Source organism: Spermophilus citellus, assembly GCF_964194105.1.
Source record: "Spermophilus citellus genome assembly, chromosome: 11".
NCBI lineage: Eukaryota > Metazoa > Chordata > Mammalia > Rodentia > Sciuridae > Spermophilus > Spermophilus citellus.
Genome location: NC_138192.1, coordinates 88,762,662 through 88,834,750, shown reverse-complemented (window position 1 = coordinate 88,834,750; position 72,089 = coordinate 88,762,662). Strand labels below are relative to the sequence as shown.

At 35.6% G+C, this 72,089-nt stretch overlaps 1 protein-coding gene across 1 annotated transcript; it reads right to left on the bottom strand.

Moving 5' to 3' along the window:
• Positions 1-30,736: 30,736 nt before the first annotated feature.
• On the bottom strand, positions 30,737-64,116 carry ZC3H15 (zinc finger CCCH-type containing 15). Its single transcript, XM_081261642.1, has 10 exons — positions 63,892-64,116; positions 48,171-48,272; positions 39,074-39,185; positions 38,454-38,606; positions 37,763-37,854; positions 36,062-36,244; positions 34,557-34,703; positions 34,291-34,392; positions 33,340-33,463; positions 30,737-31,542 (listed from the first exon to the last, which is right to left on the bottom strand). The coding sequence occupies exons 1-10, from the start codon at positions 63,964-63,966 to the stop codon at positions 31,352-31,354; spliced, it is 1,281 nt and encodes a 426-aa protein (XP_081117768.1). The 5' UTR covers positions 63,967-64,116; the 3' UTR covers positions 30,737-31,351.
• Between the last annotated feature and the right edge of the window lie 7,973 nt (positions 64,117-72,089).

The window sequence follows — 72,089 nt, the reverse complement described above, 5'->3', positions numbered from 1 at the left end:
ACATCTTCGTTGGTATGTGGTGCTGAGGATCGAACCCGGGCCGCACGCATGCAAGGTAAGCGCGCTACCGCTTGAGCCACATCCCCAGCCCCTAGGCTCCACCTCTTAAAGTTCCTCTAGACTGTAACACTGAGGCCCAAGTCTCTTAACAAATGAACTCTTTGGGGTGCAAATCCCATCCAAACCATAGCACCAAATATACTCCTTCCTCCACGACCTTTGAATTTGGGTTCCCTTTGCCTGGAATGTCCAGAAGCCTGAACTGTAGGATGATCCCAGATTATCTGTAAAAATTTCTCCTTATCCCCTCCCTCTTGCCTTCTCTGGCACCTCTTTCAAAGAATTTCTTTTTTTCTTTTGCAAGCCAGGGTTGCTAAAAGAGGAACCAGCTTGTGGATCAAGACAACACTACAAACTAGTTTCTTGATGAGATCCTTTGATAGTCTAGATTAAGCCTTGCCTAATGATAATTCCACCCTTGGACCCACTAGAGCATACTGTAATATCTGGGAAATTATTCAAACAACTTGTAAAGCTACGTTAATGGAAAATCTCTCTACTGGTATATTTTAATCATAATTATTACTGAAATTTAACGTGGTCTAAAGGTTTAATGATTAGTATTAGAGAAGTGTAATTAAAGGATGGATATGGCTTAATCTTTTCTTCAGGAAACATTACTGTGTCACATAATATGAATAAAAAGAAAACAGGGAAAAGGAGACAAAAGAAAGGGAGCACACAATTATAAATGGTCTGCCCTTGAGCTAAGTGCTTCACATACATTTTCTTCTTTAAAACCGGGCATCCCCAGGGTGAATCTTTTTTTTTCACACTTTACAGATGAAGAAGGTCTGAGGTTAAGGTCATCCAACTATTAAGGAGAGTCAGAATTTTTAAGTTGGCTTGTGTTACTCCACAACCTATTCTCTTGCCATTTTCACCATGCTGGGTTTGGTCTTTAAATCTTTCTACAACAAATGAGTCTTGTCTATTGAGTCAGTAAGTGGAGCCAGAAACCAAGTGGAAAAAAAAAAAAAAAAAGAGTTCTTTTCAGTCTGTAAATGTCAAGGGTGATAATATGTAGTTGCATTCTTACCATCCAGCTTTAAAATCCTGCAGTTCAGGCTTCTGAAAAAATATGAAGGGAAGAAAATTGCCATCAGCACTTCTACCAAATTAAAGAATGATGAAATGTTACTGCACATAGTCACAGTATCTCATTGGATTTCCTGGAATCCGATCTATGATGGTGAAGGATATGCATCAATTATGAATAGGAAGTATTAGCTCACCTGTTCTCTGTTCTTGCCAGATGCAGTGAAATTTAGTATCTTTTAGAGTCCCCCTGATCCTGCTTTTTAATGGACAAATAATTTTGAAATAGCATATGTCTAAGAAATTATGATTATTCACTTTTACATTTAAAGCATACACATTAAAAAGATTTTTAAAAATATACAATTTCATATTTGTCCCAGGAGAGCTTAAACTATAGAAAAAATCTAGTTAATTTATTCAAGTCAACATAATTTATTAAGTGCCTTTGAACTCTGTTGGATACTATGTACAAAGAAAGCATGGTGTACTCAAACTAGTCCATAGTCTTTAAAAATCCTTTAGGGACCCCTCTTCTTTTGTGAGCTCCCAGGCAATGCAAAAGCTATTTGGGATGAGCTATATTCTGGGCACAAAGAAGTCATTTAAGTTGGCCAGCTCAACCCCTTCACTGAGCAAGGAGAACTGAAATAAGGGCACAGTATTCTTTCTCAATTCTTTGTACAGCCAACCTACATTTAATCCTTTAAATATCTTCCAAATTATCTTGCACATTATTTTTAATCTATGCCATAATAGTTTTACACATTCCCAGTTATTTAAAGATTCCTGGATATAAAGTTTTCTAATAATTCTTCTGAATACATGTATAAAAATTTAACATTCTAGCATTTTGTTGGTACACCTGTGCTACAAGGTTTATTGCTATTCTTGCTCCTTCACTTTGATATCTGCCATTTTCCTTTTACATTCAATGTTGACTTCGTTTGTTGCTGAAAATGTCTTCAGTCTCATTCAGCATTTTGTGCTATGCCAAGAACACGATTTAGTCGATATGTATCTTTTTGTTTCTATTTTCTCAAGAATTTGCAATAGTAGTCATTCTCCATTTGGGGCCACCAGAGTGTTATGCTTCCTTTCCTATAACAAGGCTGTTATTCATGGTGTTATATCACACAGTTGGAAGATTCCAAGAAAAAGTTTATTCAAGTCCAAGTCAACCACACCTTCCCATACACATATACACCAGTGTCTGTACATGGATGAGAAAAACACTTGGCAAACCCAGCTACAATGCAGCTGGAGAAGGAAGAGGAATGACACATTGGCTATGAATTTTTACTTGTGAGGCCAAAGGGCCCTTCTGCCTGCACTTCTATACTCTCTAATCCACTCTGGGCTTCTGAATGTCCAGATTCAACAAACCCTTATCAGTACTGGCAGCCATACCTTGCCTGCATGGTTTCTGGCATTTGGGTGGGGTCTATCCATGTTATGACTACCAAGACACGAGCAATTTTTAGGGACCCTTCTTAGCAAGGGATCAGGACTACTAGGTGAATTTGTTCTTCTTTTATATCCATATATCCAGTTATAGGATGTACCACTTTTATCAGTTTGTGGTTGTGCATAATTTTGGTGATACAGATTGAAGAAGCATAAACACTTCCTCTTCCTGTGTTCAAATGTCAGACCACAAAACATATTTACGGTACTATCTTCTACTTTAATGAGAAATATTCTTGAAGAAAATCCTAAAGTAATGGTTCAAAGACATAAACAATTGATAGAAATTAACTTAAAATTTGCATGTTGCATGTGTAAAAAATTCAAGCATATATTTTGCATATTAATATTACACATGCATAGTTTATTTCAAAAATTTCCTTTATTGTTAATTAGTATTGTTTATTCTTTCTGGATTATCTAAATCAATAAATATAAAAGCATTTCTCTTATATATGGGCTCAAATTATACAAGTTTGAATTAGACATTTTAATAACAATTCTGTTTGTAAGTTATTGCTGACTCTAGCTCATACCATCAAATACAGAAGAAAAAAACAAATTCTCAGTTTTGTTAAGCATTTCAACTTATTTTCATTTATTCAACACTCGTGCAGCTACTTTGTGCCAAGCACCACTAGTATTAGGGATAACATAAGTTTAAAAACAAAAAATCCTGCCAGATGCAGTGGTGCATACCTATTATCCCAGTGAACCAGGAGGCTGAGGCAGGAGGATCCCAAGTGTTTTTAAGTATATATGAGTATGCCACAATGAAACACATCATTCTGTATAAGTAATATGCACCAATAGACAATACTAAAAAGATTTACAAAATAAAACAATAGGATTAAAAAAAATCTTAGCAGAATCTAAAAATCTGGTCATTTTGGAAAGAATTCCAAGCCATGAGATTACTTTAATTTTAGCAATGTTGACTATGAAAGTTTGATTTTGAAGTTTAAAATCCTAAATCTCGATTATGGTTTCCTTATGCCTAGAATATTTTCAACCATTAAATCAGAAACTTCTCACCACTCTCCTATCTTCGTGTTTCAATTATACTGAACTAGTTTAATGGTCTTCAAATGAGCCATGCTCATACTTCTGTACTTCTGCTAATTCTGTTAGAACACCATTCTCACTCATTTGGCCCATTTCAACTTGCATTTCAAGTTTTAGTTAAAGGATTATTATTTGTGTGATCCTGTCTTGAATCTCCTTGTTAGTTACTTTTTGCATATGCTCTTCCAGCATATTGTGTATATCATTGTCATACTGAAAATCATCCATTTATTATTTTTTATCTTCCCCATTAAGCTGGGGTCTTATGGAGACAGGATCTATCTATCTATCTACCTATCTATCTATCCATCCATCCATCCATCCATTGTACTAGAATTGGACTAGGGGTGCTTTACCACTGGGTCACATTCACAATTCCTTTTTTAAAATTTTGAAATAGGATCTTACTAAGTTGCTGATTCAAGTGGTTTATTCTTTGTACTAACCAATTCTCCATGTGAAGCAAGGAAATTGGTTTCATGCAATTAATGGTATGTACAATGACAGTACATTATTAATGGGGATACTTTGATCATTTTAATCAAAATGTTCTAGTTATAAGAACTCCTGTGACTAGTTTCCTAAGAAGGAAAGCATGAGTAGATCTAGCAATACAATGAGTATATTTGTTAAATGGCTAATCTGCTTGCTTTAGGAGGTCAGTGGTATCATCGCACAATCCTTTTGGTCATGGAGTTCAGTATTCATATTGAATGGATCTGTTGTAACTTGCAGATCCATTGCCCAGAAGTGAGTAGACCCAGATACTCTTCTAATTAAATCATAGTAAAACTGCTTGTTATACTGGTAATCACAATAGCCCCACAGTATATTAGCTAAGGTTAGGAATCATAAAGAACTATTCATATAGAGAGCTCTTAGCAAAGCTCTTTAAACTGACTGGGATTCAATTCTGTTTCCGATGCTTACTGACTATGTGATCTTGAGTCATTTTCTTAACTTTTCTGAGCCTCATTTACCTTTATTGTAAAATTGGGATCTGTTAGCTTTCTGTCACTTTGACAAAATACCTGTGATGAACAACTTAAAAGAAGAAAGATGTGTCTCATGGTTCCAGAATCTATGGTCACTTGGCCTTGTCACTCTGGGCTTGTGGTAAGGCAGAACATCATGGTGGGAGTACACAGTGGAACAAAGTTGCTGACCTCATGGGAGCTGAGAGGCAGGAAAGAAAGAAGATGGACCAAAGTCCCAATAATCCTTTCAAGGGCATGACTCTAGCTACAAAAAACTCCCTCCACTAGGCCCCACCTCCTGAAAGTTCTACCAGCTCCCTGAAGCATTATTAGGTGGGGACCAAGTCTTCAACACACGATACTTAAGATCCTAACCCTAAGAAGGACTAACAGGACTCAGATCAAAGGGTGGTCTATGAAGAATACATAGACGATTATGGAAAGAATTTAATTTAGCACAATGACTGGGACACAGTGCTCAGTAGATGTAAAAGTGCTATCATCATCACCATTGTCAACTGTCATTATCATCACTATTAATACTTCTACATGAGATCATTACTCTTGTTCAACTCTGGTTTGGACCCAGTAAAGAAAAATAAAATCTAAACTTAACAATTTTGATTATTGATTAACAAAATTCAAATAGATTAAAAGAAACTTCAAAGCACTTCAAGTGTCCACAATTATTCTAATATCTTCAGTTTTCACAATTGCATTTACAATAAAATGTGAATATAAATACACACACACACGCACAATATAAATATAATAAATTTAGAAATTTAGGACATTGAACCATAAGAGAAATTGTTTAATATGTTAAAAGAGTGTGAATATAGCTATATAGTTGGATTATTTTTTGGGGGGGAGTGGTTCTGGGGATTGAACCCAGGGCCTTCCACATGGTAGGCAAGTATACATACCCATCCATCCTTTTTAAAAAATTTGAGACACTTCTCATAGGACATACAATCAATCAACAAGTACATGAAAAAATGCTCTCCATCTCTAGCAGTCAGAGAAATGCAAATCAAAACCACCCTAAGATACCATCTCACTCCAGTAAGATTGGCAGCCACTATGAAGTCAAACAACAACAAGTGCTGGCGAGGATGTGGAGAAAAGGGTACACTTGTACATTGTTGGTGGGACTGCAAATTGGTGCGGCCAATTTGGAAAGCAGTATGGAGATTCCTGGGAAAGATGGGAATGGAACCACCATTTGACCCTGCTATTGCCCTTCTTGGACTATTCCCTGAAGACCTTAAAAGAGCATGCTACAGGGATACTGCCACATCGATGTTCATTGCAGCACAATTCACAATAGTTAGACTGTGGAACCAACCCAGATGCCCTTCAATAGATGAATGGATAAAAAAAAATGTGGCATCTATACACAATGGAGTACTATGCAGCAATAAAAAATGACAAAATCATAGAATTTGCAGGGAAATGGATGGCACTAGAGCAGATTATGCTTAGTGAAGCTAGCCAATCCCTAAAAAACAAATACCAAATGTCTTCTTTGATATAATGAGAGCAACTATGAACAGAGTAGGGAGGAAGAGCAGGAAGAAAAGATTAACTTTAAACAGAGACATGAGATGGGAGGGAAAGAGAGAGAAAAGGGAAATTGCATGGAAATGAAGGGAGACCCTCATTGGTATACAAAATTACATATAAGAGGTTGTGAGGGAAGGAGAGAAATGAATTACAGTAGATGGGGTAGAGAGAGAAGATGTGAGGGAAGGGGAGGGGGGATAGTAGGGGATAGGAAAGGTAGCAGAATACAACAGTCACTAATATGGCAGTATGTAAAAATGTGGATGCGTAACCGACGTGATTCTGCAATCTGCATTTGGGGTAAAATTGGGAGTTCATAACCCACTTCAATCTAATGTATGAAATATGATATGTCAAGAACTTTGTAATGTTGTGAACAACCAATAAAAAATAAATAAATAAAATAAAGATATATAAAAAAACCCCACAAATTAAAAAAAAAATTGAGACAGGGTCTGTCTCATTGTGTTGCCCAGGATGGACTAAAACTTGAGATCCTCCTGCCTCAGCCTGCCAAATTGTGCGAATTACAGGTGCACCTATTTTTGGACTTTTTTAAAATCCAAAATTAAAATGTAAGTATTTTCCTATCTTTAAAACTACATTCAGCTGAGCATGGTGGTGCATGCCTGTAATCCCAGCAACTTGGGAAAAAGGGCTGGAGATGTAGCTCAGTGGTAGAGTACCCTTGGGTTTAAGCCCAGTACTGGGGAAAAAAATATCTCAACCATAATGGGGAACAATATTGAGTTGTAGAATTGAGTGATTTTAATTTTCTTTCTATATTTTCCAAAGCTTATACAATAAGCACATTTTAAACTTTTAAAGTATTTTTAGGTAAAAATTTTATCTTGTCTTTCATACATATGAACATATAAATATACATACATAATTTTTTCTTTAGGATATATCCTATTGCAAAATAATATACATAACATAAACAAAGCAGAAGTGATACACACAAAGCAGAAAGCCAACTCAATATATGAAAATCAACTTAATACTCCATATTAACAGAATAAATGACAAAAACTATATTATGCCTCAATGCAGAAAAAACTTTGGCCAGAACTCAATACCCTTAAAAAATTTCAACAAACCAGAAATGTGAGGAAACTATCTCAAGATAATAAGCTGGACTGGAAATGCAGTGCAGTTGTAGAGTAAATGTGCTTATTAGGATGTGCAAGGTTATGGGTTCAATCTCCACTGCAAAACAAAACAAGAAAAAAGAAGGAAAGCCATATATGAAAAGCCCACAGTTAATGTACCAAACAGCGAAGGACTAAAAGCTTTTCTGCTAAGATTAAGAACAAAAGCAAAAAAATGGGCACTCTTACTGCTGTTATTCAACATAGTACTAGCCATTCTAGGCAGAGCAGTTAGACAAGAAATAAATGGCCTCAAAATTGGAAAGGAAGAAGTAAAATTATATTTGTTAACAGAAAACATATCTTTTAAAATATTTTTTTTAGTTGTCGATATTTATTTTTATATGTTGCTGAGGATGGAACCCAGTGCTTCACATATGTGAAGCAGGTGCTCTACCACTGAGCTACAACCCCAGCCCACATAACAGGATCTTATTTGCAGAAAACCATAAAAGATTCCAAACCACGCCCCACCGATTTCAGCAAGTTGAATGAAACAAAATTAACACACAAAAGTCTCTTATTTTTATATTCTAACAATGACCAACCAAAAGGAAATTAAGAAAACAATCCCATTTGCTACAGCATTAAAATACTTATAAAAAAACTTATTTACCAAGGAGGTGAAAGACTGGTACGCTGAAATTCTGCATATAAAAATTCAAAAGGAATTAAAGATCCCAATGTAAGAACTAAAACTCTGAATTCCTAGAAGAAAAGAGAAAATCTTTGAAACACTGGACATTAATATGACACCCAAAGCATAGGCAACAAAAGCAAACATTGACAAATGTGACTATCAAATTTCTGGGCATCAAAACAAACTGTGGTGTGAAAAGGTAATCTGTGGAATGGAGAAAATATTTGCAAGTCATATATCAGAAAAGAGGCTGATGTCCACAATATAAAACGAACCACTATAACTTCAATAGACAGTTCTCCAAAGAAGACATGCAAGCCTGGTGTGGTAGTGCACACCTGTTATTTCTGTGGCCGAGGAGACTGAGACAGGAAGATCACAAGTTCAAAGCCAGCCTCTGCAACTTAGCAAGGCCCTGTCTCAAACTAATTAAAAAGGGCTGAGGGATATGGTTCAATGGTTAAGCACCCTTGTGTTTAATCCCTGGTACCAAAAAAAAAAAAAAAAAAAAAAAAAAAAAAAAAAAAAAAAAAAAGAAAGAAAAGAAAAAATTAATAAAAGACATACAAATGATCAATAAGCATATGAAAGGAGGGAAATGCAAATAAAAACCACACTGAGATGGATGCTTATACCCATTAGTATGGCCACTATCAAAAGAACAGAAATTAACATGTATTGAAGGGGATAAAAAAATTAGAACCATTACACACTGGTATTTGGAATGTAAAGTGGTGGAGCCACCATGGAAAATAGTATGAATTGCCATGACCTGTTACCAGAACTAGTCGCTGAGGGGGATGGAGAAAAGACAAACAAAAAACAAAGACAGAAAAAACTGGGCCTAGATGGTTCAGCCAACTTGATGGAGGAAGACTGACCATGAGGAATCTCAGCATACATATTATATAAGTTTTATCATTAAAAGGGTTATTGTGGGAAAGTTTCTTCAAAGCAAGTAGAGCCAAGGTCATAAGTAAGAACAGATCAATTATCAGCATGTGACCATAACTTTTTACCCCAGATCATCTGGTGCCTGAAACTCAAGGTTAAGAACTGAATACCTCTGTGGCTGGCACAGAATCTCCCACTGAACAGGGTGTTACCATAACAACTGGACTATCTCCATTGGCAACTTCGAACTGAGAGCTCTCCAGAGGGGCATCACCTCTGTCATAGGATAATTTGAAACCCATAATTCAGTCACTACTTTGACAATGGATGTTCCTCAAAAAGTTGAAATGTATATTAAGAAACCTTCAGGGTCAGGGTTTTTACATCCCTTCCCTTCCACCAAAGACAACTACTGTTAATAGATCTGTGACTTCTTTTTATAAAAGAAATAGATGCATGTACTGTACACACCACTATACTTTTACAATTCTCTACTTGACTTTTATTTATTTTTTTGTGGTACTGGGGGATTGATTCTGGGGCCTCACACAGCTAAGTAAGTACTCCACCACTAAACAATACCCCAAGCTCACCCTACTTAAAAATTACTCAATAAAGTATCAAGGTCATCTTCTCATGTCAATACATAAAATATTTCCAAAGGAATGAACACTTTAATTTCAATAATCTCATTAACAAATAGTCATTGCCTAAATATATAACATTAAGGGGAAGGGTATTTAGTGAGTTCTTGGCCACAAGAAAACAACACTTTATAATAAATGTTAAGATGTACACTTAAAGAAGGTAGAACAAGCATGTGGTAATGGCCATGTAAACTTTTGGTTCCCAGTTTTTTGGCAATCAAAGAAGCCTTCATGGGAGTTCATCTTCAGAATTCAAGGATAGAAAGGATTTTGGAATGTGGAGACTGGAAGACTAGGGAAGAGGAAGACAATATTTTCAAATTGAAGCTGGTAGATAAGACATACAATATTGTAGTATGTGATAATAGCTACCAGATTCTTAATGCCTTTGTTCTAAATACTTGCTACTATGTACCTAGATATATATGAGAGAGATTTTCGCCTCACAATTGAGTAATAAACATTTTAATTACTACTTTCTATGGAGGTCACTCAAGATCAAAAAAGTTAAATATTATATTGTGAATTACCTGACTAAAGAAATGACGAGGTAGGAAAGAGAGGCTGGGACCAACTATTAAAGATGTCTTTAGGGCTGGGAATGTGGCTCAAGCAGTAGCGTGCTCGCCTGGCATGCGTGCGGCCCGGGTTCGATCCCCAGCACCACATACCAACAAAGATGTTGTGTACGCCGAGAACTAAAAAATAAATATTAAAAATTCTCTCTCTCTCTCCTCTCTCACTCTCTCTTAAAAAAAAAAAGATGACTTTAAAGAATATTTAGATTCTCTTTAGTAGGCAATTTAGAGCCACTAAAAAATTATAAAAAGGGAACACTCATGGCTAAACCTAGGCTTTAAGAAGATAAATCTGGAAATGCTTTAGATGGATTAGTTCTAGAAAAGAAAGGAACGGGCTAGATTAATTATGAGTATGGTGACCATGTCATATTTGCAAGGGCAGTCCTAGAATAAGTATGAAAAAAGCCTTCTTCCTATCCATAGTGCCATTTTCACACTCAAAAATGTCCTTGGTTTGGGAGATAATTAAGTGACTAATTTTTGAAGGGAGATGACAGGCTGGATAATATAGAATAGTGGACATGTGAATGAATGGAAATGAGGATGAATAATGAAATCTAAGTAACAGAGAAAAAAGAAAGGAAAAAAAAACGGGACAAAAGTTTTAAAAAAGAAAATGGTGATTTGAGTTTGGAATCTGAGATACTAGCAAGACATCCATGTTGCTGTCTAGTAAATAGCTTAGTGGAAATGTGAGGCTGGAGAGATACAGCTACCCATAAGGAAATTATTACTGAAATCATGTAAGTGAGAATGCCAAGGGACAAGAGAATAATCAAAGATAGCAAAAAGCCTTCAGGACAAGGAAGCTCTCTTTAGAAAAACCTTCAAATTATAAGTACCAAATGAGGTTAAAGAGAGTTTGTAATTACTTGACCATCTTTAGTAAGGTCAATATTATCAAATGCCCAGGTGGAATGCTGCATTTGAGAGTAGCTGGTCAGAAAAAGGGCAACTTCACAACCTGTATCCTGCTAATTACTCTTTCATGCCATTTTTATCAACTTTATTCTTGTGAATGTGAACTTATGAGTGGTATGTTATAAATGAATATTTAGCCCAGGACTAGAAGGACTGATACAAGAAGGAAACACAATAGTAAGCAATAAGGGTCACTCAACTGAATTTTCTGTCACATATGTAAGAATGTTACTATTTCCCACATAATTTTCCATAGACCATCAATCTCTTAATATTCTCTCACAATATCAATAATGACAGGAAGACTAAAATACAGAATTTATCTTTATGTTATCACTGTATGCAGAACAGAATGGTATAACTGCCAAGTGGCTTCGTGTCAGCATGTGAAAACCTCTGAATTACTGTTTCATTTACATAAGGATGTACATCCCACCCAGGAAAGGCAGGTACCCCAAAATAGTAATATATAGAATTGGAACATATATATGACCAGTTGAAGACTGCTGTGATGAATAAAGGAAAAAAGTGCATTTAAAAGGTTTATATTTTGTATGGCAAATTCATATTCTTTTGCCCTAAAAATAAAGTCATATGGAAGCATAACAAATGCAAAAGTGACTGAATGAAATTTAAATTAGGAGGAGTACCAGCATATTTACCATGCTTGTCTTTTTAAAGTTTTGATGCTTTAGTAATTACCAGTAACATCCGTAATCTACTACAATTTAATTAGAAACAGTGACTTCAAAGTTTTTATGCATCTTTTTCCTTATTTAACAAAATTCACTTTTCAGAGGAAAAATTGTATATTAAAGTAGACCATGTATTTCTTCACATATCTTAAAACAAATGGTTCAGTCCACTGAGACTGTATTAAATTGATGAAAGAAAAATACAGCAAGACAATAAATCTTCTCAAGCAATTTAAATACATCACAAACCTTAAGCCTACTGTCAAAGAGACAAAGTACAGTGACTCAGCTACAAATCTGAAAAGTAGACAATGTGTTTTTAATACCTGCTTGGAAAAGAACTATGTATGTATCCAGTTAAGAATTCAGAATCTTTGCCAATATTGAGAAACAAATTCAGGCAGTTGTTGGAATTTGCAAGATGTAGAATTTATTATTCATGAAGACAACCAATTTTTCCAGGTTGGCACTGAGCCTTTCAAATATAAACAGATAATTTTAATATAGTCACCATGGGAAGCTTGCTCTTTGATGGTAAAGCACATTCGTTTATAAGTTGTGGAGAGTTAATAAATGACTGGCTAGAATCTTGCCAGTCACTATTTGATATTATTAATGGTCTCATTTGCCTTTTTGAAAAAGCATTGCAATATTCATGGTAAAAAAATTTCTAGGTCAGGTGTAGCCTGTAGTCCTAGCTACTTGATAGGCTAAGACAAGAGGGCTGCTTGAACCCAGGAGTTCAAGACTAGTGTGGGCAACATAGAGATTAAAAAATAATAATCCATAAAACCTTACTGGCAATAGGTTTCCAGCATATCAGTCTACTTAGATGCTGAGTAGTTTTTTCTTTCCCAGGATCATTATACAGCTAAATGATTATATCAATGATGTATTCTGAGGTTGAGACAAAATAGAATGTCATATTGTTTGTTCCTTTAATTTCTGAAACCTAGTTTTCAAGTCTAAACAAACTAAAGGTTGTTATCACTTTGAAGTATTTCCCCTATATATAATGATGCTCCTATGAGACTGTTGAGCTAAAAAATTCCTATCATCTAGTGGTGTCATAGCTGTTGTAATGTTAACACAAGGCATCACACATATGTTTACACATATGTTTACGGTGATGCTGTTATAAACAAACTTACTGCAATGGCTGCTGCATAAAAATATAGCACATACAATTATGCAAAGTATGTAATATTTATAAATTTACTACACTGTATTTTAGAGTACATTCCTTTTTATAAAAAAAAAAGTTCATAGTAAAACAGTACACTGGCAGCATTCTTATGTATCTCGTTCACATCTAGGTGGCACTTTGATCAACCAATACCATCTAAATTTATATAAGTACACTCTTGTGATGGTTGCATGATGATGAAATTGCCTAATACATATCTCAGAATGTATACCTGTCATTAAGCAATGCATGACTATATTTTTATATTTTCTTTAGTTATCCTTAATATTTTAGTTTCTATAAAGTTTAGTAGGATTTTAAATATTTTTTAGTAATTATGGTGACATTTATATTAAAAAGACCTCAGAAAAGACCACATTTATTTGGGAGAATTTCTCTTTTTTTCATAGAATTAATTTAAATACTAGTAACATACTTTGAACAGTGGATTCCAACAAACATATATAAAAATAAGAGTCTTTCAGCGAGTCAATAATAGACTTTTTTGCTAATTTCCCCTCAAGTATCTTTTTTTTTTTTTTTTTTAGTGCTGAGGATTGAACGTAGAACCCAGAGCATTCTAAGTACAAGCTCTATCACTGAGCTATACCCCCAGCCTTCCCCTGAAGTTCTGGACTTTTATATTATCTTGAGTTGTTTACATGAGATTTAAACATTTCATTACTATCTCCCTATATAAAGAATCTCTACTCAAATATTTAAAGTATTATTCATATTGACCATTAAAAAATAATCCTAAAAGAAAAATCAGATGATTCTTTTCAGGCTGTCTTAAATTTCTCAATAAGAATATAAACATTCCCAATATTACCAAAGTTCCTTCTATCAAGCATTTTTTTTAAATGAAAGTAGAATAGTACTGATTAAAAAACAGGTTACTTGGGTAAATATGTTGATCTCTGGCAAACAATTAGCTATGAGTTTTACTGCACTCAATGCTTACAAGAGAAAAGTATCAAATCAATAACCTCAATGGCCATGTTAAGAAATGAAAAGCAACTTAAACTTTAAGTAGAAGATCAGCATGAAAATCAATAAACAGAAAACAGTAAAATAGAGAAAAAAATCAATGAAATCAAAAGCTAGTTCCTTGGGCTAATGAAAAGCTGACAAACCTCAAGCTTACCACTATATAATCTATAGATACTCAAAGGTAAGGGAAATTATGAACCACTTTATGCTTACATTTAAACAACTTAAGACAACAATGGATAAGTTCCTTAAAAAAACAACCTAAAAGAGCTTATTTGAGAAGAAATCATCTGAACAGTCCTATATCCATGCAAGATATTGAATTTGTAATTTAAAGTCTTTCCATAAAGGCAACCATAGGTCCAAATAGTTTCACTTGTTGAGTTCTACCAAATATTAAAGAAATGATAATGTATAAATACCTTCAAGAAAAACAAAAGAAATTCTTCCCAATTTATTCTGTGACAGCATTACCCTAATCAAAAAACCAACCAACCAACCAAATAAACAAAAACACCCCAAAGACATCACATTTATAGACCAATTCAGCAATTATAAACATAGATATAAGTATGCTAAATTTTATCATATCAAATCCAACAATATATATTAAAAAATACATCAGATTCAAGTGAAATTTATCCCAGGAATTCAAGGCTGATTTCCCCATATTAACACATAAAAAAATTTGCAAATGAAAACATTTGACAAAATCCAACATTCATAGAACACAAAGCAAAAAAAAAACCCAAAAACTCATCTTAATAAATAGAAGGAAACTTCCTCAATCTAAGGCAGCAATGAAAAATGTACAACATCATTATTTAAGGTACAACACTGAATGCTTTCCACTTATGATCATAAACAAGGCAAGAAGGTCTGCTCTTATTACCTTGAATTCAACATCTTACTAAAGATTGCAGCCAGTGCAGTAAGACAGTTTGACCACCTGTTTTTCTGTGAAGAGACAAATAAATACACTGTGTAAATTCTTTCAGTTTCTGTAGCAACTAATGCCACTGTAGCAAGAAAGCAGGCATGGAAAAGAAAGTTCATAAACAAATGTGTATGGATATATTTAAAATTTTATTCCCAATAACAGGTTGCTGACTTATGAAAAGAAATAAAATGTATCCAGATTGGAAAGAAAATCATTTTTATTTACAAATTACATGATTGACTATGGAGATGTGAAATCTATTAAAAATAGTTACAAGAACTAATTAGTGGGCTTAGCAAAGTAGCAGGATATAATCAAAATGCAAAAATCAATTGTTTCTAGAGCTGGGGTTGTGGTTCTGTGGCAGAATGCTTGCCTAGTACATGTGAGGCAATGGTTCAATCCTCAGCACCACATAAAAATAAATAAATAAAATAAAGGTATTGCATCCACCTACAATTAAAAATACATTAAAAATCAATGAGTAACTATAAATTGAAATGAAAATATTTATAATACCATCAAAAAAATAAAAGTTAAGAATAAATCAGGTACATGACGTCCAAGTTGTACTGAAAACTACCAAACATTGTTGATAAACATTTAAAAATACCTAAACACACACACACACACACACGCACACACGTGTGTGTGTGTGTGTGTATAAACATATTTATTTATTGGTCAAAAGACAATGTTGAGATGTTAATTCTCTGTAAATCTAATTTGCAGATTTAATACAAGTCTAATCAAACTTCTTGTTTTTGTAGAAACCAACAAGTTGATTCTAAAATACAATGGAAATGCAAAGAATCTAAAATAGCCAAGGCAACCCTGAAAAAGATTAATACAGTTAGGAGGATTCTAATCTAATTACAATAGTTCATTTACATAAAATTATAGTCATCAAGATAGTATGATATTAGTATAAAGACAAATATATGAGTTAAATTTAAAAAACTGAACTGTTGATTGATGATCAGATGACTCTTTGCAAAGGTGCAAAAAGAATTCAGTGGAGGACAGTCCTTTTAACAAATGGTGCTAAATCACTAAGATTGTTTACCACATTTAAAAAAGTGAACTTTGATTCAGATACTGGACTACATACAAACTCTAACACCAAATATATTACACACCTAATTAAAATTGACCACATCAAGTGTTAGAGAGGACGTGGAGCAAATGGAATTTTTATTAACTGATGCAGGGAATATAATACGGCATAACTACTTTGGAAAACATTGTGGAATCTCTTAAAAATTTAAAACATATGAACCAGACACTCCATTCTTACTATTTACCCAAAAGAAATGAAACCATATGTTCATACAAAGACTTGTATGTGAATGTTCATGTAACTTCATTTGTAAGAGCCAAAAGTTGGAAACAACCCCACTTCATCAACAGATGAATGGATAAACTAATTATTATAGCCAGGCAAAAATAGTACTAATCTATAGGAATGTACTACTAATATTTGCAATAACATAAATAAATCTTCAAATAGTTATGCTGATGGAAATAAAAAAATAAAAACATTATTATTCCATTTATATAAAATTGTAAAAAATATAAACTAATCTAGGATAATCAGTACTTGCCTAGGGAATGGGGCATTATTATTTGCCTCTGGACAAGTTCTGACAGTCAATTTTGCAGGAAGGAAAGGATTAAAAACGGGAATGAGGAATCTTTTGTGGGGGATGAATATGTAATTATATTGATTGTGATTATAGTTTCACAGGTAAATACCTTTGTCAAACATAAAATATGCTTCTTGCATCAATTATATCTTAATAAAAATGTTCAAAGTTTAGTAAAGATCTATAAAAACCTACTTACTTTTATCAGAGGAATCAGATATCTAATTTACCCCAATGAAACATAGATTATTTTACACTTCAGATGTTAAGAACTCACCTTTCTAGCTCACAATTTGAAAAATTTGTTTCATTTAAAACTGTGACCCAATTCTCCATGTCAAAGCTATTACATGACAAATTGCAAAATATTATTCTAATTTTCATAGAAAGGCTCATTCTCATTTCTATAAGCAGTATGTAGACTAATTTACGAATCCAACTAAATCAGATGTAACAATGTAAGTTCAAGAATAAACCTGTTAACAGCAATGTACAAGAATAAACCTGTTAGCAGTCTAAGTTTACTGTCAACACCTGTCAACACTACTGGCTCACTTTAGTTTTTTTTCCTGTGCTTTTATTATTTGCCTCTGGACAAGTTCTGACAGTCAATTTTGCATTTGGTCTTCTAAATCTTCAAGTACCAAAGCAAAGAAAGATGAAAAATATGAATAGTCTTTTGAAAACCATGAAATTCTATTTAGGAAGAATGAATAGTGATACATTATGAATTTAATAATCTTATTAAAACCTAAAAATAAAAAAAAAAAATCCCTGTACTTCTTTTTATTTGACTTCCAAGTAATTTGGTCTAAACAACATATAATGTTCCTGTTAAATTTAAAAACATGTTATTTCTAATAAAAGTATGTAAAGGCAGGTAAGACTTAATAAAGCTGTCTGGCTACAAAATATTATTCATTTTCAAATTCTAACAGGCTAGTAGGGGCTGGAGTTGTGGCTCAGCGATAGAACACTCGCCTAGTACATGTGAATCCCTGGGTTCGATCCTCAGCACCACATAAAAGTAAACAAATAAAATAAAGGTTAGAAAAAAAATTCTAACAGGCTAAATCTGTTCAAAAAAAATCCAAATTTCCATTTTGTTTTTTCCTGTTTGCGAAGGTACTTTATTTTGGTGAAGAATGTGGTGGTGGTAAAATGTTCACCATTATCTATATCCCATTAAAATAACTGGATTCTTTTAATTGAAATGTCAAGGAATACTCTAAAAACTATCCTTTGAACATTTAAATATTCAGTAAACATTTAAAAACAATGATTAAAAAAGATAGATATGCTTCTCTGAACATAGTAGAAAAACATATTCAATATATCATTTTGGGGCTGGGGATATAGGTCAGTGGTAGAGCAATGCCTACTTGGCATGCATAAATTCTCGGGTTTAATACCCAAGCACCACCAAAACAAAATTTCTCTTTTTTATAGCACTTCCAATTTTCCATGAAAAACTTAGGTGCATATTAAAATTATAAAGTACTTTGGTATGACTGTCTTATTACCCTGAAATTCATTCCTTTGCAAACTCAAACTCAATAATCTAAAAACAACAATAACAAAAAACAGCAATAGATGTGTACTATCTGGTATCTTCTCTTTCACAAAAGTTCACCTTATTTTATTTTATATTTCTTTGAAAAATTGTTTATATAACCAAACTGGAGGACGAGACAGCAAAGACATCTCAATAGGACTCACTGGTTCTTTTGAGAATTTTATTGTAGGGACTATGATTAATTATTATATGGGTTCAGCATGATTATTCAATATTAATCAAGTTAAGATTTTATGATATCCAGTTTTAGTACTCATTTAAAAAAATTTCTGGGGTCAAAAGTGTAGCTCAATGGTAGAGTACTTGCTTAACAGGTATGAGGCCCAAGGTTTGATCCTCAGTGCTAGGGGAAAAAAAATTCTTCCTCTCTTCCTTTTATATGTTCATAAACTCACAGGTAAAAGTGAAAAGTACATTTATGTTCTTGCCCAGATAAATTTTTGATTTCGTGTAAATGATTATTAAGAAAATTAATTTAAATCCATTTTTACTTGTCCTTATATTCCCATATTTTTATACAGCATTATTTTTATACAGTAGTATGCTGTATACACAGAGGTATATTATTATTAGCATGTTACAGAACTACCGACCACCCCTGTGAGTGCTTTTCTGGTCTTTTAAACATGAGGTGTTAGCTCACTTTTTTTTTGTCTTATGGATTACTCAGCTGTGCTAATATTTCTGGAACTGCTAATAATGATTTTGCTATCAGTTTTTAATAAAGGGAATCAACTTTTTGCCTTTCATCCAGTTTTGGCTTTTTATGCATGTCAATCATCAGAAACCTTTATGATAAGCCATTAGCTAGCAAACTTCCTTAGTTGTTACGCCAATGTTGAATTAATTAAATATAAAAATAAAGTGAAAAAATTAAAAAGAAATCTTTGCTGCCAAAAGTTTCCCAGGAGAGAAAAAGGGTAGGTAGGGGTCAGAATTTCTGGTGTCTAACATCTCAGGATTTCTAAAGGGAACATTTTAGATAACTGAGGTTTCACCCCTCTAATCAGAAAACTGCTTTGGGAAAAATACCCAGGGCCTAGCTCTACCACTCTACCGCTGAGACACAACCCAGCCCCTAGTTCTTTTTAAGTTCTACATTTCTGTCAAGAAAAACAGGCTGAAGCTATCAGTGAAAATTTCCCTGCAGATGTCAGAAAATACATCCGGAGTGCAAAAAACAGTTAACTACTACTACTATGTATCCATTAAAATTTTTTTTAAAAAAGAAATTTTTATTTTCCGTCTACGGGGGGTAATCAGTGCAAGAGATGTAGGAATATAATCTAATCACTCTTAGTATATCATAGTATATTAAGTATACTTTATAGAGTGAACCACTAATGAGGCTAATTAAGCTTGTATACAACTGATACACAATGTATCTCCAAAAATTAACTATCAAAAAGTGATTTAGTTACTTAGGTTTTTACTTTCACTACCTATTCAGCACTGTGTAAAAATTCAAGGATAAACATTCCTGATATAATGGATTATACTTCTCACACACTAAACTTTTCTACTTCAAACAAAATAGATATAATATATACAACAACATAATTATGAAACAAGTCACATAATTACTAATTATTATACATACTTGTAACTTGAGTTTTCAGTTATTTAGCTAGTTTCAATTTATACATTTTTTGATACATTTCTATACATGCTATAAAGTTATAAGATACTCAAAATAACCGCCAATTAAATATGGTAATGCATAAAATTATTTAAATATACAATAATAAAAGTTATAAAAGTTATACTGAATTACCTGTCACTAAAATTGTTTCCTAAAACAAATATTAAATATCGCTTAAGGAATTCACAGGTGAAATAAAACACTGCTGCATATTTGGAAGGAAAATTATGCATGGTCCCTTGAAAAATACTAGTATACCCTAGAGGTTAACTGGCAAAAAAATGCCAGTTGTTTTTTCAATTAAAGCAAATAGCAACTAAGATGGGGTTAAGGAAACTAAGTCCTAGTCTTTAAGTCCCATAGGACTGGTTAAATTTTACATATATCTCTTTAAAAACCAGATTAGCTGATTCCAACACGGCGGCGGGCGCAGAGAGATCAAGTCTCTGACCTCTTCAGCTGTGCAGGCATAGGGAGTCGTAAACAACCTAAATCTGTTTGCTCAGGATCACTAGGCAATGCTGAGCTGACGTGGATCTGGGGCGAACAGTCTGGGCCTCTCAGAACACACTGAGCCCAGATCGGCTGAATTCAAGCTCCCGTTCGCCTGCTTCCTGTAGACAAACAGCTGTGACTCAGCACTAATCCATCCGGCTGAAACAACTGGTCAGCCCTTCTTATCCTACGGAGGCTACCGAGCCTTCATAGGTAGTGGCCACAGGTTTGAAACGGGGCTTGGGAGAGACAGTAAGGACCCACCCGTTGCATTGGTTGCCCGGCAAAGGGAAACAAACTGTTGCCATTTGCAAGAGATACCACCATGGCAGAGAACTGACGTCATCAGACTGCAGCAGAGGAGATAACTTCATTGAAACCTGCGGCTACAGGTGTGTAATTCCCTAGCCTTCCCTCTTCACACATTGGGGAAACCTTAAGGGCCCCTCCCAGCTCTCCCGTGAGCACAATAGCCAGACCGAGGGAATCAGAGGTGGCACGGGACCCGCGGTGCGGAACTACCGCTCCCACCAGTGCTGTCAGCTGAGGTCTCTTGTACCAGCTATCGGGGGCGTGGCTACCGGGGGGCAAGTAAAATTCGCTGAGGATTCTCAGCCCCAAGCTCTACAAACTTAGGGTCTGAGGGAATGGCAAACTGGAAGAGTGTGCCCAGTCGTTCATGAAAACAGGGCTCCCGGGAGCAGCAGACCTGGCGTGTAGCCAGTATTGTGGTGAGCAGCACCCGTGAGAGGGGCCTGGCTAGAGGAAAAGTGGGAAGTGACTAGACACAAGAGGAGGCCCTAGGCACTCAGGATTGGAGACTCGCCCAGTCTGGGAGGAGCTGCTGCACAGTGATTGGTTCCCGCGTATTGACAGGAGAAACTTGGCCTGGTGGGCACAGCGCCACCTACTGGAAGAGAAGTTAAACTCTAAAGACTGCATTTATTAGTTTTTTTTTCTTCTCTCTTTTTTTTTGATTTGGGTTTTTCTTTCATTTTCATTTTTCTTTCTTGTTGTTTTTTTTTAATTTTTTTTTTACAATTTAAAAAAATTTCTCTTCTAAGTTTAATTTTAATTATTTTTTTAAATTTTTTTTTATTTCCTATTTTTTTTCTTTTGTCTTTTCATTTCTTTTCAATTATCTTATCCCCCCTTCCTTGAATTCTACCTGCTTACTCTCATTCTCCTTAGTGACTTCTTCCCTTCCCTTCTAATACCTTTCCTCCCAAGCATCTAATAAATTTATAGGAGTAAACAGTAACTCAGCAGTCAAACAGAACAAGAAGTAACATGAGCAGCTTCAAAAAGCAAGGAAGAAAAGGAGTACAAACAATGCAGGACAGCCGAAATATTCAGGAGGACCTAGAGTCATCAGAAAAATGGTCATATAAAGAACTCAAGGAACACCTTAGACAGATGGAATGGAACTTTAAAGAGGATACAAGACAGCAAATTCAAGCAGTGAAAGAACACGTTGAGAATGAATTACATAAACAGATAAAAGAAGAAGTTAAGCATCTATCAGGAGATAGAGATTATAAAAAATAATCAAACAATAATTCTAGAAATGAAGGAAACGATAAACCAAATTAAAAACTCAATTGAGAGTATCACTAACAGAGTGGAGCAAGTAGAAGCCAGAACGTCATATAATGAAGACAAAATATATCATCTTGAAAAGAGTCTACCCAACTCAGAAAGGCTGGTAAAAAATCACGAGAAAAACATCCAAGAGTTAAGGGATAACATAAAAAAAACAAACTTACGAGTCATCGGGATAGAAGAAGGTACAGAGATTCAAACCAAGGGAATGAGTAACCTGCTGAATGAAATAATTACAGAAAACTTTCCAGAAATAAAAAAGGAAACAGATATACAAATTAAAGATGCATACAGGACACCGAGCACACAAAATCACAGTAGACCAACGCCAAGACACATTGTTATGAAGATATCCAATATACAGAACAAAGAGAAAATATTAAAAGCTACAAGAGAAAGGAGACAGATTACATTCAGGGGTAAACCAAAAAGGTTAAAAACAGATTTTTCATCATAGACACTGAAAGCAAGAAGGTCATGGAACAATGTATTTCAAACACTGAAAGACAATGGATGCCAACCAAGAATTCTGTATCCAGCAAAATTAAGCTTCAGGTATGACAACGAAATAAAAATCTTTCATGATAAACAAAAGTTAAAAGAATTTGCAGCCAGAAAATGAGCATTGCAAAGCATTTTGAGCAAAACACTACACGAGGAAGAAATGAAAAACAATAACCAAAACCATCAGTAGGAAGTGCCTCGGTAAAGACAGAGGGCAAGGGGAAAGATAATCATGGAGAAACAGACTAAATTTTTTAAAAAAAGGATAAATAATCAAACATGGATGGAAGTACAAACCATATATCAATAGTAACTCTGAATGTTAATGGCTTAAACTCTCCAATAAAGCAACATAGGCTGGTATCATGGATTAAAAAACAAATCCAACAATATGCTGCCTCCAGGAGACACATCTGATTGGAAAACACATACACAGGCTGAAGGTGAAAGGATGGGAAAAAATATACCACGCACACGGTCCTCGTAAGCAAGCAGGGGTGGCCATCCTCATATCGAATAAAATCGACTTCAACACTAAGTTAATCAAAAGGGATAAAGAAGGTCATTATATACTGTTAAAAGGAACCCTTCAGCAACAAGACATAACAATTATCAATATTTATGCACCAAACAATGGTGCTGCGACATTCATAAAACAAATTCTCCTCAAGTTCAAGAATCAAATAGACCACAACACAATAATTATGGGTGACTTCAGCACACCTCTCTCACCATTGGACTGATCCTCCAAACAAAAGTTGAATAAAGAAACAATAGAACTCAATATCACAATCAATCACCTAGACTTAACTGACATATATAGAATATATCAACCATCATCAAATGGATATACTTTTTTCTCAGCAGCACATGGATCCTTCTCAAAAATCGACCATATATTATGCCATAGGGCAACCCTCAGTAAATATAAAGGGGTGGAGATAATACCATGCATTTTATCTGATCATAATGGAATGAAACTGGAAATCAATGATAAAAGAAGGAAGGAAAAATCCTACATCAGATGGAAAATGAACAATATGTTACTGAATGATCAATGGGTTACAGAAGACATAAAGGAGGAAATCAAAAAATTCTTAGAGATAAATGAAAATACAGACACAACATATCGGAATCTATGGGACACAATGAAAGCAGTTTTAAGAGGAAAATTCATCGCCTGGTGGTCATTCCTCAAAAAAAGAAAAAACCAACAAATAAATGAGCTCACACTTCATCTCAAAGCCCTAGAAAAGGAAGAGCAAAACAACAGCAAAGGTAGCAGAAGGCAAGAAATAATTAAAATCAGAGCGGAAATCAATGAAATTGAAACAAAAGAAACTAGTGAAAAAATTAACAAAACTAAGAGTTGGTTCTTCGAAAAAATAAATAAGATCGACAGACCTTTAGCCATGCTAACGAAGAGAAGAAGAGAGAGAACTCAAATTACTAACATATGGGATGAAAAAGGCAATATCACAACAGATGCTACAGAAATACAGAAGACAATTAGAAATTATTTTGAAAACCTATATTCCAATAAAATAGAAGATAGTGAAGACATCGATAAATTTCTTAAGTCATGTGATTTGCCCAGACTGAGTCAGGAGGATACACACAATTTAAACAGACCAATATCAATGGATGAAATTGAAGAAGCCATCAAAAGACTACCAACCAAGAAAAGCCCAGGACCGGATGGGTATACAGCGGAGTTTTACAAAACCTTTAAAGAAGAATTAATACCAATACTTTTCAAGTTATTTCAGGAAATAGAAAAAGAGGGAGCTCTTCCAAATTCATTCTATGAGGCCAACATCACCCTGATTCCGAAACCAGACAAAGACACCTCAAAGAAAGAAAACTACAGACCAATATCTCTAATGAACCTAGATGCAAAAATCCTCAATAAAATTCTGGCGAATCGAATACAAAAACACATCAAAAAATTTGTGCACCATGATCAAGTAGGATTCATCCCTGGGATGCAAGGATGGTTCACTATACGGAAATCAATAAATGTTATTCACCACATCAATAGACTTAAAGATAAGAACCATATGATCATCTCGATAGACGCAGAGAAAGCATTCGACAAAGTACAGCATCCCTTTATGTTCAAAACATTAGAAAAACTAGGGATAACAGGAACTTACCTTGACATTGTAAAAGCTATCTATGCTAAGCCTCAGGCTAGCATCATTCTGAATGGACAAAAGTTAAAGGCATTCCCTCTAAAATCCGGAACAAGACAGGGATGCCCTCTATCACCACTTCTATTCAATATAGTTCTCGAAACACTGGCCAGAGCAATTAGACAGACGAAAGAAATTAAAGGCATAAAAATTGGAAAAGAACTTAAATTATCACTATTTGCAGATGACATGATTCTATACCTAGAAGACCCAAAAGGGTCTACAAAGAAAGTACTAGAACTAATAAATGAATTCAGCAAAGTGGCAGGATATAAAATCAACACGCATAAATCAAAGGCATTTCTGTATATCAGTGACAAAACTTCTGAAATGGAAATGAGGAAAAACACTCCATTCACAATATCCTCAAAAAAAAAAATAAAATACTTGGGAATCAACCTAACAAAAGAGGTGAAAGATTTATACAATGAAAACTACAGAACCCTAAAGAGAGAAGTAGAAGAAGATCTTAGAAGATGGAAAAATATACCCTGTTCATGGATAGGCAGAACTAACATTATCAAAATGGCGATATTACCCAAAGTTCTCTATAGGTTTAATGCAATGCCAATCAAAATCCCAATGGCATTTCTTGTAGAAATAGATAAAGCAATCATGAAATTCATATGGAAAAATAAAAGACCCAGAATAGCAAAAGCAATTCTAAGCAGGAAGTGTGAATCAGGCGGTATAGCGATACCAGATTTCAAACTATATTACAGAGCAATAGTGACAAAAACAGCATGGTACTGGTACCAAAACAGGCGGGTGGACCAATGGTATAGAATAGAGGACACAGAGACTAATCCACAAAGTTACAACTATCTTATATTTGATAAAGGGGCTAAAAGCATGCAATGGAGGAAGGATAGCATCTTCAACAAATGGTGTTGGGAAAACTGGAAATCCATATGCAACAAAATGAAACTGAATCCCTTTCTCTCGCCATGCACAAAAGTTAACTCAAAATGGATCAAGGAGCTTGATATCAAATCAGAGACTCTGCGTCTGATAGAAGAAAAAGTTGGCTCCGATCTACAGATTGTGGGGTCGGGCTCCAAATTCCTTAATAGGACACCCATAGCACAAGAGTTAATAACAAGAATCAACAAATGGGATGTATTCAAACTAAAAAGTTTTTTTCTCAGCAAGAGAAACAATAAGAGAGGTAAATAGGGAGCCTACATCCTGGGAACAAATTTTTACTCCTCACACTTCAGATAGAGCCCTAATATCCAGAGTATACAAAGAACTCAAAAAAAATTAGACAATAAGATAACAAATAACCCAATCAACAGATGGGCCAAGGACCTGAACAGACACTTCTCAGAGGAGGACATACAATCAATCAACAAGTACCTGAAAAAATGCTCACCATCTCTAACAGTCAGAGAAATGCAAATCAAAACCACCCTAAGATACCATCTCACTCCAGTAAGATTGGCAGCCACTATGAAGTCAAACAACAACAAGTGCTGGCGAGGATGTGGAGAAAAGGGTACACTTGTACATTGCTGGTGGGACTGCAAATTGGTGCGGCCAATTTGGAAAGCAGTTTGGAGATTCCTGGGAAAGCTGGGAATGGAAGCACCATTTGACCCTGCTATGGCCCTTCTCGGACTATTCCCTGAAGACCTTAAAAGAGCATGCTACAGGGATACTGCCACATCGATGTTCATAGCAGCACAATTCACAATAGCTAGATTGTGGAACCAACCCAGATGCCCTTCAATAGATGAATGGATAAAAAAAATGTGGCATCTATACACAATGGAGTACTATGCAGCAATAAAAAATGACAAAATCATAGAATTTGCAGGGAAATGGATGGCACTAGAGCAGATTATGCTTAGTGAAGCTAGCCAATCCCTAAAAAACAAATACCAAATGTCTTCTTTGATATAATGAGAGCAACTATGAACAGAGCAGGGAGGAAGAGTAGGAAGAAAAGAGTAACATTAAACACAGACATGAGATGGGAGGGAAAGGGAGAAAAAAGGGAAATTGCATGGAAATGAAGGGAGACCCTCATTGGTATACAAAATTACATATAAGAGGTTGTGAGGGGAATGGGAAAATAAACAAGGAGAGAAATTAATTACAGTCGATGGGGTAGAGAGAGAAGATGGGAGGGGAGGGGAGGGGGATAGTAGGGGATAGGAAAGGTAGCAGAATACAACAATTACTAATAGGGCATTATGTAAAATTGTGGATGTGTAACCGACGTGATTCTGCAATCTGCATTTGGGGTAAAATTGGGGGTTCATAACCCACTTCAATCTAATGTATGAAATATGATATGTCAAGAGCTTTGTAATGTTGTGAACAACCAATAAAAATAAATTAAAAAAAAAACAAACAACCAGATTAGCTGCTGCAAAAATATGTCTCTAGGGACCAAGCACAAAACAAAATTCTTTGTTTGAAAACTATCACAGTATTTTCACAAAGGGCATCTTAAAAAAAATAATCAATAAAATGTGAATGCAAAAAGCATGAAAAGTTTGCTTGTAATCTGACTGAAAAGGGACTCATTCTAACTAGTGGCTAAGCACTACTTCTGCTTTGCTTAGTTGTGATTTCCTCTTCTAAATCATATACTTAAATCAGGAAGAGACTATGTATTAAAATTATGTACGATAGTTCACACTATCTATAGTGCTCCCAAACATCTTTTCTGTGTAAAAAAGGAGACACCTATCAACTGAACTAATAAAAAAGCATTACTTTTTCTTTTCCGATTAACAAAAAGCAATTAACAATAAAAGGACATCATTCTAAAAAAGAATATAAAAATGCATTTTGTGCTAATATTTCACTCAGATTTGTTTCTAAAACTTTGTAGGATGAACCAGTGTGGCCAAACTCTATTTATAAAGTTTGGTGTCTCATAATTTTTGGAAACTGAGAAACAAGTTGTTGCCTTTATTCAGAAAACACAGCTATCCATCAGTGAAATATATGCTTAAGAAAGAATAAAAATCTCAAAAGATTCTGGTAGTCCCTCCTCTTATTTTGTATTGATCTTCACTGAAACATGTTTTTGAGTATATGAACAGGGTGCTAAGTATCTGGAAGCAGTAACAGTATTTATATCAGAATCAGTTCTATACTTAATAAATAGAGTGAAGATTTGTAGTCTCTGATCCTGAATGTTCTTTAACCTGAACAGGAACAGAACTTATCACATAATACTATTAGTTATCTGTATGAACTTCTGGTATAAACTCCTTTTGTGTTAAAATTTGGGGTTGAATGCAAAGCTTTCTTAATCATCTGCAACATCTAAACCTCGATCCTACAGTTTTTCTTTTACTATCACATTCTAAATCACTTAGCTGTTAAAGCTGATTGATTCAACTATTAAAAATACATTGTACAATTGCAAAATATGTACTTGTCCATGTATGGTGGGGCTTACAGTATCCAACTAGCCATCTGTGCAAAGACAAGGTAAAATTTACAATATACCTATTTGAATTAGATTCTGGCAAACATAGGATCATTATAGGCTGTAATATTTGTTGAGTGTAAGATATAAAGAGTGGAGGCTCATGGAATCTTCTAGAAGTTAAGGATAAAATGAAAAGCTCTTTATGTCTAGGAAAATGATCTCGTTTCACAGAATATAAGGAAATAATGCAAAGTCATATTTTTTCTCCCCTGTGGAAAGCTTTATCATTAAGTTTCTGATTTTCTAAACCACAGTCCTTTTAAAACGAAGCTAAAGTTCCATTAATTGATAATTATATTACAGAAATAGGTTAACAGTGGGAATTAAATATAAAGAGAAATTTGGAAGAAAAACTATTTAAAAATTAAGATTATGTAGAAATTGGGTTTGAAAAAGGACAAGCTCAGATTATTTGTATAAATAGAGTAACTATACTGTGAACTATACAAATTTCTATTGACCTCTGAAATGTACTAGAACTTTAGAAGCAGATTTAATTTTGCATTTTGCTCTTCTAAGATTATGTGCTTTTACATTTTCTTTTCTACATATGTCTTTATAATGGAAGAAAACTTGGGGTAATATAGATGAAGTTCATCCAAGAATTACAAACTTGTAGGAATCAATAATGACTTTCATACTGAAACAATTTGTCCTTTAACTCACTTCAAAATGACTTATTTGCTGTAATGTTTTAGTGATGCTTTAAATCAAACATTCAAACTCCCCAGTCTTTTGTTTGTTTAAATGGGTCTATCTTACATGTAAAAGAAAAATAAAAACACTTCTCAGAGGAGGACATACAATCAATCAACAAGTACATGAAAAAATGCTCAACATCGCTAGCAGTCAGAGAAATGCAAATCAAAACCACCCTAAGATACCATCTCACTCCAGTAAGATTGGCAGCCATTAAGAAGTCCAACAACAACAAGTGCTGGCGAGGATGCGGGGGAAATGGGTACACTTGTTCATTGTTGGTGGGACTGCAAAATGGTGCAGCCAATTTGGAAAGCAGTATGGAGATTTCTTGGAAAGCTGGGAATGGAACCACCATTTGACCCAGCTATTCCCCTTCTCGGTCTATTCCCTAAAGACCTAACAAGAGCATGCTACAGGGACACTGCTACATCGATGTTCATAGCAGCACAATTCACGATAGCAAGATTGTGGAACCAACCTAGAAGCCCTTCAATAGATGAATGGATTAAAAATGTGGCATTTATACACAATGGAGTATTATTCTGCATTAAGAAATGACAAAATCATAGAATTTGGAGGGAAATGGATGGCATTAGAGCAGATTATGCTAAGTGAAGCTAGCCAATCCTTAAAAAACAAATGCCAAATGTCTTCTTTGATATAAGGGGAATAACCAAGGACAGGGTAGAGACGAAGAGCTGGAGAAGAAGATTAACATTTAACAGGGATGATAGGCGGGAGGGAAAGGGAGAGTTAAGGGAAATTGCATGGAATTGGAAGGTGAGCCTCAGGGTTATACACAATTACATATAAGAGGAAAGGAGGAGTAGGAGAGAAATTATATAAGTGTAAGAAACGATTTACAGTAGAGGGGGTGGAGAGAGAGAAGGGGAGGGGAGGGGAGGGGAGGGGGGATAGTGGAGAATGGGATAGACAGCAGAATACATCAGTCACTAGAAAGGCAATTTGTAAATCAATGGAAATGTAACTGATGTGACACAGCAATCTGTATACGGGGTAAAGGTGGGAGTTCATAACCCACTTGAATCATTCTGTGAAATATGGTATATTAAGAACTATGTAATGTTTTGAACAACCAACAATAAAATAAAAAAAAAAGAAAAAAAAAAGAAAAAGAAAAAATTAGGGTTGAAAGTAACTGAATTTTAACTCTCAGTTGTTAGATAAATTCTTAGAAAAAAATTTAAGATTCTTTCAAAAATTGAAAACAAGAATTGATAGCGTGGGGGTAGAGTTTTAAAAAGACAGACAGGAAATAAACTTGGCTCATGATTTCCTATTTGAAAAATGTGAATTATAGTGCTAATATTCAACAGCTACAAAGTAAATTTCTTTATCAACTTTGATATTATCATTTGACAAATTTTATAATCATGTTTTCTTAGGTTTTACAATTCACAAGCGCTTTAGACCTCATTCAGTCTTAGCTTTCCAATGCAAATGAAAAAAACTAATCCAGAGATTTAAAAATGAGAATAAGGCCCAGGTCATCTGATACTTCAGTAAGATTATCTTGGTTGCTTCAAAATCCATTTATATTTGTAAATAACAAAAGTAGCACTGTAGTATGGGAAAATATATAATATAATAATGGTAAGTTATCTAGTATTAAATATGTCATTAACAAATGATGTCCATTTTAAATGCGTTATCACCCTAATTTTTCAGGGAATCTCAATGACAAAGAAACTCAACCCAAAGATTTCTGGTGAATTTCTTTAGATTCTTGCAAATGGACTAATCAAACTTAAGTATGCACTATTTTAACACCATGGACCTCAACAATTCTGATGTAGTCTTTGAAAGTGATATTTACTTAGGCTAATGAGCTATCAATTCAGAAGTTATTTTTTATATAATACCACCTACAGGCTCTTCTGGAAGCTAAGAATTAGTTGCTAAACTCATTGTTAATACCATCAATACTATACATGCTTCTACTGAAGTTTAAAAAGAAAAAAAAAAATCAAGTGTCTGTGCCTTATGTGATACTATAACAGATATTCAGTTAAATTCTTAAGCTAGGAATGTTAAGAAAATTTTCAAAAAAAAAACTTAAAAAAAAAAAAAGGACCATATTTGGATTTTAATGTATGATGGTCTTTATTTACAACTTTATTGGCAAAAAAGAAGAGGGAAAACTTAAACAGTTTAACACAGGGCATTGTAGCTGATCCTGTCAGGTTAAAGAAGTTCCATTTTAAATGTCCATCCAGTTGTTCAAAGATACAATACTGAATCTGCATATGCAGTATCCTTTATGAAGTACAGTGCTCATGTTTTAGGCAGTCTTTAAAACATAAATTCAAAGGAAAGGAAACCACTCATTAAAAACTGCATCAAATAAGGGGTATTTTAAATTTATGTTGTTCCTGGTAATAATACATGCCCAATGAAAACCAAAAGCTGGAAAAGCAGTTACATTTCCTACTTGAGTGGACAGTTACGACAATCATTTTCTGTAATGACCATTATATTTTCAATTTATCATGAACTACTCTGAACTTACTATGAGATGTAGTCAAAGTCAGAAGAGAAGATGTAGGGAGATTATTCCTTTTTTGGAGGAGAGTAAGCCCTCCAGAATCAGCATGGGAAATAAACATCCTGTTGATTCTAGGTGGAAAAAATTAATGTAGTCAATTTCAACTCATGCTGAGCTGACTTAAATATTTTCTTTGACTTGTTTGGTGTCATTCTTCTAAATCAAGTGTGTTTAATTCTTCTTCTAGTTCATCCAAATCTTCACCAGTAAAAAGATTTTCATCAACAGGAACAGCATCGATGGCTCCATTTTCCTGTCCCTCCCCTTCGTTGTCTTCTTCCAAATCACTTCTTTCACCATTTTCAGCTCTACCTCCAGAAGCTTCACTTAATTTGTTTTCTAAAAATAAAAAATTGAAATCAATGTGGCATAGGAATAGAAAACACTATGCTCCACTAGCAGTTGACAGCTTAGACTAATACTGCTCCTTCCTTTATCTGTACCACCCCACTCTGCCCCATGAAAGCTGTTTCTGGGGATCACTGCAGCTAGAACTGATTTTTCTTTTTCTAAGCTTATTTGTAATGATTCTTTATGTCTACTGTAAAACACTGTGTTTACTGAAGGAACCTGAAACCTTAATGATTTACATACTTAAAGGCAAGATGAATCTTCTACAACTCTGTATTCCCTACATGACCAGGTAATTAGGTTTTAAAACAGTCAACTTATACGTAATGTGCTTGAATAAATTGCATGGAATCAAAAAATGCACATAAACAGCTATCTAGCTTTTGGTTTTGTAAATAGTAGTTAAATCACACTAGTTGTAATGCTGAAACTAGAAAAATTTCATCATGTAACAAACTGTTATAAAACAGCCTAGTATGGATAGGGATGCAGCTCAGTGGTAGAGCACTTGTCTTGTCCTGGGTTCAATCCCTAGCACCATAAAAAAGATCTTAGTACTATGTAACTATTTTTCCTTATAGTAAACGAGAAAACAAAAATGCTGTCTCTCTTGTTCAAAGACATTTACACAAAGACAATTTTTAACAGCCTAATTTAGATTTTAGCTATTTCAAACACTTTTGATGTAGTCTTGGGGATTATGAACTCTGAAATATTACTCTTGCTTTTACCTAATATTACCCAAGTTCCACTTTTAAAAGGAGCAAATCAGTCTTTATATTGGGAAGACAATAGTGACAGCATTCTTAGATCTCCAGAGGGCAGACTAATGTTTCAAGTATAAACTATGTGCTTTTATTATTAAAAAAAAAAAAAAAAAAAAAAAAAAGGTTTAGCCTTTCTATCTTGGCTTCTGCTTCATTAATATGAAACATGTCAAACTTTAGTCCTCTCTACAAACCTCTTTCTCAAGGCACAATTAGACAAAAATTATAACAATCTTTCTTTCCAAATACACTGCAGACAGCTTTTCCTCCATTCTTAATCATTATTTATCTTTATAGCTCTTTAACTAAGCTCCTTTAATTTAACAATTTCTCCTCCCCTATCAGATCTCTTTTCTCATTTAGGCTTCCTATACCCTAAAAAGCCCTTCCTAGGACCTCCTTCTTAAAGTTAAAAGTGAGTGGTACATAATGTTAAAAATTGGCACCTTATTTCTATAACTCCTTTACTAACCATAACTAATAACTTATTTATAAATATAATCCTCTTTGATTTTTCTGAAACTCTTATTTTGTAATTTTTCTCTGAGCTCCTCAATATCTTTTTAAAGTATTTCCTCTTTTGTCTATCCTAAAATAACGCTGTTTGCAGTGTGTTCTGGAACGTTATCATTCTATGTGCTATGCCTAGATGAGCTCATTCACTCAGACACCCATACAGATGGCTTTCAAACTGTTTTCTTCTGCAAATGGTCACAGAATACAGACAATGTCATTTGTGTTAACAAAAAGTTAAATTCATGAGGTTCCACACTGAACCTATTACCTGTATCTCCAGCTTTGCTTTTGGTCCCCTTCTAGTTTCAGTTAATGGAATCAATATCCCCCCAACCACTAATTTCTACAGATTCTCCTATTCACTGATAGTTTTATATATGGCCAAACCCATGTTTAAGTTACCAGTCTGATACCTACACATATCTAATTTTTCCAAGCCTTGTCTAATTCTCTTTAGGTAGCTTTCTAGTTCTTAGTATTCTGTAAAAGGTAGCATACTTACCATCTTTGTCTGAAGCATATGTGCTGAATCTTTCAAGACTGGCTACAGTAATACCTGTCTCATCTACATCTCTTGGGATGTACAGGCTTAAATCTATGTCATTTACGCTCACAGAATCATCAACCTTTAACAACACATAGAAAAGAAAGTTGGTACAAATAAGAATAATTTTCACACAGAAGGGGTCCTACTGGGGAAGGGGAAGGTACATGGGGGGGAAGGGAGAGTGGAGAAAATCAAAGCATGTTATATACATGTATGAAAATGTCACAATTATACCCGTTAACTTATACAATTATTATGTACCAATAATTATAATAAATAGTTTCCACAAATTATTATTACTTCTAAGATTTATCTCAATGAAATAAAATTATCACTAATGTCAAATGAAAACAAATGATCAAATGTTATTTAAATTCATTTCTTTTTCCAAACTTCTCTGGGAAAAGAGTAGCACTGTCAAATTTGAAGACTCCTTTGGCATTACATTTTTAGAGTATACTGTTCTTCCAATAATCTCCCTACGTCTTCTCTACTGTTTTATAAAAATTACACAAAAAATAAACAGTAAGTTGTTTGCTATCACTGAAATTCTCTACAACCCAATGGCTGCCTTTGTCACAGGCTCTCTACTCTACATTTTGGGTAGTAACACTGTCCCATGATTTTAAGCATAAAATATTAAACACAAAGGCCTTATTTTTTATTTTAAAGGAAGACTAAAACATATCTTATAGCTAATACTACAGCACATAACTATATACAAAATACTGTCCTAAATTCATAAAATGACTACAAAATAATACAAATTTATTAGTTTATTAATGGAATAAACATTTAAACCAAGGCATGCTGGCTTCATGGTTGGTGCTCTTAACCATTCTGCTTTATTCTTTCTACTGTTTCTTTCAATTAACATGAGCAGATGAAGGCAAAGCATCCTCTTACCTCATCACCACCTGATCCCTGAGTATAACGGGTATCATCTGCTTCCTCATCGTCATCATTGACCAATTCAGGACGAAATTCAAACACTTCCCGGCCACTGATCTATTGAGACACACAAATGTTATCAACTGAGAAGAAAATTCAAACATTTCTTGGTCACTGATTTTAGACACATCCATTATTACATAAAGACAAAATCTTGCATGACAGGAATTATAAAGTGGAAGAAACAGTAAAGGATCAACGTGTGTGAGTTTGGGACATACCACGAGAGCTTTCCCTGCTTTGAAGTCAGCTTTCCTTCTTTCCATATCTTGTTCAAGTTTGTCAATCTTTTCTTGTCTTTTTCTTTTCTTCCATGCAAGAAAAGACTCTAGAGTGATTTTGGTAACATTTGGACCTAGGGCAGAACGCTGCAAAGACAGAGCAGTTTTCTTTTAATGAATTAATTCCTTGCTTATGAATATCCTAAACACACTGCATATGGAATAAACTAATGCCCTTTTATATTACATGGCAATGAGCAAAATCAGTGTCCAGATATACAAATACTTAAAACATACTACTCTGAGCTAGTATGTTTCTTCTCAACACTGGATATCAAAAATAAAACTTGTCAAGAAAAATTGTTTTAATATGAACTAATTATGAAAACCAAAAAGCTCCATAGCAATATCCAAATTTCACTTGTTGAGAAACAAAACTAAACAAAAAAATACCACTTGCTTCTCAGGGACAATAATCAGGTAATAAATATACAGAGAAATAATACTTGCTAAACATCTGCCTGGTATTCAATGTTAAAAGCTTTGCACACATATGCTAACACATTGATCACCACCTATAAGCAGCGTTTAAAAGAAAATTTATCAAAGATAAACAGCTAACAAGTAGTGGAACTAGGATATAAACAATCCCAAATACACTTGATTCTAAAGTCTACATTATAATATGTTGAATCCTATAATATATCAAATATATTTACTTAAGAACAAGGTATATAATCTCAACATTAAGCATTTATATGACTTAAGATTATCCATGATGAGACAAAATGTATATATTTAAAAATATATAATGCTAAATCTAAGACTTCCAATAATTTCATGTAATTCCTGATAGGCATATCTGTTAACTCACAGACTAAAATTCTATTTTTTGCTGAGCCAGGAGTATTAGTAGATCCCCCCACCCCCGCCTTTATTTATTTATTTATTTATTTTTTTGTGGAGCTGGGGATTGAACTCAGGACCCTATGCATGCGAGACAAGCAATCTACCAAGTGAGCTATATCCCCAGCCCTGCTGTAGAACCTTTTTAATCATACTTGTTCCCCCCAATAAGATAGCATTTTAAGTCCAGCAATGGTATACAAAATATAACCGAAAAGCCGGAGGTGAAATGTATCCTTCCATATATATATTAATAATTAGTATAATGGTAGGAAAAAAAAAGATACAGACAAAAGCATTTAGGACTAACAAAGTTTAATCAATCTGAGATCTGATTAAGCATTTTATATAACTCCATCTTATGAAAACAATTTGGTTCTCAAAAAACTGTTACACATGATTGGCTAATGTTTATGGCTAGATTTACATTTTAGACAAAGAATAATTAAAGTAGGGCAACTTAGGAGAAAGGCCACAATATTTTTTCCCTTTCATAACAACATGCTATTGCCCCCAAGTGGTAAACATTAGAATGAACAATACATACTGCTCTGAGTTTTTTTGTTTGTTTTAAACAGTTGGAAAAAGACACTAGTTACCTCTCTTTCAATTAGATCTTCTAATGATATTTCATCTTCTTTCTCTTCTTTCTTTTTATCCTTTTTCAACACAAATCCAGGAGGTAGTGCATGACGATACATGCAATTATCACCCCCTCCAGGGCACACCCAAAACCAGCCATACTTGTTATTTTCAATAGCTTCAAGGAAATGCTTGCACACCTATAGAGACAATATTGTTTAGAAGTAGTGGCTTGATGTAGTCCATTTCCATGGTAAATGCTTAAGTATATCGAACAAGTACATTCCATTGACATTTTAGGACTAACTACATACATGCAGAACGATGCCTAAAAATTTATCTTAAAATATTTGATACAATGACAAATTCCCTACAGAGAAAATTCATATAAAGCTCATATTTTAGGCAATGTTCTTTCTAATTATACAAAAGAACTTGTTGTTGTTGGGTATGGTGGCATACACCTGTAATTTCAGTGGCTTGGAAGGCTGAGGCAGGAGGACTGAGAATTCAAAGCCAGACTCAGCAACTTATCAAGGACCTAAACAACTTAGTGAGACAATAAAATATAAAAAAAATCTGGGAATTTGGCTTAGTGGTTAAGTGATCCTGGGTTCAATACCCAGTACCAAAAAAGACTTTTGTTTCAAATTAGCATATATAAGTGGTCATGAAAATATCATAATTATGTTTTGATGTTATCTTTCCTAAACACTAGAGTTATACAGTAATGACAGAAACATTATATGAATTACATAACTATTTCATATTGTGAATCACAAGAGAACAAGGCTCAATAAGAACACAAAGGATAGCCACCCTTCAAAACTTGAATGGATACAAGATGCAATTATATTGAAGCCTCAGGTAACAACAACCTTTGCAAATAATGAAAAATTAACAAGTGATGTTCTTTTCCGAAGAAACAGTTGTAAGTGAAGGTAGTATTTAAAAATTTTTTTAGCGTAGCAAGATTTTTCACTTTAGTAGTACTAAATATGTGGACATGAATGCAGTCTGTGAAATAATTTCACCAATTTTTAAAGGTACAATTCTTAGTATCATAGATCTACTACATACCAAAAACTCATATTTAACCTGGCAATTAAAAAAAAATTTTTCCTCATTATTAAAACCAAACAAATTATTACTAAAGTGGGTTAGTTTAACAGGTTTCCCACCATTCAGTATACACAAATATAAGACAATAATTGGGGGGGGGGGTGGATGGGGCTTGAACTCAGCTGTGCTTAATCACTGAGCTAAGCTACATCCCTAGTCCTTTTTATTTTGAGACAGGGTTTCCCTAAATAGCTGAGCTTCTTGCTAAGTTGTTGAGGTTTGCCTTGAATATGAAATCCTCCTGCCTCAGCCTCCCAAATTGCTGGGATTATAGGCATGCGCCACTGTGCCAGACTTCAAAAAAAAAAAAAACAATTCTTATCTGAATATATGATTATATTCATCAATATTTGAGAAAGTAAGATCACCCTAGAAAATAGCATTTAGAGGATTTAGTGGCATGGTTTTTTACTTTCCAAATAAGAATCGAATTTTGTAAAACATAACTTGTAAATTCTAAAAATAAAATTTGATGTAACTTATATTGACAAAATAAAATTTTCTAATAATCCAACAAAAAATTGTAATGATACCTTGACACATAATTCTCCCTAATAATAATTACCACAGCAACTCAATTCAAGAAAAGGACATACTATTTGAGTTTTTGGTTTTTTCTTTTCCGCCTCACCGTGCTTCTTGTTCACTACTTCTTCCAGCTTTTTTTCATCCCAATTATCCATAGTATCTAAAAGAAATATGAAGATTAAATATTTGTATCTACTGTTCCTACTAACATATACCTCCTCAAACAGAGAGGGAATATATTGCATTGTGAGACTCATATCCTAACATATTTTTCTTTAAAACATCAAGGGTAGGCATAAAACAACATTATTAGAAATTCACCAATGCTTCCTAAGTAGCTGAGGCAAATGAGAAGGTAGTACTGTAGAAGAGTGACAAATTCAAAATAAAATTCCTGGCTTTTAAACATCTCAATTTATTTATTTATTTTTAGTTGTAGATGGACACCACACACACACACACACACACACACACACACACACACACACACACATATTGCTGAGAATCAAACCCAGTGCTTTACACATGCTAGGTGAGTGCTCTACCACTGAGCCACAACACAACCCCAGCCCACACCTTCATTTATTTTATCAAAGGAATAAGGAAGTAAAATCAGATTTTGCAAAAAATAGCAAACATAATTAATTATTCTTTACAAACAATATGATGAAGATTGTTACATTTAAGTTACTAAATATCTTAACAACAAACCAAAAGGAATAGGTATTTATTTTTAAGAGAATATTAAAAAAAAAATACCTTTTTCAAGTTCTTCATCTCTTGCATCAATGTAAACACTTCGTTTCTCACATTTTCTCTCCAAAGTCAAGTCATGAGAAAACTTACATTTATCTCCTTTAGTACATTGTCCTTGCTTGAAGAATGCACACACCACAGATTTGGGATCTGCACCTATATCAAATGGCATGTGAAATTTGCATTACAATCTGCTGGATAATAAAATACAGATTGTATCTGACTAGGAAAATATTTCCTTACAGTTCTTTCTGTAGCATTTTGTATCTATTTCTCTGTTTTATTCTTACTAAAAGAGGCGCAGGGGTGGGAACTAAACATATATGTTATTACATAAATGTCACTTGCTAGCTGGAGTCAATGAGGCAGGACTTGAGAAACAAACATGAGTGCTGCCAAAAATGTATGACTTATGCTTTATACTTTGCCTTGACTACTACCAAAGATTAAATGTTATAAATCAACAAAGGGACTGTTTAAATTCTTAATTTTTCTGATGTGTGGGGCTAACAAACGGAGTTATAGTTGTATAATGACATAGCTAATGAACAGCAAAACAAATCCAGAGTTGTAAACATCAATTACATTTTATAAAAATAACACCTCCAATATATAAGTTTTACCTTTGCTTATTTTTTGAGCAGCAACTACAGGTTTGAAAAGTTCATTCAGCTCCTGCAATTCTTTCTTTTTGTCATCTTTCTTCAATTTCTTTTCAGCTTCACTTTGTGCTACCTAAAATATTCCCAGGTTTAAAAATGTAAATTTGATTATTTACAAAACTGTTTTCACCACACAGTAGTCAATAACATAACAAAGACATTTGCATACATCTGTATCTATAGAATGGTCTTGCGGTATATATTAAATATTGTGGTTAAACTATTAAAAAGAATTACTAAACCTTGTAATGAATTCTTTTTTGGTCTAAAAATGGTACCACGTCTAATTAAAAGCATATTCAAAGGCTTAGGGCAACAAACATTAAGCATTTACAACAATGCCTAACATTTTTAGTAAATGGTTTCCACTGAGATATTTTTTTTCTATGAAAACAACCCAAAGAAGTATGAGTACATTTTGAAGATGAGCAATGCAAACCTTCTGAAATGTACAGTCCCACGCACAATTGTTCCACCCAAAACATTACAGTGTCGCTGTGAAAAAAAAAAAAAAAACTAGACTAGGTCATGGCAGGAAATTAAAACAACAACAACAAAACATAGTTCTAGGCACATGATTTACCTACCTAATTGATTATAGAGGATTCATCCAAACATTTATATATCAGGTCCTATGTTAGATGACAAGGAATATAAAGTTGAAAAGACAAAAGATGCTTATTTAAAGAAGCTCAGAATCTAAGGGAAAGACAGACATGCCAACAACTATAATATAATACACATGGTGCTCTGGGAACAAAAAATATCTATATACCTACAAAAATTAGAGTTGATAACCTTATAGATGAGCTCTTCTGATGAGCAAGAAAGGAATGCAGAAAGTGCCAGCCAATGAAGATACAGGGACTAGAGGAACAAGGTATGAGAAACAACAGTAAGAAATTTGGACTTTACCAGCAGGTGACAGGGTACAGCTTAGTTGGTTTAAAATAAGTAAGTGACAAGAGCATGTTGTTGTTGATTTTATATAAATATATATTTATTTTTAGTTGTCAGCAGACCTTTATTTTGTTTATATATGGTGCTGAGGATCGAGAACCCAGTGCCTCATGCTAGGCAAGCGCTCTACCACTGAGCCACAACACCAGCCCCAAGAGCATGTTTTATTTTTAAAAGGTGAGTATGGCAGCTTGGTGGAAGACAGACTAGAAATTCAAGGTTGAAGAAGGCAAAGAGCCTACTGCAACTGCTGTAGGTAAGAAAACACAAGAGTTAAAATAGTCATTAGCAGTTAGGATGGAAAAAAGAAACAAAGAGCTACTTAGGAAGCAGAACTGATAGGACTAAGTGACTGAATATGAAGTGTAAAGTAGAAGGAGTCTAGGATTATCATGTTTAATTAGTGGTGTTAAGACAGGGAATACAGGAGAAACAGGTTTTAGGATAGGAGGTGGAGATGAGCTCAGTTTGGGGCATACTCACTAGGAAATGCTTACAGAGCATCTGGGTGGAGTTATTTAGAAGGGAGCTTCATCAGACATTGATAATGATTCTACTGAAACTAAACAGGGTTTGATTTGAGATAAAGAATTTTAAAATAACAGGTTATAGATCATAGTTGATTAAAATTTTAGTGTATGAGATTACTCAGGACAGCATAAAAAAGTGAGCAGAGGATGCTTTCTCGAGGAATACCTGTACTTAATCAGTCAACAGACCCTATGTAGCCCATGAAAAAGAACAAGAAACACCAAACAAATTAGTAAAAACCAAAACAAAAGGGGTCAAAAAGAGGAATTTTAGGAAAGTAATGGCAAATGCTATAATTAGGTCAAAGACTTCCTAAATTCTGACTTTGGCCAATTAAAAAGAAAAAACTTAAGTCACTTTGTACTTCATTTTTTGGTACTGTGGATTGAAGCCAGAGGGGCTTTACCACTGAGCTACATTCTGTCCTTTTTATTTGAAACAGGGTCTTGCTAAGTGGCTTAAAGCCTTACAAAGGTTAACACTGGCCTTGACCATGTGATCCTCCTGCCTCAGTTTTCTGAGTTGCTGGGATTATAGATATGTGACCCTGTGCCTGGCCACTTCACTTCACTTCTTCTTTTTAAATTTTTTAATTTGTTCTTTTTAAATATTCATGTCAGTAGAGTGTTTTTGAGATATTATAGATACATGGAGTATAACTTTCTATTCTTGTGGCTATACATGATGTGGAGTTACACTGGTCATGTATTCATACGAAAGAATAGAAAAGTTATGTCTGATTCATTATACTGTTTTTCCTAATCCCATCCCTCTCCCTTCCCTTTAATGAAAAATATTCTTTGCTCAATAGGCTCACCTCAAACATTTGTGAGGACCAGAATAAGAATACAATGGAGACTCATAAACCACTTAAAATACTTAAAGTTAGAAATCAAGTCAATATTATAAAATATGGCTTATACTCCTACTTGTCTTATGACTGCAAGAAGAGGCTCAAATTAAAATGCTCAGGCTCTATGTGGGAGAGTTTCACCACACAGCAGTATTGTAGAGTTAGCCCCTGACTCCTCCTCCTTTTCCCATCCAGTTTTATCCTTCCTTGGGAGTGAAGAGAGGTGAAAAGTGCTGGAGAGACGTAGAGGATTCAGAGATGTGAGCCTAGGACACATCCTTCTTTTGGCTACCCCAGGCATACTGCCAGCACAGCAAACTCTAAATGGACATGTTTATGGGGAAGGAGCCTTTAAAGGTCCTGGAAGTAGGCTCAGTTTTGTGGGGAAGCTATGCTTCAAAACCTGGGTAGACACATTACCTCAGACTCCTTATCCATAGGAAGAGAAATGTCTGGGGCAGACACTGAGTAGGGTCATCCTCTGTGGTACAGGGCTTACAGCAGTGCACCTAATGTCCAGGACTACTGCTCATTTTCTAAGTTATTAATGATGGTCAGATACTCCATCTTTCCAGATGGTCCTGTTACCTAAGACTATATCAAAGTTATAATACTGAATGTATAATCACACCTAAATACTACCATACATTTTGTGACTTTGCACAGGTCTACGAAATCTGAAATTACCATTCAAAAACACCATAAGGAAAGAAAAGTCAAGGGAGAAAGAACAGAACTGAAAAATGAAATTTCTTCTCATTTAACCATGAGTGGAATTCTAGAAGGAATAACTTACCTTCCACTGAAAGAATAATGACCAATGTCACTAAATAATTTAAGATCATTAACAAGATAGGATTCAACAAAAACTGCATAGTGCTAGCATAAAAGCAGACATATAGACCAAAGGTACAGAACAGAAGACACAGATACAAAACCATACATCCATCTACTGTCATCTGACTCTTGACAAAAGTGCCAAAAGCATAAACGAAGAAAAGACAGCCTTTTTAACAAGTGGTGCTGGGGAAACTATTCATATGCAGAAGAATGAAATTAGACTCTTAACTCTTACCCTGCACAAAAATCATGGATCAAAGACCTAGAAGTTTGATCAGAAACTGTACAACTCCCAGAAGATAACGTAGTGTCAATACCCCAGCATATAGGCGCAGACAATGAATTTTTCAATAGGACCCCTGAAACTCAGGAAATAATGTCAAGAGTTGACAAATGGTATGAAACCAAGTTAAAATGTTTCTGCAGAACAAAGAAAAAAAGAATGTAAAGATAGAAACTATAGAAGAAAATCTTTGCTAACTACTCTTCTGATAGTTAATATCTATACTGTATAAAGAATTCAATAAACTACACCCCAAAGTCAACAAACAATCCAATTAGTAAATGGGTAAATTAATATTAATAAAATATTAACTTAATATTATGAATTAAACAGACATTTCTAAAAAGATAACTATGAAAAAGATATTCAACATCACTAGCAACTAGTGAAATACCAATCAAAACTACACAGATTTCATCTCACACCAGTTAGAATGGCAGTCATCAAGAATACAAATAATAAATGCTGGAGAGGATATGGTGAAAAAGAAACACTACTATGCAGGAAGCCATCTGTGAATTACATGAAGGTCTTCTCCTGGTATGGTAGCCAGGGAGATTTAGGTTTGGCATTGTGAACTCTCATGGCAATAGATTGCCCAACGCATGTGACCTTTATCTCCACTCTGCTAGGAAGATACCTCATAATTGCTCTGGAGTTGGGCATACCTGTTGGGAACTGAACAGCCCACATTTAACCTTTTTCGGAAGGCCTTTGATATTTCCAGATATAAATAAAGCAGGCACAGGCTCCAATTTACCAGAGTATAGAAGCTCGATCTGCTGATTGGCTTTCCCATCTTGCCCCTGCTTTTGAAACTACTTTCTGTGTTCTATGGTTATTTTTCGCCCTTCTATTTTTTCTCAGCTTTTATTTCTCAGCCAATCCATTCCACGAGGGGAACCCCATTTCCACAGCCTACGTGGGACGTGGGCGAGACTACTACACTGTTGGTAGGATTGTAAATTAGTACAAGCACTATGGAAATCAGTATAGAGGTTGCTCAAAAAACTAGGCATGAAACCATCATATGACCTAGTGATACTACTACTCAGTATTTATCCTAAAGAATTAAGTCATCATCTGGGCTGGGTATATAGCTCAGTTGGTACAATGCTTGCCTCAAATGCACAAAGCCCTGGATTTGATCCCCAGCACCACAGGAAAAAAAAAAAAAAAAAAAAAAGAATTAAAGTCATTATACTATAGTGATACACGCATAGCCATGTTTACAGCAACACAATTCATAATAGCCACACTATGGAACCAGCTTAGATGTCTATCAATGAGTAAGTGGACAGAGACAATCTGGTATATCTACACAATGGAGTTTTATTTAGCCATAAAGAATATATAAATAAATTATGTTATTTGCAGGAAAATGGATAGAACTAGAGGCCATTATGTTAAGCAAAATAAAGTAAGATGAAATCAGAAGGTCAAGAGTTTTATGGTTTCTCTCATATGTGGAAACTAGAGTGGAAAAGGAAAAGAAAGGTGGGAGTCTCATAAAAATCAAAGGGAGATCAGTATAGGAAAGAGATTACGGGATAGGAGGAGGGAAGTGCTGAGGAGTGATATTGGCCAAATTATATTGTTATAGTATATGTATATATAAATATGTAACAAATCCTATCATGTGCAACTATAAGGCACCAATAAAAAAAAAGGGTAAAGAAAAAAACAAGAAAGGATTCAAACCTATGTTCTGTTATTGTATATATGTATGGATATGTACTCAACTCCAAGATTTACCATAAGGTTGTCCCTTAGTATCTGTGGGTATTGATTCCAGGTCCCCTGCCCAGGATACCAAATCTGTGTTGTGTATTCTAGTTCCTTGAACAAAAAGTCTGTCTTGTTCAATACAGAACCTCTTAGTCCTAATTAGGCACTACATGCCAGCAACAATATAACAATTGTTTTAAACATTTATGACCTGTAGTTGGTTGAATCTGACAATATAAACCTCTGTATATGGAGGGCTGACTGTACATTTTTATTAAATCAGGTTAAGTTAGCTGCTGGGAAGAGCAATAGATTTTGACTCTAGAATCAAGCTGAAAGACAGGTGAAAGGAAAGGGTTGAGGCATTGATTTGCAGACAGCATGACTGAGAGAGTCTGGTTTCAGACAGAGGTTAACATCTCACAAATATTTATTCTGATACTCTCTCATATGAAAAAAAATCTGTAAACACGAGAAATCTCTTCTTTCCCACATTTAAAAAGAGAGTACTTCCAGAAGTTAAGGAAAAGGAGATAGGAGAGGTTAAATAAAAACAAAATCAACAAAGGCACCAAAAACATACACTGGAGAAAAGATAGCCTATTCAACAAATGGTGTTCGGAAAAACTGAAATCCATATGTAGCAAAATGAAATTAAACTTCTATCTCGCACCCTGCACAAAACTCAACTCAAAGTGGATCAAGGATTCAGGCACTAGAACAGAGACCCTGAGCCTAATAGAAGAAAAAACTAGGCCCAAATCTTCATCATATTGGTTGGCTTAGGACCTGACTTCCTTAACAAGACTCCTAAAGTGCAAGAAGTAAAATCAAGAATCAATGGGATGGAATGAAACTAAAAACCTTTTCAGCAAAGGAAAACAATAATGTGAGAGAGAGTCTATAGAATGGGAGAAAATCTTTACCACAGACACCTCAAAAACAGCACTAGTCTTCAGGATATATAAAGAACTCAAAAAACTTAACACCAAAAAACCAAATAACACAATCAATAAATAGGCTAAGGAGCTGAACAGAAGAAGAAATATAATTGATCAGCAAATATGAAAAAGTGTTCAACATCTCTAGCAATTAGAGAAATGAAAATCAAAACTACTCTAAGATTTCATTTTACTCCAATCAGAATGGCAATTATCAAGATTACAAGCAATAAGTGTTAGTGAGGATGTGGGAAAAAAGGTACACTTTAACTTTGCTGGTGGGACTGCAAATTGGTGCAACCACTATGAAAAAAAGTGTGGAGATTCCTCAAAAAACTTGGAATGGAACCACCATTTGACCCAGTTATCCCACTCCTTGGCTTATACCCAAAGGACTTAACACTACAGTGATGAAGCCACATCAATATTTACGACAGCTTAACACACAATAGCTAAACTATGAAACCAACCTAGGCAACCTTCAACAGATGAATGAATAAAGGAAATGTAGTATATATGCCCAATGGAATATTATTCATCCTTAAAGAAGAATGAAATGATGGCATTTGCCAGTAAATGAATGGAGCTGGAGAATATATCATGCTAAGCAAAATAAGCCAAACCCAAAAAACCAAAGGCCAAATGTTTTCTCTGTTAAGTGGATGCACATCCATAAAAGAGGGGGTACCGAAGCATGAAGGAACTCTGGATTGTGCATAAGTGAGTGAGGGGAGGGGAGGAGAGGGGAGAGGGTGTGCAGATGGAAAGGACAGAGGAATGAGACAGACATTATTACCCTAAATACATGTATGATTACACTACTGGTGTGACTCTGCACATGTACAGCCAGAGGAAGAAGTTGTGCTTCATTTGTGTACAATGTGTCAAAATACATTCTACTGTAATGTATAACTAATTAGAACAAATAAAAAGAAAAATCTTTAAGGAATAAAGACTCCTATTTATAAATCTCAAGGAATGAAAGATCTAAGAACCTGAAGCAAAAGGGCTAAATCTGCTGGGCACAGTGGCAAATGCCTGTAATCCCAGTGGCTCAGAACTGAGGCAGCCCTAAGCAACTCAGAGAAAGGTTCAATGTTTTTAATGAGTTTTCAATGAATAATGTAATTTTGAAATTTATAGAGAGGAATAAATAAACAAGAACAATGACAATGACAATAACAAAAGACAAAAAGAAAAAGCAGCATTCTGGGGAATGAACTGCCTTACAAGTTAACTGTATATTATAAGTACACTAATAAAAAAAAAATCAGCATGATACTGATTTAGATGCAGACAATTAGAGCACAAAAGAGAATACAGAAACACATCCTAATGTATCTGAAACTTTACTATGAATATATGTCAATAATGGTATTTTAATTCAGAAGGATGAATTATGCTGGCTATTAAAGAAAACAAATTCAAGAATATATAAAATATATTTCTTTGACAAATTGTTGACTGAAAATAATATAGGAAAAAAGTTAGGAAAAGCATGTATAATCCAGAAGAAAGTGATAAATTTCAACCATATTTTTAAAAAACCAGACATATACAATATAAAAATAAAACTGTTGTGCAACAAAATAGAACTGAAACATCACAAATTATCTGCAATATTGACAAAGGATATCCCTCACAAATTAACATAAAACAACCAAAAAAGAAAAACAACAAAATAAAGAATTTCAATAGGAAAGTAAAAAATGTGCATACCCTAATAACCAATAAGCTTATGAAGATAATTTCCAGTAGTGAGGTAAATGATGTGAGATTATCACTTCTTACATTTTATATTGGAAAACATTAAAAAGAACTTTAGTACCCATTATTTATGCACTGCAAATGAAAATGTATTATATAGTCTCTATGAAATGTGATTAGGCAAATTTATTAAAATTTGAAATCTATTCTCTTGATCTAGAAACAGAAAGTCTTTTAGTAGATAACTATGCCACAGAAACAAAAAAACACAAACTCATGTAAGGACATGTGTTCAGATAAGGACATATGTAAAAGTATCCTTCTTGTAGAAGTGTTCTTAGTGTCAGAAAGCTAGAAACAAAATGATCACTTAAAAATAGTGAAACAGATATAATATACCCATACTGTAGAATAGTATGGGTATATTACAGCCATTATTAGAATAAGTTAGAGCTATATTAAAATGGCTTGGAGGTTATTTACATCCAAATTGATCAATGGTTCTGCAGATGTTAAATAATCCTGACTTTAAGGCTGGTGTGATGGCTTTGGCTAACATTCTACAGATTCAACATCAGATGATTACCAGGTAATGCTTAAGGCAATTCACATTTTGATTCAAAAGTGCCTAAGACAAGATGCAGTTGCTAAAGCAAATCAAACAAAAGAGGGCTTGCCTATTGTTTTAGATAAAAATATTCTTGGCTTTGACACAGGAGATACAGTTTTTAATGAAGCTGCCTAGATTCTGCAATTGCTGCATATAGAAGAACTAAGAAAGCTACAGACAAAAATTAATAAAGTCACAGTAGCTGTTCTGGCAATTATTGCTGATCCAAAGCAGACCACAGACTAGTCAGAAGATGAACATTTTAGGATTTTAGCTTCTTACTTACTTAGTACAATTGGGATACATGTAAACTTCCAGCATGTATTTGGAAATCAAATGTCACCTTTTCAAGGGAGGAATCCTAAAATATTGACTATGTTCTAAAGGTTTAACACCATTGCTTTTTCTTCAATAAAGTTTGGGAAAATGGAAAAAAAATGGCTTATAGGAACATCTAAGAGGTATGACCGAGGAAGAAAGGAAAGATGAAAAAGAATTTAGGATTCCATTTTGAAATACAATTATAACATCAAATACCTTTATTAGGGTCAGATGCTAAATAACGTTACATCTGTTAAGAAAATAAAGAAATTCAAATTATTTACCTGACGTGGATTTTGCTGACCAAACTTAACTTGGTGAGTGACAGCCTTGATAAACTTCTGTTGCTTTGCGCCTTTCTTATTCTTCAGACCAAAAGTTTTGTCCTAAGTGAGAAAAAACATAGAATTATCTCAGGAGTTCCTATTATTATTTCTCCACTGCTATTAAAAATCATTCATTTACTTATAGATAAAAATACTGTTAATTGTGACATACCGACAAGCGAAACACTAAAATATCAAGCCAAGGCAAAATATGACTTCAAAACATCACACCCAGATTCTTTATAATTCAATACATACAACAATCATTAAATTTCCTACTATGATGTTTTATTCCACAGTGTATTTCAGAATTTAAGTTTTATGGGATGTGTAGAGTTGTTATACTGGGGTAAGTTCTACAGTCAAGTTTAGGAACATGTTTACGATAATGAATAGGATTCTTTATTCTTTTTTTTTTTAATATTTACTTTTTAGTTGTAGTTGGACACAATATCTTTATTTATTTATTTTTATATGGTGCCGAGGATTGAACCCAGGGCCTTGCACGTGCTAGGCGAGTGCTCTACCACTGAGCCAAAACCCCAGCCCCAGGATTTTTAATTCTTTTTGTATTTCTTATTGCAGTGCTGGGGGTTGAATCAAGGACCTCAGACGTACTAGGAAAGGGCTCTACTACTGAGCTATAGCCCCAGCCCCAGATTCTTTCTCCCTCGTTTTTTTTTTTTAGAGAGAGAGAGAGAGAGAGAGAATTTTTTAATATTTATTTTTTAGTTTTCGGTGGACACAACACCTTTATTTTATTTATTTTATCTTTTTTTTTTTTTAAGAGAGAGAGTGAGAGAGGAGAGAGTGAGAGAGGGAGAGAGAGAATTTTTAATATTTATTTTTTAGTTCTCGGCGGACACAACATCTTTGTTTGTATGTGGTGCTGAGGATCGAACCTTGCTGCACGCATGCCAGGTGAGCGCGCTACCGCTTGAGCCACATCCCCAGCCCACCTTTATCTTATCTTTATGTGGTGCTGAGGATCGAACCCAGTGCCCCGCACATGCCAGGAGAGCCACTACCGCTTGAGCCACATCCCCAGCCCAACTCCCCCTATTTTTTTAATTGGTGCATTATAGTTGTACGCACTGATGGGACTTGTTTACATATCTGTACATGCACACGATACACAAAACATAATTTGGCCAATATCACTCCCAACATTTTCTCCTCTCCCCATGTCCCATACTTTGGGCCCTTTTTTCTATTGATTTCCCTCTGATTTTCAAGAGATCTACCCCCATCTATTCTTTTTTCTCTCTAGCTTCCACATAAGGGAAAAACACACGACCCTAACCTTCTGAGTTTGACTTATTTCAATTAACATAATGGTCTCTAGTTCCATCCATTTTTCCTGAAAATGACATAATTCTTTTTTCTTTATCAGCCCCAGAGTCTTAATTATTAAGCACATGATATCTCAACTGGCGTTAGCAGAGGGAATATAGTATGCAGCACTTTAAAATCTTAGTTTAACTCACAGTACTCTTTTATCAGAGTGTGCTAAAAGAAAATTCACTGCTGATCATATTTTGGGGAATACTGTCAAAGAAAGAAGACACATTAAGTTCTGAACTAGTTGTTGGGGCAATAAAGTTCCTCTCAAAAGAAATTACATTTAATCAAGAAATCAAGGGCTAGGGATGTGGCTCAAGCTGTAGTGCCCTCGCCTGGCATGCGTGTGGCCCGGGTTCAATCCTCAGCACCACATACAAACAAAGATGTTGTGTCCACCGAAAACTAAAAAATAAATATTAAAATTCTCAAAAAAAAAAAAAAAAAAGAAATCAAACTACTTAAACATGTACATTCCTAACTGTTGCTAAAATGAAAATTGCCTAACTATAAAGTGACACTTTATCTGAATCTGGAATATTACTGATAAGAGTAGCTATCAATTATGGAATGCTTATTATGTGGTAGGTACTAATGGTAAACCTTAGCTACTTGTAAGTATGCAGTACAAAAACATTCAGAAGCCATTGCATAAGTATGTGCATATGTGTATACATCTTTGGGGTCTGCAGTGGGCTAAATGATGTTCCTCCAAAATTCATGTCCACCTGACCCTTAAATATGACTTAATCTGGAAACAAGTTTTTGCAGACGTAATAAGTCAAAATAAGGCCATACTAGATTAGGGTGAAAACTAATCAGATAACTTGTATCTTTATAAGATATGGGTGGGGGAGGGCAATGTGAACACAGCAGAGATTGGAGTGACAATTAAAAGCTAAGGAAATGACAGATTGCTGGATGCCACCAGAAACTAGGAAGAGACAAGAAAGGATTCTTCCTTACAGAATGTTCTCTGTGAGAAAATAAGACACCCAGATTTTGGTAATTAATTATAGCACCCCCAAGAAACTAGCACAGTTTGACCCCAACATTAATGGCCAATATTGCAGGAAACCATCAAACACTGTTATCTGAAATCTTTTTTGTGTTTTTTTTTTTTTTTTTTTTTGTATTCTCTGTTTTGGAAGGAGCTTCTGGCCTGGAGGTAAATTAATGTGGCTACAAGACTGGAGAAGAGAACTGGTAGAGGAAAATGTTTCTTTGAGTTTCCACAGTTCCCTTAGTGGCCATTTTCCAGGCCCACATTTTTACTCCTCCTTTCAACTAGTCTATGCCTACAGTTCCAGAGCACAGAGGCCCCTAGACTTCTATTACCCCATAGTATATATCTGTTTGTCGTACGGAGTCACCTTGCTGAGGCATAGTAGATAAGAACTATTAGTACGTCTAATACTCTTAATATAATTTTCAGCCTCTTGCCTTTTGCAGTACCTAATGTCACCCACTATAGAGTTTTTCTACAATTTAGCATAGCAAATTCTTGCTTCTCAATGGTACACTCTAGGTGAGTACTCAGTCCTGACTGCTATGCTCTACTAAATGAGTTACCTAGTCACCTATCCACTGCCATTTTTCACATGTTGAGAATCAAGATTGTAGATGTTTCTTAATTTTAAAATGGAATTTGTAGTTTTCTTTCTCATTTTCTATCTTTTTATTCATACTATATACCCAAACTTTGCTTTCCCTACCTAAATGCCTGCTTCATATTTTAATATCCCAACATGCTATTACAAAATCCTACCTAAAAATTTTTTTTTTTTTTGGTACTGGGGAGTGAATTCAGGGGGTGCTTAACCACTGAGGCACAAACCCAGCCCTTTTTTTGTATTTCATTTAGAGACAGGGTCTCACTAAGTTACTTAGGGCCTCGATAAGTTCCTGAAGCTAGCCTTGAACTTGCAATCCTCCCTCCTCAGCCTCACAAACCACTGGGATTACAGGCGTGTGCCACCATGCTCAGCCCTATATGAAGTTTTGATAGCCTACGTGAAAGAAAAAAAGGGATTCCAACATGGAGGGGGGCACGGAGAGATCAAGTCTCTGACCTCATCAGCTGTGCGGGCATAGGGAGTCGTAAACAACCTAAATCTGTTTGCTCAGGATCACTAGGCAATGCTGAGCTCACGTGGATCTGGGGTGAACAGTCTGGGCCTCTCAGAACACACACTGAGCCCAGATCGGCTGAATTCAAGCTCCCGTTTGCCTGCTTCCCGCAGACAAACAGCTGTGACTCAGCATTAATCCATCCGGCTGAAACAACTGGTCAGCCCTTCTCATCCTACGGAGGTAAATGCCTACCGAGCCTTCATAAGTAGTGGCCACAGGTTTGAAACGGGGCTTGGGAGAGACAGTAAGGACCCACCCGTTGCATTGGTCGCCCGGCAAAGGGAAACGAACTGTCGCCATTTGCAAGAGACACCACTATGGCAGAAAACTGACGTCATCAGACTGCGGCGGAGGAGATAACTTCATTGAAACCTGCGGCTACAGGTGTGTAATCCCCTAGCCTTCCCTCTCCACACATCGGAGAAACCTTAAGGGCCCCTCCCAGCTCTCCCGTGAGTGCGATAGCCAGCCCGAGGGAATCAGAGGTGGCTCGGAACTACCGCTCCCACCAGGACTGACTGCTGAGGTCTCTTGCACCAGCTACTGGGGGAGTGGCTACCGGAGGGCAAGTAAAATTCGCTGAAGATTCTCAGCCCCAAGCTCTACAAACTTAGGGTCTGAGGGAATGGCAAACTGGAAGAGTGTGCCCAGTCGTTCAAGAAAACGGCTCCCGGGAGCAGCAGACCTGGCGTGTAGCCAGTATTGTGATGAGCGGCACCCGTGAGAGGGGCCTGGCTAGGGGAAAAGTGGGAAGTGACTAGACACAAGAGGAAGCCCTAGACACTCAGGATTGGAGACTCGCCCAGTCTGGGAGGAGCTGCTGCACAGTGATTGCTTCCCGTGTATTGACAGGAGAAATTTGGCCTGGTGGGCACACTGCCACCTACTGGAAGAGAAGTTAATCAAACTCTAAGACTGCATTTATTAGTTTTTTTTCTTTTCTCTTTTTTTTTTTTTGATATGGGTTTCTCTTTCATGTTCATTTTTCTTTCTTGTTGTTTTTTAAATTTTTTTTTATTTAAAAAAAATTTTTTTTCTTCTAATTTTAATTTTTTTTATCATTTTTTTTTAAATTTTTTCTTTTTTTATTTCCTATTTTTTTCTTCTTTTGTCTTTTCATTTCTTTTCAATTATCTTATCCCCCCTTCCTTGAATTCTACCTGCTTACTCTCATTCTCTTTAGTGACTTCTTCCCTTCCCTTCTAATACCTTTCCTCCCAAGCATCTAATAAATTTATAGGAGTAAACAGTAACTCAGCAGTCAAACAGAACAAGAAGTAACATGAGCAGCTTCAAAAAGCAAGGAAGAAAAGGAGTACAAACAATGCAGGACAGCCTAAATATTCAGGAGGACCTAGAGTCATCAGAAAAATGGTCATATAAAGAACTCAAGGAACACCTTAGACAGATGGAATGGAACCTTAGGAGGATACGAGACAGCAAATTCAAGCAGCGAAAGAACACATTGAGAATGAATTTCATAAACAGATAAAAGAAGAAGTTAAGCATCTTTATCAGGAGATAGAGATTATAAAAAATAATCAAACAATAATTCTAGAAATGAAGGAAACGATAAACCAAATTAAAAACTCAATTGAGAGTATCACTAACAGAGTGGAGCAAGTAGAAGCCAGAACGTCATATAATGAAGACAAAATATATCATCTTGAAAAGAGTCTACCCAACTCAGAAAGGCTGGTAAAAAATCACGAGAAAAACATCCAAGAGTTATGGGATAACATAAAAAAACCAAACTTACGAGTCATCGGGATAGAAGAAGGTAGAGATTCAAACCAAGGGAATGAGTAACCTGCTGAATGAAATAATTACAGAAAACTTTCCAGAAATAAAAATGGAAACAGATATACAAATTGAAGATGCATACAGGACACCGAGCACACAAAAATCACAGTAGACCAACGCCAAGACACATTGTTATGAAGATATCCAATATACAGAACAAAGAGAAAATATTAAAAGCTACAAGAGAAAGGAGACAGATTACATTCAGGGGTAAACCAATAAGGTTAACAACGGATTTTTCATCACAGACACTGAAAGCAAGAAGGTCATGGAACAATGTATTTCAAACATTGAAAGACAATGGATGCCAACCAAGAATTCTGTATCCAGCAAAATTAAGCTTCAGGTATGACAACGAAATAAAAATCTTTCATGATAAACAAAAGTTAAAAGAATTTGCAGCCAGAAAACGAGCATTGCAAAGCATTTTGAGCAAAACACTACACGAGGAAGAAATGAAAAACAATAACCAAAACCATCAGTGGGAAGTGCCTCAGTAAAGACAGAGGGCGAGGGGAAAGATAATCATGGAGAAACAAACTAAATTTTTTTAAAAAAGGATAAACAATCAAACATGGATGGAAGTTCAAACCATATATCAATAGTAACTCTGAATGTTAATGGCTTAAACTCTTCAATAAAGCGACATAGGCTGGTATCATGGATTAAAAAAACAAATCCAACAATATACTGCCTCCAGAAGACACATCTGATTGGAAAAGACATACACAGGCTGCAGGTGAAAGGATGGGAAAAAATATACCATGCACACGGTCCTCGTAAGCAAGCAGGGGTGGCCATCCTCATATCGAATAAAATCGACTTCAACACTAAGTTAATCAAAAGGGATAAAGAAGGTCATTATATACTGTTAAAAGGAACCATTCACCAACAAGACATAACAATTATCAATATTTACGCACCAAATAATGGTGCTGCGACATTCATAAAACAAATTCTCCTCAAGTTCAAGAATCAAATAGACCACAACACAATAATTATGGGTGACTTCAACACACCTCTCTCACCATTGGACAGATCCTCCAAACAAAAATTGAATAAAGAAACTATAGAACTCAATATCACAATCAATCACCTAGACTTAACTGACATATATAGAATATATCAACCATCATCAAATGGATATACTTTTTTCTCAGCAGCACATGGATCCTTCTCAAAAATCGACCATATATTATGCCATAGGGCAACCCTCAGTAAATATAAAGGGGTGGAGATAATACCATGCATTTTATCTGATCATAATGGAATGAAACTGGAAATCAATGATAAAAGAAGGAAGGAAAAATCCTACATCAGATGGAAAACGAACAATATGTTACTGAATGATCAATGGGTTACAGAAGACATAAAGGAGGAAATCAAAAAATTCTTAGAGATAAATGAAAATACAGACACAACATATCGGAATCTATGGGACACAATGAAAGCAGTTTTAAGAGGGAAATTCATTGCCTGGAGGTCATTCCTCAAAAAAAGAAAAAACCAACAAATAAATGAGCTCACACTTCATCTCAAAGCCCTAGAAAAGGAAGAGCAAAACAACAGCAAAGGTAGCAGAAGGCAAGAAATAATTAAAATCAGAGCGGAAATCAATGAAATTGAAACAAAAGAAACTAGTGAAAAAATTAACAAAACTAAGAGTTGGTTCTTCGAAAAAATAAATAAGATCGACAGACCTTTAGCCATGCTAACGAAGAGAAGAAGAGAGAGAACTCAAATTACTAACATATGGGATGAAAAAGGCAATATCACAACAGATGCTACAGAAATACAGAAGACAACTAGAAATTATTTTGAAAACCTATATTCCAATAAAATAGAAGATAGTGAAGACATCGATAAATTTCTTAAGTCATGTGATTTGCCCAGACTGAGTCAGGAGGATACACACAATTTAAACAGACCAATATCAATGGATGAAATTGAAGAAGCCATCAAAAGACTACCAACCAAGAAAAGCCCAGGACCGGATGGGTATACAGCGGAGTTTTACAAAACCTTTAAAGAAGAATTAATACCAATACTTTTCAAGTTATTTCAGGAAATAGAAAAAGAGGGAGCTCTTCCAAATTCATTCTATGAGGCCAACATCACCCTGATTCCGAAACCAGACAAAGACACCTCAAAGAAAGAAAACTACAGACCAATATCTCTAATGAACCTAGATGCAAAAATCCTCAATAAAATTCTGGCGAATCGAATACAAAAACACATCAAAAAATTTGTGCACCATGATCAAGTAGGATTCATCCCTGGGATGCAAGGATGGTTCACTATACGGAAATCAATAAATGTTATTCACCACATCAATAGACTTAAAGATAAGAACCATATGATCATCTCGATAGACGCAGAGAAAGCATTCGACAAAGTACAGCATCCCTTTATGTTCAAAACATTAGAAAAACTAGGGATAACAGGAACTTACCTTGACATTGTAAAAGCTATCTATGCTAAGCCTCAGGCTAGCATCATTCTGAATGGACAAAAGTTAAAGGCATTCCCTCTAAAATCCGGAACAAGACAGGGATGCCCTCTATCACCACTTCTATTCAATATAGTTCTCGAAACACTGGCCAGAGCAATTAGACAGACGAAAGAAATTAAAGGCATAAAAATTGGAAAAGAACTTAAATTATCACTATTTGCAGATGACATGATTCTATACCTAGAAGACCCAAAAGGGTCTACAAAGAAAGTACTAGAACTAATAAATGAATTCAGCAAAGTGGCAGGATATAAAATCAACACGCATAAATCAAAGGCATTTCTGTATATCAGTGACAAAACTTCTGAAACGGAAATGAGGAAAAACACTCCATTCACAATATCCTCAAAAAAAAATAAAATACTTGGGAATCAACCTAACAAAAGAGGTGAAAGATTTATATAATGAAAACTACAGAACCCTAAAGAGAGAAGTAGAAGAAGATCTTAGAAGATGGAAAAATATACCCTGTTCATGGATAGGCAGAACTAACATTATCAAAATGGCGATATTACCCAAAGTTCTCTATAGGTTTAATGCAATGCCAATCAAAATCCCAATGGCATTTCTTGTAGAAATAGATAAAGCAATCATGAAATTCATATGGAAAAATAAAAGACCCAGAATAGCAAAAGCAATTCTAAGCAGGAAGTGTGAATCAGGCGGTATAGCGATACCAGATTTCAAACTATATTACAGAGCAATAGTGACAAAAACAGCATGGTACTGGTACCAAAACAGGCGGGTGGACCAATGGTATAGAATAGAGGACACAGAGACTAATCCACAAAGTTACAACTATCTTATATTTGATAAAGGGGCTAAAAGCATGCAATGGAGGAAGGATAGCATCTTCAACAAATGGTGTTGGGAAAACTGGAAATCCATATGCAACAAAATGAAACTGAATCCCTTTCTCTCGCCATGCACAAAAGTTAACTCAAAATGGATCAAGGAGCTTGATATCAAATCAGAGACTCTGCGTCTGATAGAAGAAAAAGTTGGCTCCGATCTACAGATTGTGGGGTCGGGCTCCAAATTCCTTAATAGGACACCCATAGCACAAGAGTTAATAACAAGAATCAACAAATGGGATGTATTCAAACTAAAAAGTTTTTTTCTCAGCAAGAGAAACAATAAGAGAGGTAAATAGGGAGCCTACATCCTGGGAACAAATTTTTACTCCTCACACTTCAGATAGAGCCCTAATATCCAGAGTATACAAAGAACTCAAAAAAAATTAGACAATAAGATAACAAATAACCCAATCAACAGATGGGCCAAGGACCTGAACAGACACTTCTCAGAGGAGGACATACAATCAATCAACAAGTACCTGAAAAAATGCTCACCATCTCTAACAGTCAGAGAAATGCAAATCAAAACCACCCTAAGATACCATCTCACTCCAGTAAGATTGGCAGCCACTATGAAGTCAAACAACAACAAGTGCTGGCGAGGATGTGGAGAAAAGGGTACACTTGTACATTGCTGGTGGGACTGCAAATTGGTGCGGCCAATTTGGAAAGCAGTTTGGAGATTCCTGGGAAAGCTGGGAATGGAAGCACCATTTGACCCTGCTATGGCCCTTCTCGGACTATTCCCTGAAGACCTTAAAAGAGCATGCTACAGGGATACTGCCACATCGATGTTCATAGCAGCACAATTCACAATAGCTAGATTGTGGAACCAACCCAGATGCCCTTCAATAGATGAATGGATAAAAAAAATGTGGCATCTATACACAATGGAGTACTATGCAGCAATAAAAAATGACAAAATCATAGAATTTGCAGGGAAATGGATGGCACTAGAGCAGATTATGCTTAGTGAAGCTAGCCAATCCCTAAAAAACAAATACCAAATGTCTTCTTTGATATAATGAGAGCAACTATGAACATAGCAGGGAGGAAGAGTAGGAAGAAAAGAGTAACATTAAACACAGACATGAGATGGGAGGGAAAGGGAGAAAAAAGGGAAATTGCATGGAAATGAAGGGAGACCCTCATTGGTATACAAAATTACATATAAGAGGTTGTGAGGGGAATGGGAAAATAAACAAGGAGAGAAATTAATTACAGTCGATGGGGTAGAGAGAGAAGATGGGAGGGGAGGGGAGGGGGGATAGTAGGGGATAGGAAAGGTAGCAGAATACAACAATTACTAATAGGGCATTATGTAAAATTGTGGATGTGTAACCGACGTGATTCTGCAATCTGCATTTGGGGTAAAATTGGGGGTTCATAACCCACTTCAATCTAATGTATGAAATATGATATGTCAAGAGCTTTGTAATGTTGTGAACAAGCAATAAAAAAAAAAAAAGGAAGCAGATACAAGCTAAAATTCTCTGCATCAAGTGTTTTACAAATGATGTCCCTTGTTTTTATAATGAAAGTTTAACACTGCATCCAATTTGAAGATGGTCAAGGGTTATAGTGATATATGGAGAAAGACAATCACAGTTCAGCAACCAAGTATGAAATGTCATGCCATTTTCTTAAATAAAGGTAAGTTATTAGGACAGGAAAAGGAAACTCTAGGGCCAGGCACAGTGGCACATGCCTGTAATCCCTGAAACTGAGGAGACTTGAGGCAGGAGGACCACTAGTTCAAGGCCAGTCTCAGCAACACAGCAAGGCCTTTTGCAAGACCCTGTTTCGGCGGGGGAGGGGGGGTGTCAGGGGTCGGGGAGAAGACTTTGGATGTAGCTCAGTGGTAAAGTGCCACTGAGCTCAATCCCCAGTACTGCCCTCCCCTACAAATGATCAGTATCAAAGTACAATATCTATAGATGCTTTGAAAGGGAACAGTAAAGGTGGGCTTCAACCCATGCTCTACATGCAATTATACAGAATAAGCAAGCTATGAATAATCAACAGCAAGCAGCAAGGTAGATACTGATATATGAAACTTGGAAAAGAAAAGAGTCCCTAAGGGGACCTGGCCTGCTACAAAGAAATGTACACATGGAAAAGTTTCTGGTAGAGGTACATAAGTTCCAGAACTCTATGCCCCCCCAAAAAGAAGTTTTCAGGTTTAATTACATTGCTTTAGCACATAATTAACCAGTCTAAAGAGATAATGAATGACTTGCATTTTGAAAGTCTCTTAATTAGAGTTCAGAAATTATTTTTGAAAGGGAAAGCATTCATCTAACATACACTAAACATATATTCCTGAATATATACCTTATTGGATTTTCTTAACTCAATGATATACTGTTATTTCTTTTTGTAAATACACAAACTCAGAAATATTCAACAATTCTTTTGAAGTTACACTGCTAACAATGGCCAGGCAATACAGTTCTCAAAGGAGAAGATGTATAGCATAGTGATTGACAATAAGGACTTAAGTCAAATTTCCTGGTTTAAATCCTAATTCTGCTTCTTGCCATTTTAGTTACTTCAAGCAGGTTACTTAACCTTTGTGCTTGTTTCCTTTACTATAAAAATGGTAGTAATATTTATTTCATTGAGAGAATTAAAGGAGTTATATACAAGCTACATGTGGCTTATATGTTTCCTTTCTCCTTTCTCCAAAACACTGAGAACTGTGTCTAGACCTGTAAGCGTTAACTATGAGGTGACCTTTGATGTTAGTACCAAGTTATATTTGACTTTAAGCAAAGTCCTTCCTCTTTCCACCATAAAACAATTATGCACTTCCAAGAGAAATGTGGTTAAGTTGTAGGGCAGGTTGATATGCAACAAGTTTTCCATATAGCACTCTGTAGGTCTGGAATACCAACAGAACTCCTTGAAAATAGGATGTTTATAATTTGGACTACTTCAATAAAGCTTTTTTCTTGAACATAGAACAGAATCTTATCCAAAGACTAGCCTGGATTTTGGAGTGGGGGAACACGAGGTAGGAAAAGAAGGTTATGGTGAATCCCAAATCAGGTTAAAATGAAACTTGAGAAACAGTGGCCCTCATTGGATTAGTAAGGTTTCAAAAGTGAGGCTTTAGAGAAGAAACAGTACATGTTTGTTTCAGTAGATGACTTGGAAACCAAGTATGAACAAGTTTAGAAAACAAGCTGTTAAGAGGGCCAGCATTCCCTCTATTCCTTAAAAAAAAAAAAAAAAAAAAAGTAGTGGAATTTGAAAAAAAGGAAGCAAGGAAAGAGTGGGTCAACAGTGAATACTGTTCAAGATAACCAGGTTCTATTGCTTGGAATACTAAGGTAAGCAGAGACTGGCAGAGTTTTAAATCATTCCTTCAACCCTACCCAGGCACTATCTAATGAATTTTATTGTTCATATATGCAAAGGATATTCTGTAATTTATTAATCTAGCTTCAAGTAATCACTAGTTAATCTCAGCTAAGGTTCTTCATTAACAACCAATAATTTCTTTTTCTTCATTCTTCATACACATAGATCCCATTTCCATAGGTCTCTATCACTATTTCTTTGCTGCTATAGTCCTTAAGTAAACATTCTCTCCCTCTTTTTCCTTTGGTGCTGGGGAACTGAACTTAGAGAGGCTTTACTGCTGAGCTATATCCTCAGCCCTTTTAATTTTTCAAATTTTATTTTATGGTACTGGGGATTGAACCTAAGGCACTAAAACCACTGAGCCACATCCCCAGCCCTTTTTATATTTTATTTAGAGACAGGATCTTGCTAAGTTGTTTATGCCTTGCTAAGTTGCTGAGGCTGGTTTTAAACTTGTGATTCTCCTGCTTCAACCTCCAAGCTGCTGGGATTACAGTTGTGTACCACTGTACCTGGTCTAATCTTTTAAATTCTGAGACACGGTCTTGCTAAATTACCAGCCTTAAACCTGCGATTCACTGGGACTACAGGCATGCACTGGCTCTTACATGAACATTCTTTATTCACTTGCCTTAAACACTCTTTCCAGAATCAATCTTGCTATTGTTCAAAGCTGAATTTAATTTATTATTACATTTTAGCTGAAAGAAAACACATGGTATATACCATTTGGGACCAATGTGTGAATGGCTAATAGAACTATAAGCCTCTTTGGTATACTGATTTCAGAAAGAAAATAATTATTCACATAACGAATTCATAAATTTTGAGTAGTTTATAAGAGAGAAAGAAAAAAAATTAGTCAATATAAAAAAAATATTTCCCGTGGGCAAGAAATAAGCATCCTATAGACAGTGCAAGTCAGCTGCAATAATTTCCCTAACTAGCTCTTATTTGTAATAAGACCTGTCATCTATAGAATATACATGCTATAAGGTGGATACTTTTCATGTAGTGCGCTCTGAGCCACAGCCCCCCCTTTTCCCACAAAACTGTTGAAAAAATCACATGGTCTACTAACTATTTGTTTATCATCTCATTTAGCTTGGAGAATAGTAGTTTGGATAGGTCATGTATGTAACTTGTCCAAAATTACAGAGCTAGGAATTTGAAATACAAGACACAAAACCCAGGTCTATAGGACTTCTAAGTTAGTGCTCCTTTCACTAAATTATGCTACTTCTCAGGCTATAATATGGCTTAGTGATAAAGAATTAAAGGAGTTATATACAAGCTAGTATGCACAAATTCTTAGGTTCAATCCCCAGTACCATAAAACACACAAAAAATAGGAAAAAAAAAAAAAACCAACCAACTCTCTACCTTTCATGCATCTTTTTACTTCCTTTACTTAATTCTCTAAAGTTGCATGTTGTTGCTTTTCTGCAGTAAGCAGCTACACTGTTGGCAGTTGTACCAATATTAATACAGAAGAGGGGATAGGTAGGTAAAACAACCATTTAAAGTCTATTCAAAAGCACCTCTAAAGGAGCAGCGGGTGTCGTTAGCTCAGTTGTAGACTGCAAGCTTAGCATGGGTAAGACTGGGTTGAAATCTCAGAACCCCTCCCCCCACAAAACTGCTGAAAATCATGTTCTACTTAATTATTCATTTGACTGATTTAGAATTTCAGGTCATAGTAGTATAAACCGGACATAACTTTCCTATGTTCATATATAAATATACCACCATTCCACGTCATGTACAAGAATGGGATCCTAATTAGAATGTTATAGCTGTGTGTGTGTGTGTGTGTGTATGTTTATGAAATCTTTCAAGTTTTAGATGTTAGCAACTATTTAAAAATTAAACAGTATGTGCAGAAAACAAACAAGTGTATCTTACCTTAATTTATATGGTTCGGTAATAAAAACACTTTCCAGCTGAAATTTTACAAATCCATACAAAAACTAATAATGTAGCATTCTAGATGAAACTGATGGGGAGCTGAGAGCTAGCTTGCTCTATCTCTCCATATGCACTTACAGTCATGGAGACATGCTAGGGCTTTAGGAGAGTTACACATAAAACCAAACCAAACTATTAGGATTTTTTTGGTCAGTAAATATAGTTGCCTTTTTGCATTTTTCTTTGGTGATATCTTCACTAATGAAACCTTAAAAATAAACATTTTGGCTGGAGTTAGAGCTCTGTAACAGGCTCAAGTTCCTGGGTTCAATTCCCAGCACCAAAACAAATCAAAATCAAGCCACCTTGTTACAAGATGAATGGAGCCATAACATACTGTTTATCAATCTTAGAGTTGATGGTATCCTCAATAACTTCCATGTACAATTCTTTAAAAATATTTTACCAATTAAAAATAAAACATTTATGTATGTAATGTTAAAAATATAAACAGTAAATATATATGTACTTAAAACTATAGTATGAAGTGTATCTTAAATTTTCACATAACATTTATTATCATATGGGAGTTTTACTTTGTATCATGGTTTACTAGTTAACTCATTAACTTCAACTCAGCAAAGAAAACCTACATGTAACAAATGTCCTTCTTTACAAAGCACTGAGTATTATTAAATTATGGTCCCCAGAGATTTACCTAAGTGCTATACCACTTCCTGACAATTTTAAAGAGTACAGGTTCTATTCCATGGGAGAAACTTAGCCAAGGTTATTGTAATTCTTCACAAGCATTTCACTTAAATCAGCAGACTAAAAATTACATGAAAATTGACCAAGTTCTGATTATATTTGTACAACAAAACCATAAGGAGTCTGACTGCTTTCAAGGCCAAGATAACCGAATATTAAGAAAGAAATACCTCATTGGGGTTATATAATATGTTTATGGAATGCTAACTACTGATCATTATCTTAAGGAAACTGGTACTGTCCTTGGAAAACAGGTGTACAACACTTAAGAACGTCAATACCGTTTTTTCGGCCATTAAAGGGCTACAGGCTCAATGCACTAAACATATATACATCGTATACACGCATACATATATACATATAAATTGGGGCATGGTGTTTAATACACCTAATGACATAAGCCTAACCTCTCTTAATGAGTTTTTCTATTTAATTCAAATTGTATATATCAAGTGCGATGTGTAAGATGCTGGGCTGTGATCTAAAAGAAACCTGCATTCTTCTGGGAAAGTTCACAGGTGGATCAAAACAGAACACCAAGTTGTAATTTGCTGGCTCGAAAATATCAAACGCACCACCCCTCGGTGGTGGGTAAAGAAATAAGAACACAAAGGCCTGTCATGAGTTGGCCTTCCAGAAAGACTGACCAGAGTCCGTTCGGCGTACGTCTTTAAACTCAACTCTAGAAACGTCTCGGATTCTGAGACTAGCAAAGGACAAAACCCATGGGTCACTTCACACCCGGCGGATGAAGGAGAGAGGACGTGTGTGCGGAGAAGCAAAGCCCAGGTGTGGGGGCGCCAGAAGCGTCACTATAGCAATGAGAGGCAGCGAGCGTCACGAGCGGCTTGAGAAGGGGCAGTGAGCCCTGGAGCAGAAGGCAGGGACACGTGGCCCCACAAGACGCGAGCAGGAGCCCCGGGAAGCGGTGAGCCTGCTTCCCGAAGGGCTCGCGGCGTGAGTGGGGGAGGGGGTGGCTACTCACCTCGATAATCTTCTCCTTCTTTTTCTGCTCCGCCTTTTTGCTGCCCCCGGCCTGAGCCTGTTTCTTGGGGGGCATTGCGGAGACAGGTGCAACTGGCCAGACTTAAGTGGGGATGGATACCCTCAGGAGATCTGGCACCACGGCAGAAGGAGGAAGACGCGGCCGCCTTCGCTGCCGCAGCGCACGGAAAGCGAGTAGCTCATTCGCCGCCGAAATGCGGCCTTTGCGACAGGTCGGTGTCGCAGAGCATTGTGGGTAGTGAGGAGCTGCGCCCGGAAGCGAAGCGGCGCGTGCGCTTTTGCCGCGTGTGGCCTGGAGCGGGCAAGGCGGGACGTGGGAAAATGTTTATGCGTCACACGTGACACTGGCCCTTTTCTAGGTTGTGGCTGCGGGAGGATGAAGATGAGCTAGAGGGCTGGGTTCCTGAGTATGAGTGCTCCCGCCGCGCCGTCTTTCTCTGACGTTGACGATTCTTATTCATCCTCGCTTTGGGTGTGCACTGTCCCCATCTTGAGCCATCACCGAGTGCCCGCAGCAATTCGGGGCTGCTGGGTGCGCAAGTTTACCCAGTTACCTTCTTGTACTTTGGCGGGGATAGGGCTGGACAGCTTCAGGATAGCGGCGCCTTCAGATTCCAGAGAAGAATTATGAAGAAATGGAAAAACTCTCCTGTCATTTGAAGAGTGCCAGGGATGGTGCCCGAGTGAATGGGGCACTTGGACTCCTTTGAAGTACCGTAATTTAGTTATTTTCAGACTCTAGGAAAATGCCTAAGCGATTCCTAAAACTCCTTTATAATGTGAAAGTTAAAAAAAAAAAATCCTAGTAAGAGCCAAATTTACTGGGTAAATTCAGAAATTACTTGGTACATTGCACACATTATTTCATCTTATTATTACAACTACACTGAGGTAGGAATTGTTACTGTTCCCATTTTATAGATGAAGACCAAAAAGGAAAAGAATACCCAAAGTTATGTTAACATCTAAGTCAGGGATTAACCGGCTGTATGACTTAAAAGCTTACGTGTCTGTCAACTAACAATGCAAAAGTAGATCTTTTTGAAAAGGTGCTTGATGAATGGGGTTCTTTAAGATTTGTACAAGTCAAGACTTTTTTCTTTGAGATAGGGTCTCACTAAATTGCTGAGACTGGTCTTGAACTTGAGATTCTTTTGTCTCAGCCTGTGAATCTCTGGAATTAAAGGTGTGCATCACCAACCAACTTAAAATATTATCTTTTTAAATAACATTTTTTAGTTATTGATGGACCTTTATTTATTAATTTGTATGTGGTGCTAAGAGTCTAACCCAGTGCCTCACACATGCTAGGCCAGCGCTGTACCATTGAGCTACAACTTCAGCCCAAAATATTATCTTTTAAAAGTGTACAATGTCTGACTTTTTTTTCTGGCCTATGACTGTTTTTTAAACTGCATTGTGTAGCCAAGAAGTACTTTCTATATGAGTTTTTAATCTTGAATTTCCCCGGGGAAAAAAACTCTAAGCTCCATTAATGCAATTTATTATTTGCTGAGTAAATTTCTACATAAGATAATGTTAAAGACTCCCACAATTTATTATATGTATGGTGTGTGTGTGTGTGTGTGTGTGTGTGTATAAAATTGTCTTCATTTGAGCTTCTATTTCTGGCTGATGTATTCATTTTCTTCCAGATTGTTATTGTTCTTGTTAAAGTTCTTCTTGTTAGAGGACAGAGGAATGCAGCCCGATTTCCTCTTTACATAGTTTGTTAGCTTTCCATCACTGAAAATTATTAAAATTATTAATTTATTAAAATTATTAAAAATTCTGAGATAAACTAGTGATAGACAGACAGATTTGGGGGTGAGGTTATGGCTCAGTGGTAGAGTGCTTGCCTAGCAGGTGTGAGGCACTGGGTTTGGTCCTCAGCATCACATAAAAACAAATAAATAAAACAAAAGCGTCCATCTACAACTAAAAAATATATTTTAATAAAGGGACAAGTTTATTTTGGCTTATGTTTCAGAGGTTTCAGTCTGGGGTCACTCAGTCCTGTTGTTTTTGTGCCTGAGGTGGCACTGGTATATCATGGTGGTAGTGCACCAAGGAGGAGGCTTATTAATCTCTTGGCTGTAAGGAAGCAAAAAGACAAGAAGGAGCTGAGGTCCCAATATTCTCTTCAAGAGCTCACAGTCAGCAGCTACCTCTTAGATGTTCCCTACCTCCAAATAGTGGATCCAACCAAGTCTTTAACTCATGGGCCTTTGGTGAACATTTTATATCCAAACTATAGCACACAGTATTATGACCTATTTCTTTTTCGAAAATCCTCTCCTTTGAAACATCCTATGTGGGTGAAATGTAGTTGCCTTAATTTCCTCTTTTTAAAAAAGTGCTTCCAAAGATATACTTTAGGACTTTAGTTTTTGGAGAATTTAATTAGTAATCATTATTATAAAACGGATGATTTTTTAAAATTGATTTTATTTTTTAAATACATGACAGTAGAATGCATTACAATTCTTTTTTTCTTGTATTTTTTTAAAAAAAATTTTATTAGTTGCTCAAAACATTACAATGATCTTCACATATCATACATTTGATTCAAATGGGGTATGTAATCTTATTTTTCCACGTGTACAGATTGCAGGATCACATTGGTTATACAGCCACGTTTATACATAGGGCCATACTAGTGTCTATTGTATTCTGCTACCCTTCCTATCCCCCCTCTCCTCCCCTCCCCTCCCATCACCTCTTTCTACCCAATCTACTGTGACACGTTTCTCTCTCTCTCTTTTTTCTTCCCCCTCACACCATCTTATATGTAATTTTACATAACAATGAGGGTCTCCTACCATCTTCCCTGCAATTCCCCTTCTCTCTCCCATTCCCACGCACCTCTCATCCCTATTTAATGGTAATCTTCTTCTCATGCTCTTCCTCCCTGCTCTGTATTGAGACACCCCCCTTATATCAAAGAAGACATTCTGAATTTGTTTTTTAGGGATTGGCTAGCTTCACTTAGCATAATCTGCTCTAATGCCATCCATTTCCCTGCAAATGCCATGATTTTGTTATTTTTTAGTGTTGAGTAATACTCCATTGTGTATAAATGCCACATTTTTTTTTTATCCATTAATCTATTGAAGGGCATCTGGGTTGGTTTCACAGTCTAGCTATTGTGAATTGTGCTGCTATGAACATTGATGTAGCTGTGTCCCTGTTGTATGCTCTTTTTAGGTTTCTTGGGTATAGTCCGAGAAGGGGAATAGCTGGGTCAAATGGTGGTTCCATTCCCAGCTTTCCAAGGAATCTCCATACTGCTTTCCAAATTGTCTGAACCAATTTGCAGTCCCACCAGCAATGCACAAGTGTACCCTTTTCCCCACATCCTCGCCAGCACTTGTTATTGTTTGACTTCATAATGGCTGCCACTCTTACTGGAGTGAGATGGTATCTTAGAGTAGTTTTAATTTGCATTTCTCTGATTTCTAGAGATGGTGAGCATTTTTTCATGTATTTGTTGATTGATTGTATATCCTCCTCTGAGAAGTGTCTGTTCAGGTCCTTGGCCCATTTGTTGATTGGGTTATTTGTTTTCTTCTTGTTTAATTTTTTTGAGTTCTTTGTATACTTTGGAGATTAGAGCTCTATCTGAAGTGTGAGGGGTAAAAATTTGTTCCCAGGATGTAGGCTCCCTATTTACCTCTCTTATTGTTTCTCTTGCTGAGAAAAAACTTTTTAGTTTGAATACATCCCATTTGTTGATTCTTGATTTTAACTCTTGTGTTATAGGTGTCCTATTAAGGAATTTGGAGCCCGACCCCACGCACGAGATGGAGATTAGGGCCTACAATTCTTATTACACATACAGAGCACAATTTTTCATATCTCTATATAAAGTATGTTAACACCAATTTATGTGTTCATACATGTACTTTGGATAATGATGTCTATCACATTTCACCATCATTGCTAACCCCCTTCCCCCTCCCTTTCCCTTCCACCCCTCTTCCCTATCTAGAGTTTGTCTATTTCTTCCACGCTTCTCCTCCCTACCAAACTATGAATCAGCATCCTTATGTCAGAGAAAACATTCTGCATTTGTCTTTTGGGGATTGGCTAACTTCACTTAGCATTATCTTCTCCAACTCCATCCATTTACCTGAAAATGCCATGATTTTATTCTCTTTTTTTGCTGAGTAAAATGCCACATTTTTAAAATCCATTCCTCTACTGAAGGGCATCTAGTTGGTTCCACAGTTTAGCTATTGTGAATTGTGCTGCTATAAACATTGATGTGGCTGTCTCCCTGTAGTATGCTGTTTTTAAGTCCTTTGGGTATAGACCGAGGAGTAGGATAGCTAGGTCAAATGGTGGTTCCATTCCCAATTTTCCAAGAAATCTCCATACTGCTTTCCATATGGGCTGTACCAATTTGCAGTCCCCCCAGCAATGTATGGAGTGTACATTTTTCCCCACATCCTCGCCAACACTTATTGTTGTTTGTCTTCATAATAACTGCCAATTCTGACTGGAGTGAGGATATCTTAGAGTAGTTTTGATTTGTAATTCTCTAATTGCTAGGAATGATGAACATTTTTTATATATTTTTTGATTGATTGTATATCCTCTTCTGAGAAGTGTCTGTTCAGGTCCTTAGCCCATTTATTGATTGGGTTATTTGTTTTTTTGGTGCTTAGCTTTTTGAGTTCTTTATATACCCTAGAGATTAGTGCTCTATCTGATGTGTGAGGGGTAGAAATTTGCTCCCAAGATGTGGGCTCTCTATTCACCTCACAGACTGTTTTGTTTTGTTTTTTTTTTTTTTTTTTTTTGCTGAGAAGAAACTTTGTAATTTGAATCCATCCCATTTATTGATTTTGGTTTTAATTTTTGTGCTATAGGAGTCTAAAACTGATGATTTTTAAATAACAAATATTGGGAAGTTACAAGGAATGTAGAATCTCATATTACAGTAGTGGCTTAAGGATCATAGTTCTTAACTCCCTTCTGCCTCTCTCTGACTTTTGCTTTTGTTTCTTCCCTGAAGTTGTAATCCAGATAAAGAAAAAAAAATTTCCTTGTTTCAAGTGGAAAATTCACACTTCTAAATGTTGTACCTGCTCTGATAGTGCTCTCCCTTTGTACACATACTTCTTCAAAGACTAGAAATAAAGAAGTCCCACTCATTAACTTCACTTTTCTTTTTTCTTTTTTTGAAATGAGGTAGACGATTTTTTTCATGTGTCTTTAGTATATATGGAAACAGGATTGGGACTTTAATACCTACTTTTATTGGCTTTATAATTCAAACTAAATTTATACAAAATAAAACTGAGTGCTTAGTCAAATGATAAAAAAAGCAGAGCCATAAACTTTAGTGTCAGGATAAATGAAATTCATGAGTCAATGGTGAGAATCTAGTCAAATCTGAAGTAAATATCTATCATTAAAGAATTCAAAGAAAAATAATGTATCGCCCGCAGCCAGCACAGATGATTAACTGTTCACTCAGGGAATTCTCAGGGAGTTTGAAATAAAACACAGACACATAATTTACCTTTAAACCAAGCTCTGGGATGGCTCCTCTGCCCTCTACCTCAAACTCTCTAAGCTGGGGAGTGAGGATCTACACGAGGATCTACACGAGAGGCTAGAGAGAGGGAGGCTAGTGAGAGAGCAAGCACGCTTTGGAGTGGGCTTTCATTGAGGAACTCTAAATTCTGGGGAAAATCACATCCAATGAAGGTCAAGTGGGGCAGGGTTGCAAGGGCAGGTGAGGTGATTGGGTCCCTGAGGTTGTGGAGAGACTTGCCTCTACACCCTTACTCAACCCAAGAAGGACAGGGCAATCTAGCCTGATGCCTCATCACCCAGCAGGGGAGTTAACTCAGTCATCTTCGAGGTTGGTCTCCCACAATAGTGTCAAACCTGACTCGTGTAATTTGGTAGACAGGCTGTGAATTTACTGCTTTGGAAGTATCTACTTTGAAAACTTTATTTAGATATATCAGGATGTATTTTTTGAACCTGAGACACTGGGCAGTAGATTTAGTACTGATATAGAAATGATTTTTTTTTCCTTTTGCTATCCAGCAACCTGAGGTCGTGTGTGTGTGTGTGTGTGTGTGTTTACCCATTATATTAAACTTTCTACTTCATAAACAAAGTTGTAGTTTTCTCTCCTTCTCCAATAGAGCCAGATGCTAGGTATGTAATTTAGGATTGAGCAGGTAGATTATCCCTGCAGTCTCTCTGCTATCCCTAGTGTTTTTAATCTCAAAAGAATTAGGCTCAAGCATACTTTAGATGTTCTTCAAAGAATACATTCATTGCAAGTCCACTGGTGGCAGGCTAATGGCAGGATCCACATGAGTCTTTAGTTTTATTCTTTGCTATTAATCTCTTGTATCTTTTGTTTTCTAAGCCTGATTTTCCAGGTTTTCTATAGATTCTATGAGCAATATTCCCAGTAGATCCATTTTCTACTTAAATTAGAGTTGGTTTTAGTTGTTGGCAATCAATTCTGTTTTGGGTTGAATTGTATCCCTCAAGTTCATAAATTGAAGCTATAGCCCATTACCCCCTCAGAATCTGACTGTATTTGCAGATAGGGCTTTTAAAGAGGAGATATGTTATGATCTGACTACTGTCTTTACAAGAAGAGGAAACTTGAACACACAAAGACAGTAGGGATGCATGTGTACAGAGGAAAGACAGACCACATGAAGATATAGGCAGATGCTGGCTATCTCTAAGTCAAGGAGCTAGGCCTCAGAAGAAACTAAAGCTGCTGACACCTTGACCTTGGATGTCTAGCTTCTAAAACTGAGAAAATTCATTTCTATTATTTAAGCCACCCAGTCTGTAGTGCTTTGTTATTGCAGCCCTACCAAAGTAATAAAAATTCTGATAAGGACCAAACTATTCTGTGGGTGTTGCTATTATGGTGGGCACAAGCCAGAATACTAGTTTATATAAATGAATTCTTGTCATGAAGATAACACTAATTTAACTGGCCATATAATTTGCTGGTCTATTTAACGATTTGTGGTGGTAGATATTAGAAAATATTTTGATTAAACACTGAATGCTTCAAAATACTTCTGACATGCAGTCTCCTTTAAAACACTTTCACCTCCAAAATAAACTATTGCAAAAGAATCACCAGTGTTTCAGTAGAACAAGTAAAATCTCTTTTAACTTGTCAGTTTGAGTTTCAGTACTGTAAACCTTCACTTCAACCTACACTGACATAAAATTTTCTTAAGTGGTTGCCTTATCTTTCTATTGAAATATTTCTTGGTACTATTATGATAATAGTTATTATGACATTTGTCAAGAAATCAAGATGTACAATTTCCAAATATTTTTTTCTTCACTGAAGCTAAAACCATTTCCAATGATTCCCATCAATCATATTATTTTCCTAGTAATAGCTTTCTAATCATTTCCCGTGTCCCTTTGAATTCAATACAAAGATTCTACACTTTCCTTGGCCCAGCGATGTCAGATTTTTTTCTTCTGTTATTTCTGTTTATACTCCTCACTTAAGCCAACTTTCCCTATTCCCTTCTCCACCTACCACCACCACCTCTCTCATGCCTTATAATGTTTCATAGTTTTATTTATATAACCCTAAACAAAAACTAGTATCTATTTTCCATCTAGCGACCTTAATTAGAACCTTTGGTGATCTATTCACTTCCTTCTTCAACCTCCAAGTCCAAGTCAAGTCATAGTGATCCTACCTTAAGGATTTTTTTCTTTCTATTTTTGCAATGCTAGGGATAAAACTAGGTGCCTTGAATGTGCCAGGCAAGCACTTTGCCTTTGAGCCACATCCCCAGTCCTCATAAGTATATTTCAGATAATCTCTTTGCAGCTTCACTACTTCAGGACCACATTTTTTTTTTTTGTTTGGACTAATATTACAGGTGTCTCTTAAATTGTTTTTCTTATCCCAAGTTCTACACAATGATTTCCTCTGAAAGTTCTCTGATATGCACATTGATGCTGTCATCCCATTTCATAAGCTTTGAGAACTTCCTGCATACATATATACAGGTTTTTATTTCATACCGATGAATAAACATTTTATGTTACATTGATGATTATTCTATAGTTATAATAGTGCCATTCTCCCGCCCCGTCATAAGCACCAACATTTTTCATACATTTATAATTTTAAGAAACAAAATCTAAAAC

Coding starts and splice junctions, on each gene's coding strand:
- ZC3H15 (XM_081261642.1), bottom strand. CDS start 63,966: ATGCCCCCCAAGAAACAGGCTCAGGCCGGGGGCAGCAAAAAGGCGGAG. Junction 39,186..48,170: donor GTCAGCAAAATCCACGTCAG/GTAAATAATTTG, acceptor GGAATATTTTAG/GTAGCACAAAGTGAAGCTGA. Junction 31,543..33,339: donor ATATGCTTCAGACAAAGATG/GTAAGTATGCTA, acceptor TTTTATTTTTAG/AAAACAAATTAAGTGAAGCT.